At 36.3% G+C, this 72,089-nt stretch overlaps 1 protein-coding gene across 3 annotated transcripts; it reads left to right on the forward strand.

Annotated features, from left to right (window-relative positions):
* The first annotated feature begins 1,535 nt into the window (after nt 1-1,535).
* On the forward strand, nt 1,536-41,314 carry LOC149804651 (dynein axonemal heavy chain 12-like). Of its 3 annotated transcripts, none has more exons than XM_089942852.1 (9): nt 1,536-1,678; nt 5,289-5,527; nt 13,026-13,147; nt 15,667-15,765; nt 22,893-23,051; nt 28,136-28,393; nt 31,396-31,576; nt 36,400-37,121; nt 39,523-41,314. In XM_089942852.1, the coding sequence occupies exons 2-9, from the start codon at nt 5,511-5,513 to the stop codon at nt 39,708-39,710; spliced, it is 1,746 nt and encodes a 581-aa protein (XP_089798978.1). In that variant the 5' UTR covers nt 1,536-1,678; nt 5,289-5,510; the 3' UTR covers nt 39,711-41,314. The 3 variants fall into 3 exon arrangements, with proteins under 3 accessions (XP_089798978.1, XP_089798986.1, XP_089798995.1); XM_089942860.1 differs by having other exon boundaries at nt 5,301-5,527; XM_089942869.1 differs by lacking the exon at nt 5,289-5,527.
* Nucleotides 41,315-72,089: the final 30,775 nt, after the last annotated feature.

Genomic DNA, 72,089 nt, shown 5'->3' on the forward strand with positions numbered 1-72,089 from the left:
CCTCCGCAGATGTTGCAAACTCAACTCGCGCTTCTTGTCTTGCTCGTAATTTTTCTTTGACGGAATCACGAACCGGAAGAAATTTTTTAATCGCGGCTAGTCGTTGTCGTGCCAATCTAGTTGTGAATGCTTCTCCAATATTTGCCATTATTTATTTGTCCACGATTTAATTTCCCCGCGAAAACTCTTCGAGGGATCGGGGACATTTTTTTTTGTCTCGTTTTCTGAATAAAAGTGTTATTTCGTCGAAATAAGCCCTCTATCGGGAATAGTTTCAGTGGAAGGGGTATTTCGGAAAAGTATTTTGTAGGATTCGCCCTCCCTGCTGCTAAGTGTTCCACATTTTAAGAATTCTGAATATTCTTGAGATTATGTACTTCTTCGTGTTGTTTCCTTTTTTATACTGGAGATTGGTACTGCAAATTGTATTTATTGCATCAAATACAACACTGAATATTTAACAGATTATTTCTTCGTACGTTTTAATAGTCATCTTGGCTTACGCTTTTACATAACGGAAGAGCAGATGAGACATAATACAAAAGAGAAACATTTTATTTTCAATCTTACAGTAGATAAAACAGTATTATACCTGAATTATAATTTACCAGGGTAAAACAACAAATGTCGGTTACAGTGACTGTTTTGTCAATTAAGAAAATGGCCTTTTATATTTATCTGCTCTTTATTCTATTTAAAAGGCATATACAGACATATAGACAGACAGACGGATGGATGGATGGATAGATATATAGATAAATAGATAGATGACAATATCAGTTTTCAGCTACACTGGATCAGAAAAATAATAAGATAAACTTTTAAGACATCTTAAAGTTAAACTGACTGACGTTGACACGAATGACTTAGTCATAGAAAAGCGACGACCAGACAGCAATGGCGAAGGCCACAAAAATACCTACGCCACTCAAGTTTTTTGCACTCGTCATTTACGATAAAAACGCAAAGCAGAATTAATACATGATGCAGTCAGCAAGACAGACGTGATTCTGAATAAGCTCTTTGAAGATCGTGGACTTGTAAATGCCGATGACAGCATCTGTTTTGACGCTATGACAAAAGAAATAGTAACAAAAATTACACAAGTTTCTGATAAAATTCGACTGCTTGCCGAAAATTGATTCACGCAGATATCCTGCTTACAAAGTCCAATGTTTAAAATAAAGCTATATTAACGTATACAGTGCAATAAAAAGCAGGTATTAATACATTTGATGCACATAAGAGTTATTACCCCCAGAATAATCGTCACACCTCTTACATTAAATTATTTAATGCAAAAAAGCCCCAAAAGGTAAAATAACCAACGTTAGTATAAAATTAATTGAAATTTATGGAAAAAAGTATAACAAGTTCAAGAAGTAAGTAGAATTTGTATTTAACCATTGTTCCAGTATTATCCATTTTTTTCCCCGGTATTTTTGTTTGTTCCGGTTTGTTACAATTTCTCACGATAAATAGTCTGACCCAATTTTAACTAATGAATATCGTTCTTACATTACGATTCCCCCTCCCCCAGTAATACAAACAACCGCGGTTGACGAGGCTTTAGATCTTGAGAATGAACTTACGATGAAATAGCTGCTACATTTTTCATATTTCACAGATTAATTTCAGTTATTTCACTTAAATGAATTTTAGAGGACGCTGAATTTTGGTAATTATTACTTGTTACTTCTGTTGTTCGTTTTATTGCGGCCTCATTAGCTTGGCTGTAAAGTTTGACGTTTCGTCCATTTGGTTTGAAAATGATAACTCTTTAAAAACAAAATTGAAACAAAAATAAATAAAATATTGTGTCTATAGTTTAAATATGCACAGGGATATACATGGAGTCTACGCCCCTACTCAGAAAATATGAAATTAATGTGAAAGAAAAAGAAAATATTGTATAATCCAACTGGTGTCCTATGGGTATGGTATCGCGGGTTTTAAAGTTTACGATCGCCTTATAAGTAGGCAATAAAAGCATTGACGTTCGTGATATTATATGCGTCTGTTTGTTGTTCTTTGTTCTAAGTTAAAATGCATATAATTTCCAGTTTAAGTTAGATGATTGCGGTAAGCGATGAATAAACAGACGCCATGTAGATTCCTACAAAGAACAACAATACTGAACTTATTTCTCTAGATTATACATTGGGGCGTGCTGACACCATACATCATGGATAAGAGTGCCCCCACCACCACCCCTGTGTATGTTTGGATTTACGCTAGATGATTTGCAGTTTGACCTTACAATGTAGTGCTGTTCCCAGTCAGGCTGTTTACTTTCCATGCATTTCATTTAATACCATGTCATTTGGAAACTGAATGCATTATTTCATTTGTTGGATTAAATCATTTTATTTTAAGCTACATCATTTTTCTAGTACCACATCATTTGGAAACAGATTTTATCATTCCATTTTCTTCTTTAAATCATTTTATTTAGTATCACATCATTTGGAATCTGAATTCATCATTTTATTTATTGGTTTAAATCATTAGATTGTATGCAATGTAGATTCAATTAATAAAGCTTCATTTGGAATCAGAATTCATCATTCCATTTTGTTGTTTAAATCATTTTTTTTAATATCAGATCATTTGGAATGTAAATTCAAGATTTCATTTGTTGACTTAAATCATTTCATTTTAGATTACATTGTTTTATTGAATACCACATCATTTGAAAGCAGATTTCATCGCTTTATTTTGCTGTTGAAATCAGTGAATTTCATACTAAGTCATTTTATTTAATACCACATCATTTAGAATCTGAATCAATTATTTCATTTTTTGGGTTCAATCATTGCATTTCATGCTAAATCGTTTCTTATCATACAACATCATCTGGAATCTGAATTCATCATTCCATTTGTTGGGTTAAATCATTTAATTTCACACTACATCATTTCATTTAATACCAGGTCCCTTATTCCATCATTCAGTTTTGTTCGTTAAATCATTTCGTGTGATGCCACATCATTTTGATTCTGGATTTATCATTTCATTGCTGGGTTAAATAATTTGATTTCATACTTCATCATTTAAGTGATGTCATTTTGGTGGTGACAGCTGCCCATACATAGGTTCTTTTCTTTGTTCTTGACAGATATGTTCTTGACAAATACTGTAATCATGTGATCTGACTCGAACATAGCATCATCGAACATTATCTGATACCAAACTGGTTAACTAATTATGTGATATTGATTTTAAGAAGATATAGATTTTATTTATGACCACTTTTGCAAACAGTGATATTTATGGGTGTATTTTTAAAATAATGTACTTGCCAGCAATCCCAAGATTTTCCTGAATTAAATTGGTGATGCAGAACTAGTATCTTATGTTCATGTAGCAAATATAGAATAAGTACACAATAGTTGGTGCGATGCAGAAAAATTCAGGTAAATTCTAAGTACCACAATACCACAGAACCAGCAATATCATTGGAAGATACTGTACCTGTATTTGCCATTGACAACTTTGTATAAAAGACACAGAATTTGATTTAAAGAAATTTCTGAAAAATCTCAAACTTTAATTTAAGAAACATTGAAAGTTCTCTTAAGTTGCTCATGTACTTAATTCTGAAGTATCAGATTCTGTATATTTTTTTGGGATTCATTGGGATAAATAGATAGCCTCTTAATATTAATAACATGATGTTGGATGGAAATTTAATGTGTAATTTTCCTGAAATGTTTCTTTAATATATGGTTTCATTCATTTAGGATATGTTCATGCTGAAATTTAAAATGTACCCATCCCCTTCTTTTTCAGTGGCGTGTGTTTACTTAGGCTTTATATATGTTGGACTACTGTTACTGGTTGGCACACATGTCCACTCTGTGCATGACTGATAGTCTTCTCGTGGCATGTGTATACACTTAATTTATATATACTTTTTGACTGGTTAAGTGTCGGTTGAGAGGAATCACTATTTGCTGTCGTTGATCCTAAAAAGTACTGTTACCATTATGTGGCATTATATTAGACTTGTTTGTATGAAAGTTACTTAAAACAAGAAGATACAGTTATCTTTTTGATGTCCAAGATGGTAAGAAATTCAGTGTGGAACCATTTATTACATCATTTATCAAATTATTTTATAGCTTCTTAATTTCCCTATAAAGTTCACTGTCACTGCTTATTTAACTAATTATTTACTTTGAATAAACCTCATTATTTTCATTGGAATATAATTTTTGCCTCTTATTTTTTGACCACTGCGGTGGCCTAGTGGTTAGAGCATCTGCCTCAGATGCGGGAGGTTGTGGGCTTGATCCCTGGTCAAGTCATACCAAAGATTTGTAAAAATGGTACTAACAGCTGCCTCACTTGGCGCTCAGCATTAAGAGGTTAGTGTTCGGACTGGTCGGCCTGGTGTTTGAATAATGTGTCTGCGGCATGATGTCCCAGTGCTTGGCATCACTATAAACTGCCATACTGCAGCATCGTAGTAATATGCCTGAAAAATTGTTAAAGCTACGTTAAAAATCCAAATCACACACACATCACATCGTATTTTTCAGGAAGTTGTAACTTCACATGATCTTTTTCTTCTCTCTGTCGCTCTACTTTTAGACCTTACTGTCTTCCCTTCTGTTTCTGCAATATCTAAATTATACAATTGAATACCCTTTATTAGAAATTAACCTCAGTTAGAAAAACTTAGATATGTGGGGACTATCAAAGGCTTCACTCAGTCTGTTTGTCCACTAACTTCACTGATGTCATTAGCACCCCCAGTCAATCATACCAAATTCTTATTGAGGTCTAAAAACCACATAAAGCCTTAATTAGTTTTTTTAAGATTTGCCTCTGTTGTATGAATGACCTATTTTGTAAGTACAAGAGGGAGAAACAAGATTACAAATAGTAAAGTTTGCTTAAATACGTTAAGTATAAAAACACAAAGTCTGTTGGAAATGCTTTAACAGAATAAATTGGAGTGCATGTATTTCAATATTATGAAAACTGCCTTTTGAAATAGTAGTTATATATTTTTGTTTTAAACACTTATAGATTTGTTTCTGATCTAATTGTTTTGGGGACTTCATTTGATAGAATAGCACTAGAGTAAACAAATGATTTTTTAAAAAAAATATTTGTTTTTTGGAAATAGTGCTTTGCAATGATCATTTGTAAATGATCTCAATATAGGTCCTTGATAATGTTTTTCTGACTTGAAACATACCATTAAGATATTGTGGGCAAAGTCCATTCTTTACTTTGAATATGTTCTTTTGGTAGGCTAATCTGTATTAAAATTTCAGTTCTGATAATAGATTTCATGGCCCCAGGTGGACAAATGGTCTAAGGTGGACAAGTGGTCTAAGGCGTTCATCTTTACAGATCACTGACATCTCATCTGTGTCTGGACCTCTCCGGTGGCCTAATGGTTAGAGCTTCTACCTCAGATGCAGGAGGTCAAGGGTTCAAACCCTGACTGAGTCATACCAAAGACTTAAAAAAGTTACTAACAGCTGCAATGCTAGATGCTCAGCATTAAGAGGTTAGTGTTACGAATGGTTGGCCTGGTGTCAGAATAATGTGACTGGGTGGGACATGATGCTACGTGTCTGCAGCATGAGGCCTCAGAGCTAGACATCACTATAAACTGCCACACTGCAGACATTGTAGTGATATGGCTGAATTTTTTTTAAAGCTATGTTAAAAATCCAAATTGCAAACACACCTCAGTCTGCGTGAGTTACAGTATCAGGCTCAGCCAATTTGGGTATATGAGAAAGCATGCCAGTAGCTTCCCATGGGTTGGTGGTTCTTCGCACCCCCAAATATACTGGCTGCCATGTATAGACTATTATGGCTGAAAATGGTGCTAAGGCCATTATAACATCAACATCATCATGGTGACAGACAGGGTTCTTTATAATTATCACAAATATTAATTTATGTCCATGATTCCACGTCAGCTTCTCAACAGAATATTTGTCAGGAATGATTCTGCTATATTAATTAGGACACCCTGGAGACCCCTAATTTTTTTTTTTAAAATGCTAATCAGAAGTTAGTAAATCTTGCTTGACATAATTTTTCCTTCACTCCATTCATATCCATTACATCTGTTACTAGATAAGAACCATCTTCATCAGTCAAAAACTTGTCGTTGCAATGAAGTACATTTAGTAATTGCAAGTCGGGATTAAATGTGGATTGTAATTTCTGGATGAAATTGTCACAAAACCAGAAAAGGCAAAGTTGGTGAAAATAGGGTGAAGTCACTTAATGCCACTGGTTTTTTCATATTTTCACATTAATACGATCATGAAATATTATTGAAAGTTTATTTTAAAAAATATTAATGTTTCTTATTTTGTTTCACCACAGTTGTATAACATTCAAAGGCTACTTCAAAAATAAGTTATAGTTGAAGATTGGCAGCATCTTTCATAGCAGAAAGTTGCTTTTTATGTTATATTATGAAATATTGATTAAAATGGTTCAGTTTGTTAGTAATGCACCTGGATGTGCCTACTGGGCTATAACTTACTTCAGATCGGGCAAGAAAAATTTAATATTTCACTTGTTTTTCAAGGTTCCTATGTCATGTTTGGTGGGAATTACATAGAAAATATAATTTCAGATATTGATGATCATCAAATTAGTTAATGAGCGGGACCCCGAGTGGCCAAGTGGTCTAAAGCGCTCTCCGTTACGGATCACTGCCATCTCACCGCTGTCTGCATGGGTTCGAGTCTCGGATTCGGCTAATGTGGATATGTGAGAAAGCTTGCCAGTAGCTTCTCGAGGGTCGGTGGTTCTTTCCGGGGATTTCCCGGGTTCTTCCTCCACCATTAATACTGGCCGCCATGTATAGCCTATCATGTGCAGAAAAATGGCGTTAAACCCTACAACGGCAACGGCAGCAGTTAATGAGCACTTTGTAACTCCAATGAATGATTTTAATAAATAATTCCTCTCAAATTATAACTGAACACAACTGAAAATTGATTCTGCCACAGACTGATCTTAAGATAGGAATAAATTATTCTGTTGATCACAACCTTTATATAAGACACAGTAAGAGGACCAGGCTGGGAGTCATTTTTCCATCAAATTTGTATACAAGGTCACATCTGTTTACTTAAATTTTAACAATCATCCAGACAATGTAGACTGTGTGTTTTCCAAGGGAAAAACTAATTTCTTGAACTCATATCAAAGTAAACAAAAATGGTCATTTTCTTAAAGTATAATCTACAGTCATGGACAAAAGTTAAACACAATATTTAGCAGTGGATGCATTTGATCTAGTTCTGGTTCCAACAATCCATTGTTGGAACACGTCTTCCACGTACCTAATTTCATGAGCAGCTTTATCTTTGGTACCACAGCCTCATTTTTGAAGGTTGGATCATGAATGACAAGGCAATGGATGTTGATCCTGATTCATATTCAGGCTATAATTTAGACAGGTCATCAATGTTTAGATTATGATGCCTAGTACCTCTAGATGAATTATCTATGGATCTGGATCAGTTGGATAATAAGCATCATTGTCTTGGTCCATAAATAGTGGCCATTTTATGGGGAATTTAATAAAAATTTAAATACACAGTGCTCAAAAAATCCAATAGCCCAATGCCCGGGGTCCCTTTAATTTCAGATCAGGCCTGTCCTGTATTCTAAAAGAGGTGCCCGTTGGGCTTGTTGGAAAGTAGTAAAATGGGTCAGAGAAAACTTTGATCGTGCTGATAAAATGCAGAAATGTATTTTCAAAATGTTCATATACCTGCCATAACATTGCACAATCTGATTAAAATCAGATCGCCACTGTCCTATGTAAAGTGTAACACATGCTAAAACACTATTTGCTCTCCCAAACCCCTTGCTGGTCGTGTTTTGAGAAAACAATTTGCAGTAAAATAAAAATAAACTCACCACTTTCAGTATATGGACGTTGACATGTATCATAGACAAAAGGTTAATTCCTGACGGGGAGCTGATGTAAAACTTTCCTTTGGTGCAGTTTAAATAGTGAAAATTAAAAGGCTTTGAGGTCAGGTGTAAACCACCATTTCACATATTACTTAATTGGCTGACAATAGCTAGTGAGATGTGTTTGAAGATTGCCGTGGGTTAGCCCATTGTGCTAATTTGCATAGGTATGATCAGGACATGGAACAACCCAATAGAGTTAAATCAGAAAGATGCTAGAAGTGTGTAGAAGAACAAAAGGTATTATGTACAGTATCATTGCTTTGAATGAAATTGTTTCAGCCAAATGTATTTTAGGTTTTTGACAAGTTTGTGAACAGCAGCAACGTTTCTTTGAAGTCTATTTTACTGCATTTATAAATGCAAAGCATGGTCATTTCAGTTGTCAGAATAGCGTTCAAGTATGATTAGTGTTTGAAGCCGATTTAAGAAGCAATTGGCTATCAATAGTATCAGGAAAGCCCAACAAAAATCAGTTTTAGAACTGGTCGACAAAGTTTTATGTTGTGAAGCACCCCATCAGAATAAAAATGAGGTGGGGAGAGGCAATGAATTCTTTGCACATTCTTCAAACAACATATTGACATACGTCAGCTTGGTTTTGACCAGGATTTGCTTAGAGAATCCAGCAGAGAAGTTAGAACATCAGTACCATCCAATCTCTAGTAAGTGTAGTGATGAACACTAATGACACTTGCATTACCTTCAAAACCCCTATTGAATTTTTATTTAAAGTGCAGCAATTGCAACATTGTGTGACAAATTATGAAAAAATATTTAAAAAAGGAAAATTTTGGTCTTATTGAAATTAGAGTTTGGGCTTGTGTAATTTCAGTCAGGGCTTGTGATTTTTTAAGTCACCAGCCTTGGGCCTGTGTCTAAAAAAAAATTCTTTGAGCACTGATACATTTGACTTACTTATGATATAAATGTCTTATTTTGTGTTTTTCTTTACTTTTCATGTTTCATTATACAAATAAACTTAATAAGAACATGTCTACCTGAATATTTATCAATAACCTTACTAAGGGAATGCCTACCTGAATTGCATAAATAACCTTACTAAGGGAATGCCTACCTGAATTGTATAAAAAACCTTACTAAGGGAATGCCTACATGAATTGTGTCAATAACCTTACTAAGGGAATGCCTACCTTAATAGTATAAATAACCTTACTAAGGGAATGCCTACCTGAATTGTATCAATAACCTTACTAAGGGAATGCCTACCTGAATTGTATAAATAACCTTACTAAGGGAATGCCTACCTGAATTGTATAAATAACCTTACTTTGGGCATGTCTACCTGAATTAACCTTTAAGCCACTGACTACCTTTTATTGTCTTGTATGATATAACATAAGACTAGTTGGCTATAGTCAGGACCATTAGTATTTTCAGGTTAGTGGTCATGTGGCCTTGCAGGAAATTTGGGTGAGTTTTGCACACTGGTCCTAAATGAAAATGATTTTGCTTGGATGGCCAGTATATGACTGCCACAGTGGTCACCTTGAAAATCACTACTCCTCCTGAATGGATAATTATATCAACATGGGGTTTTCACCTTAAGACATTATGTAGAGTTGATTCTAACTGAAACTGGTATTATTCTGACATCCAGTATGTCCACCAATGCCGCCATTTTGAAATCTTCTTATCACTATTCCTCCTGAATGGTTGTTGTTGTTCTAGGGTTTGACGCCATTTTTCAGCACAAGATAGGCTATACATGGCGGTCAGTATAACTGGTGGAGGAAGGACCCTGGAAAACCCAGGGAAGAACCACCGACCCACGAGAAGCAACTGGCAGGCTCTCCCACGTTCCCACGCTAGCCGAGCCTTGGACTCGAACCCATGCAGACAGAGGTGAGATGGCAGTGATCCATAACGGTGAGCGCTTTAGACCACTTGGCCACTCAGGGCCCCCCCTCCTGAATGGAAAGTTATATTGGCATGGGGTTATCACTAGAAAACTTCATATTGTGTCAAGTTAGTCCTCAGTGAAATGGTGCTTCTCAAACATCCAATATAGTCACCACAGTGACCATCTTAAAAATCTTGTTATGGCTATTGTACCAGAATCAATGGTCATATCAACATGGTGTTTTAAATAAAAGCAGCCTTGTGATGTCCAGTTGTTCATAGATGAAAATTGTGCCACTTTGATATCCAGTATGGCCACCACATCAGCCAGCTTGAAAAACTTATTTTTGTTAACTGCTTCTGAACAGAAAGTCATATTAATGTTGGGTTTCCACAGAAGACTTTATGGTGTCTTATTGGTCTTAAAAAATATTCCATTATAGCTGCAAAAGTGGCCATCTTAAAAAATCTGATCACTACCTTTCATTGATGGAAAGTCATAAGGATGTTAGGTTTTCACCAAAACACTTATTATGATGTTGGTACAGTGCTGAAGGAAAATAGAAATCATCTGACATCCAGTATGGCCATAATGGCAGTCATTTTAAAAATCATATCAACATGGGGTTTCCACAGTAGACTGTTATGATATCTGGTTGCTTCTGAATGAAAAGGGTACCAATCGAACCTAAGATGTTTATCCTGTTAATTTCAAACAAGTAGGTATAGGTCTTGCAAAATTCAGCACCCACTTCCTGCTAAAATTGAGTATATAGCTCGTTGGTCAACAGCCAATGCTAGGTTGAGTTTCAGCCCACATATTTTACAACATTCAGTTTGTTTAATAGTGATTAACAATTTTGAAAGACAAGAAAAATTGTCAAACAATGTTTCCAAATTTGACTACTTTATCATGAATACCTTTTTATATATACATTCCATTAGTAGGGTGTATTATGTTACAGTATGATTGCTCCAGTGGCCTAGTGGTTAGAGTGTCCGCCTCAGATGCGGGAGGTCATGGGTTCAATACCCTGCCGAGTCATACCAAAGACTTATAAATATGGTACTAACAGCTGCCTCGCTTGGTGCTCAGATTTAAGAGGTTAGTGTTATGACTGGTCGACCTGGTGTCAGGATAATGTGACTGGGTGGGACATCATGTTACATGTCTGTGGTATGATGCCCCAGTGCTAAACATCAGTTTAAATTGTCACACTGCAGACATTGTAGCGATATGACTGAAAAATTGTTAAAACTATGTTAAACATCCAAATCACACACATGTTACAGTATGTCACTGTGACTGAAATGAAAACAAATGGTTTCCACACAATTATTGGAGTTCTTCATAATCAACAGTTACCAAACTTTGTGTTATACTTGGGGTTAATTTTAGGGTCAAAAGTCAAGATCACAGTGACTGAAAGAGGAAAAATGGTTTCTGCACAATAACTTGGGTTCTGCACCATCTGCAGTTACCAAACATTGTGTATGACTTGCATTTTTGGTAGAGAAGAATTGTTGAATTTGGTTATTTAAAGCTCAGTTGTCAAGATCAGTTTTATTGAAAAGTGAAAATAATTTTCACACATTAATTCATTTTCTTCACTATATATACATGTATTTACCAAACTTTGTGGATGACTTGCACTTTTGGTAGGGAAGAATTTATGAATTTGGTTATTTAAAGCTCAATTGTCAAGATCAGTTTTTTTGAAAAGAGAAAATAATTTTCACACATTAATTCATTTTCTTCACTATCTATATTTACCAAACTTTGTGGATGACTTGCACTTGGGGTAAGTGATCATCACTATTTCTGAGAGAATAAAATGTTTTCACACAATAACCTTAGTTTTGCATCACATACCAGTACCTACACCAAACTTTGGGGGCCCCGAGTGGCCGAGTGGTCTAAAGTGCTTTCCGTTACGGATCACTGCCATCTCACCTCTGTCTGCATAGGTTCGAGTCTTGGATTCGGCCAATGTGGGTATGTGAGAAAGCTTGCTAGTAGCTTCTCAAGGGTCGGTGGTTCTTTCCAGGGATTTCCCGGGTTCTTCCTCCACCATTAATACTGGCCGCCATGTATAGACCTATCATGTGCTGAAAAATGGCGTTAAACCCTACAACAACAACAACAACAACAACACCAAACTTTGTGGATGGATTAAATGGCAGGATCCAAAGATCAAAGCCAATGTCGATGTGACTTAAATATGAAAAGTGTATTTTGGAAAAAAATATCAGTTGTCAACATAGAGAATTATTAAACATAGGGTGGGAATGTAATGTGCCATTCAGGGCACTCTTGTTTATTAGATACCATATATATATATATATATATATATATATATATATATATATATATATATATATATATACAAAACATTTTACAACTTCTACTCAAAACTGCTAAAAAAAATCTGACCAAATTTGTCAAAGGCCTTGTAAGTTTATCTGACTGATGCCAATCTGCCATCAAATTTAACTGCATTACTAAAAATAGAAAACTTGCTTCTAGAATTGCTTCTTCTTAAAAACCTCTTGACAGATTTTGGCCAAATATGACATACAGTTTAATGACATTAAGACCTTTTAATTTTGAAAAAATGTTGCTGATCTATTACTAGTATTTAAAATGTATTTAAAATGTTCTCTGTTCCTTCAAACAGAAAACCATTTAAGGACTTATAAAACTTACCAGAATTTGATCACTTTTTGAAAGTAGCCTGACATGATGCCTTTAAATTTTTACAAAAATAATGCTAATCTTTCCTATATGTCTGCAATATCTACAATGCATAAAAAACATTTGTATGTCCGAAAGTGTCAAACTAACCCCCATTGCTTGACCATTGTTTCCATGGTTATCTGTGTGACAGTTCCCACTGAATTTCCTTTCCACTTACCTGTATTTGGAAAATGTGTGTATATTTCAAAATTTGATGCAAATGTATATTCATCTACAACTTCTATGTACACTGTATCTGGTTCTTTATATTAGTTGCACTTGTCAGGATGTTTTCAATGCAATTTTTAGCAAATTGTATTATTAAAAGAAATTTTTGATACCTAAATTACATATCCATGTTTTTAATTTTTAAATAATAATATTAGTATTGGAGATAAACAACCCAGATACTGTTTGCAATATTTGCAGTAAATGTTTTGTCATGTTCCAGGTCCATAAGAGAAAAAAAAGACAATATGGACTTCAGGGAGGCATACCTAGATACGTGTTCTACTGTAGGGATGGCTGCTAAGATGGGAGATCTCCAAACAATGATGAAATTGGTTCAGGCAGGTCAGAGGATTTGCTACATTGTTGCTGTATAGATATGGCTTGATCCACACAAGTGTCATTGACCTTAAGCATCACAATAAACTTACGGGATATATTGTGACAAAAACAAAGATAAAAGCATGTTCCTGCTGTTATATAAATTAAAGCTTTGTTCAAGTTTGGAAAACAAATTCATATGTCCACTTTAAGACCTAGAGAAAGCTGTCATAAGAGAATCTGTCATCACAGAAATATGTGTGGTAGGGTTACTTAAAACACCTAGATCCACCCAAATATACTTTTGATATGTGTATGTACAAAGTACACATCTTGTTTGATAACACTTGCACAACAGTTGGTGAGGGCATTATTTACTGAGGGACCTATGAAGATTGAAGAAGGTGATGCCATCCTGGCTGGGCACTGACAATCAGAAGGTGGGGGTGGGGCTCAGGTAAATGGTTTCTGCTTGCTTTATATTTGCATTGGGAATAATTGTCAATTTTTCTAATGAAGTTGTTCACTTTTCTTTAAATATTACCTTCTATTTTTTTTAAAGGTTACCAAACATTCACAAATTATTAGTAACATTACCCCAAGATGTTTTGAGACGCATCACATGTATCTCCAAAAGATTTTGTATTACATGGCTGCTTTCTGCATGTGAATAGGTTAGAGCATCTGCCTCAGAGCAGGAGGTCAGGGGTGTGAATCCCAGCCGAGTCATACCAAATACTTATAAAAATTGGTACTCATAGCTGCCTTGCTTGGCGCTCAGCATTACGAGGTTAGTGTTAGGACTGGTCGGCCTGGTGTCAGGATAATGTGACTGGGTGGGACATCATGCTACATGTCTATGGCATGATGCCTCAGTTCTGGACATCACTATAAACTGCCACACTGCAGACGTCATAGTGATATGACTGAAAAATTGTTAAAGTTAAGTTAAGAATCCAAATCACACACACACAAGTATTACAAGATTTCCTTTTCTCAGAAACTAGGTATGTTTAATTAATGAAACAGTGACCATCAATGTTGAAACTCATGTTTATTATTGTTTTAATAGTAAAATATTGATGCCATGATTTAATTACAAGTAATGGTGAAATTTCTGCTTATTTTTGGCAAACCTATGAGTATATTTTTTTTAGGTATGTTGTATTACACAAAAATATAATAAAAGTAGATAATTGCATTAGATGGTTAAGATGTTCCTTGCATAGCATAAGATATAGTTCGGTGTGCCTTTTTTTTGGTCATCCGCATGTGTGCTAATGATATGTATAAAATCTAAAAGTTCTGTTTGCTGGAATGAATATTGTTTCCTGCTCCAGCCATTTGTTGCTTATGAAACTAAGAATAGTTACCTTTCTGTAGCAAAACACTCTTCTCTACAGTGGTAGGAGTTCCAATCTGGAATGATCACATTTCAACACTTTCTCAAGCTCCATGATTTCAGTAGCTTCCCTTATTTTTATCCATTGAAGACAAGTACACCCTTCCATCCTATTATTTTGGGTATTGGTTCTATTACCTATCCTGTGTCAAAGTATCTAGCAGAAGTATTGGGTCCTTTGGTTGGTCATGGTATATTTCACATAAAAATGAGTGCTGATTTTGTCCAGAAAATTCAAGATTTGAAAGTCACTCCTGGAAAAAAATTAGCATCCTGTGAGATAAATGCCCTCTTGAACCAATGAATGTATTTTTATACAAATGCAACTTTCTTTATCTCTTGACATGACAGTATCTTGCATTTAAACATAGTCCTTGCCTTAAGGTCAAGGTCACAACAGAAGACATTATCTGATTAAAATCAGATCTCTGCTGTCCTTGGTGAAGATCTGACAGAGCGCTTATGGGTTATGTTCTGGTGTCATTTGAATTAGCCAGCAAAAATGCAAGTTAAAAAATCTGAAAGTTAATCAAATTGTTCAACACACATTGATGCTCTTTAGCCACACTGCTCAGTCTCCGAAATGCTAAGATATAAGACTTCATCCAATTGGCTGAAAAAATTAGAGATAATGGTAATAACATAAGTCACCAGAACATGACCCCTATGTGGTCGCTGTCAGATCTTCACTTAGGACAGTGGAAAATTTATTTTAATCGGATTGTGTGAGTGTCCAGTTCTCTTATCCAGACTGTCACTTTATATACACCTGCCACAAGGTGGAACTTATAATATATTGTGGTCCATCCATCTATTTCATTCCTAGAGTTCTCCAGTCTACTAATATGAAACTTTTTATAAGTATTTTGCATTTGGGGAAAGGAAGAAACCTATCAATTTTTGTATCAAAGGTTTATAGGTCATGTATGCATGTACGTGTTTGTTTATATAGTAAAACATCAGTCACTTGATTACTCAGCTTTTGCCCTGCAACATCAGAGAACCTTAGACTACCAACAGCTCTGACCAAAAGTTTGATACCACGGCATTTTGAGCTTTTAATAGTTTAATATTTAGATGTGCACAGTTTACACAAACATACATACAGAGTTTAACCAGTGCAATGTAAATTTTATTTCAGAGAAGCCTGTGGATGTGAAGGATAATCGTGGCTGGACACCTTTACATGAAGCTGCATTTAATGGACATGCCAATTGTATCAAATTTCTACTGCAGCAAGGTTTATTTTATATTTTTTGAATGAGTTTGTTTATGATAAAACATTTTTATTACTATGATATTGCATTCCTTGAGAGAAAAATCAATTAAACTTGATGAACATTAATATATGATGATAAGGCCTAAACAAGATATTTGCTGTTTCCTTTACTGAACTAATCGTATGTTTTATCTGCCAACCATCAAAATGTCTCTGCTTTTGGTGAGATTGTACAGCTATTCTAGGTTATGTGTTGAGGAGGAATGCTGCCCATTGGTCTGTCTGTGTGTCAGGAATCAGCTTGTGGATTATATTATACATTTAAGTCATTTTCTGAGACATTGCTCAGTACTGTTAGTATATCAATAAACTGACTCTACAGTATGTCAGGTAAATCTGGTTGTCTGGACTGCGTTTCATCGGCCAAGTACACTTCTTCAGTTATTTAATATCAAAAAATTTAAACCCCAAATGAACTGCAATGCCTCACCATCACAAATCTCAACAATTTCTACAGAAAGCTGCCAAATCCCAACCTGAGTACTCGCCTTCTTCCCCTGGACAGTGACCCAGGGGTCAAACTCCATCAGTTATATGATGTGTATTAGTGCTGTGATTGCATGTGTGAACTTTCATCCAGAAATACTTGAAAAGGTCATAATTGTAATTGCAGTTTGTGTACATCTGTGCATTGATCTCCTCAATACACCGAAGGATTATACCCCTCTCATGGTTGGTTTCCACAGGGATACAATCAATGCAAATATATAGGAAATTCCACCCAGTGGTATTTATATTAAATTGACAAAAAGATGAAAGATGGAAGATATTGCATTATGTTGTACACTTTTCAATAAAACTTGAAAGCTACTACAATATGCAACTAACTACTAGTCCTAAATTGTATTCCCCCCCCTCCCCCCCCGCCCGATGTATTTTGGATGGATACAGTTATTGCATGGTGTGTCTGTCTCTCAGTATGTAAACATAATATCGAGAGCATAACCCTCTGTCCATTCTATGGATCTCTATGAAACTTGGTACACATATTTGACTAAGGATCCAGAAGTGACTTTTGACATTCAGATTTCTTCATTTTATTTATTTTTTATGTTTTTGCCAGTTTGTCCAGCCAGCCATCCAATATCCAATATTTGTTTACACTACAAAAGCTCCATACCATTAATCTCTATGAAATTTGTCTATTTAGGCTAGCAGTCTGGATCTGTAATTTTTGCTATTCACAATTTTTCAGTTTCAATATTATTGATGTCTTTGTCATTTTGTCTGTTCATCCATTCTCATTTCTGGAGCATAACTCCAAAACTATACAAGATATCTTAAAGAAACTTGGTACTCTTATTAGACTAGTGGTCCAGATATGCCCTTATTAGACTAGTGGTCCAGATATGCCCTTATTAGACTGGTGGTCCAGATATGCCCTTATTAGACTAGTGGTCCAGATATGCCCTTATTAGACTGGTGGTCCAGATATGCCCTTATTAGACTAGTGGTCCAGATATGCCCTTATTAGACTAGTGGTCAGGATATGCCCTTATTAGACTAGTGGTCCAGATATGCCCTTATTAGACTGGTTGTCCAGATATGCCCTTATTAGACTAGTGGTCCAGATATGCCCTTATTAGACTAGTGGTCAATATATGCCCTTATTAGACTGGTGGTCCAGATATGCCCTTGTTAGACTGGTGGTTCAGATATGCCCTTGTTAGACTGGTGGTCCAGATATGCCCTTATTAGACTAGTGGTCCAGATATGCCCTTTTTTATTTACAATTCTTATGTTTCAGTATTTTTTATGTTTAAGTCATTTTTGTTTGTCTATCAATCCATTCATCTATTTAAAATATCTCTGTTAAACTTGATGCACATAAATTAGATGTGTGATGCATATGTCTTTTCCAATTTGTTGTTTTGGATATTTTTTTAATGTTTTTGTGTACTTGTCTGTCCATCTATGTATCATTCACACTTTTTTGGGACAAAACTCAAAAAGTAGTTGAGATATCTATGGATTTTGTTGTATTAATTAGATGAGCATTGTAGATATGCATTTTGCCATTCTGAATTTTTCAGTTTGACTATATCTAATGTCTTCATACACTGATTTTTCCATCCATCCATCGATCCATTCATAATTCATTTGAAGCAGAACTTTCAAAATGTTGTAGAAATCTAGATTTCAGGAAAGTTTGGCCATTATATTATTAATAATGAGATGTTGGAAAAGTTCCTTTTCAAGGGTCTCTTATCATCATTACATGAGTTATGGTTCTTTCTTTCTCAGCCTCCAAAACTTTGGTTTCTGTACCATAATTTCACACATGATTGTGGGATTTAAACCTAATTTGGTATCTGCTTTATTATCCCCCTAGTTGATTTATGTATTCATTTGTTCATAAATTTATATGTTCGTTTGAACAGTATGCCCTGTGTAAACCCTGTTTCACCTACCCTCATTAAACTTGGTATGCGAATGCATCTCAATAAAGGTAACACTGCCATACTAAAACTAGGTTACCATGACTTGATAGGCAAAACAGTGATCACTTTTCCAATGTTGTTCATGTTAGTTGCATTTATTTCATTTTCTCATATACCATTGTATGTGCATTAATGAAACTTGATGGATAAATTTATTTTAGAGAGTACTGTTGAGGCACAGGTAGATCATCGTGACCTACTTTTTCTGCTTCAGAGATTACCATGCATTGGCTCAGTTTCTCTGATACTGTTGTATATACAGTTGTGGAACTTGATGTGTATATTCATCTTACAGGGTACAACTCACCACAGGCAAATGTAGGTCATAGTGACCTACTTTTCAGGTTTCAGTGATTAAGTTTTTGCATTGGACCCTTGAACTCTGATGTGTCCATAGTGATGAAATTTGATGGGTAGATTAATATAAAGAATATATATATAATAGGAGTAATTCTTTTCTTATACAATTTTCTGAAACAAGTATATGTGCCTCCAACCTTTATGTTATTATTAAACCAAAGTTCAGTTCAGATCAGAAGTCATCATAATTTCTTTCCAGTATAGGAACTTCCTGTGAGAATTTTATTTCAGGACATCATATTTATTGTCAACAAAAGAAGAACCAAATCTGTGATGTTTTATGTCAGAGTGCATGGTGAGATGTACATAATCATTGTTATGCCACCTTCTTGATACCATTGACAAACATGACTTCTTCTGGTTTTATCAGGGAACCTATTCCAAATGTAATATAAAAGAAAAAATAATGTATTAAGATCATTTTTAATACTATCAAATGGATTTGGTAATGATGACAACTTCAGACAAGTTTGTAGAAAATGTCACTCCCAGCACAGTAAAATTCCCGTTTCCCTAATAAGATTGAATTCTTCACAAAACCTAAGATTGCTACTTCTCATGCTTCCACCACAGTGGCAATCTTGAAAATCTTGTTATTGCAACTCCATCAGAATAGACAGTCCTATCAACAAGGATTTCACTAATAGATTCCTCATGATGTCTAGCCACCTCAAAAACCGTCATGAAAATTTTTTATTGCTACTTCTCCTGAACAGAATGTCATATCAGCAAAAGTTTTTCACCAATAGACTTCCTAGGGGATCTAGTTGGACTTTAAAAAAATTGTGCCAAAAACTCTTCCTGGTTGGAAAGTCAGATCAGTATTAGGTTTTCACAAGAAGACATCTCATGATGCGTGTGGTTCATGCTAAATGAAAATAGTACTGATCTGACATACAACATGGTCACCATGGCAACCAGCTTGAATATCTTATTATTGCTACTTTTAAATGGAAAGTCATATTGATATGGTGATTTTACCAGAAGGCTAGTTATAATATCTAGCGGGTCCTAAATGAAAATGGTGTCAATCTGACCTCAAATAATTATGCCATAATGAACAAATTGAAAATCTTGTAAATAACATTGATAAATGGATGGTTAAATCAACATGGGGTTTTCATTTAATGTCTTCTAATTTGAAACTCATATGATTCAAGAATATTATTTCAAAACTCAGCAGTTAAAAAGAAGAAATGGTCTTATCTTGAATTTGTGGAAATTCTTTTCTTATAATGGAGCATCAGTCCTTTCAAAGGACCCTAGTTAAATCCTATGTGCGCTTGTAGACCCAAAAACTTTTAATGAATTCCCTAAAACTTGGCAGACCTTATTGATAAGAAATCAACATATACATGTTGTTATGACTCTATATTCTTAAACTATGTGACAAAAGACAGTGAAAACCAATAATTTTTGGTAAAATTCTGAATGTAATATATTCACCTAAAATACAAAGTGAAAAATTAAAATAAGTTACAGTATGGTGAATAAAATCCTAAATAGTCCTAAATATTCTGTTAGAGATTTGAAAGTATCAAGTAATCCAAATGAGTTCCACTGGTATTCAAAATGAAGTTCAATCTGTTGTGCTGTTGTTCCAATAGTCTTGATGAATCACAAAATGGCTTTCAATGAATTAACAGTAATTTCAAAACAACTTAAATTGATTGGCAGAGCTTGTTTTTGGGCCATATTTCGAACAAATTTGGATCATATTTCCATCACAAGTTTATATTATTAAAATTTTGAATGAGTACAGTTGTGAGCAGCATGTATACTTATTAATGAGATGATCTTTTATCTGATTGGTTGGACTTGATGATATTACATAGACCTTGTATTTGATCAGATTTTTATTCTTTTTATTTGATATCTTAGATTATTGTTTATAGCTCTTGTGGAATTGTTTATAGCACTGGTGGAATTGTTTATAACACTGGTGGAATTGTTTATAACACTGGTGGAATTTCATTAAATCCATTTCTAGTAATTTTATATTTATACTATGTATATACAAAGTACAGCACATGCAATTACTTGCTAGCACAGTGTGTACTTGCTTGTTTGTTGTTTTGCGGTTGTTGTTGTTTTTTTTAGAAAGCAAGGGAAGTAACCTTTGTTAAGGCATGTTTAGAACCACAAGATTGGGATTATGCAGAATTCTATATAAATTAAAAAACATATTAGAGATTATAATGAATAAATTGTAATTGAAATGGAAGAAAAATATATAAAATAGCAATATAACAGATAACACTCTATTTGATGATTTCATATATATTTATACGACTGGTTTTAAATTGCAAAATGCCAATAAGTTTTTGTAATCTGTAGATGAAGAGGTTTCTACTAAGAAAAACCTTTATGAGAAATTTTCTTAACTAGTAATGCAGTGTGCCTTGTATGTTAAAGAAGCAAATATGTCTCTGATGCACATCAAATAAATTAACTAAGTATGAAAATTTATTTACATATTTTATTATATGCAAGAAAAAGATTTTTATGATGAACATATTTCTCGTAATAACCATGTCCAGATTCATAAATTTATTTGCAGAGAATGATTGCCAAAAGGTTGAGCATATTTCTGAAATGTTGGTATGTTTAGATAAATAGAGTTTGACATCTGCTTGTATTGCCATATTAAAGTGCCTGAAATATTTGTCATTTTCATATTATCACATGCATTGTGCATTTACTTCCCTTCAGATATAGTCACTGACATTACAGTTATTTGAAATGTATTTTTTGTATGTTTATCTTGTAACAGAAAAAAACTTAACACATTAAGCATTCCTCCTGAAGCACTTTCAGATTTAAATACTGAGAGCCAAGAAACACATGACCTTGCAAAGGATCCTGAAAAATTCAGTAGTCAATCTAGGCTGATCAGGTGATAGAAATTGAATCTGCAACTTTCTGTTCACAAGTCTAATGCCTTAACACTGAGCCAAAATAGCTTTCTTGGGTGGAAACCCCAGTACCAAGTGGCTTCCAGGTTATGGTTCTAGATATGGGGCTATATAAAGTAGTAGTGGTAGGTGGGGTAATATAGACCCAAGATATCATACTGTCTGCACAGATCAGCTCTCCTCTTATGCCATATAAGTATATGCATTTTATGGGTGGGTTATGAACAGTTTCTAAGTTTTGAATCAGAGTCTAATCTGCAATGTAGCAACTATATGTTCCAAACTTTTTTCACCTCAGCTGTGTCTGTGCATGTGTGAATTTGCTTCTGGGGTATAGCTTTGAAGTAAACATGTGATACTATTTATGATAAAAACTCACTCACACAGCAAACCTTCTGGTACCGTGTATTGGATAAGACTTTATTGGAGCTTGTGCCCACACCAATAATACTGGAAGAATATTGAAGCAGTGGAATATATTTCATGGAGTGGGGACAATTTTTGTTTGTTATCCTTGGTTGTATCAGATAGACTGGATTACAAATGAATCAACACTACAATCTCAAACATGGATATTTAAATTTAGTAAAGATCCAATAACAATGTGTATCATTATGACTATATGATCATTTTCTGGTGACCACATTTCAAAATACTTCGGAGATTATCGATTTTGTACATTTCGAAATACATTGGAGATTATGGATTTTGTATGTTTCAAAATACATTGGAAATTACGGATTTTATACATTTTAAAATACATTGGAAATCATAAATTTTGGTAGAGTTCAAAATACATTGGAAATTATGGATTTTCTACATTTCAAAATACATTGGAGATTATGGCTTTTGTACATTTCAAAATGCATTGGAGAATATGGATTTTGTATGCTTTCTGACCAAACTTACAGTGTTTGCCAGTTTGTTTTCATGATTCACATTTATGAACAGTGTTTGAAGATTTTGCCACAGAACAAATTGGATGAAATGAAACAGGGACTTTTGAACTATAATATGCTTTTGTGATACATCAAATCCTTTAAAGCATCAATTAATTCATTAATTTATTTGCATTCAAGTTTTTGTTTAAAGGTATCAACAAAGAAGAAAAGAAAATCAACAAACTAATTTCTTTCCATAAAACATGAAACAAAATTTAATTGTAAAAATATTGAGCCAACCTCAAATTTTGACACCATTGTTTTTATTATTATTTTATTTGTATGAAAGTTGATAAGAATTTGAGCGTAAACTGTTATGATCCAAAACTTTTGATAGAATTATTACAGATGAATCTTTACCAATTGAAATAATTGACTTCATAGGTATAAATCCTGATTGACGTTAATATGTGACTATTGTCGGGTTGCAGAGAGGGTTGAGGTGGACTGCAAGACCTTTGAGGATGAGACAGCACTGGTCTTGGCTGCCAGAAAGGGACGGATTGACTGTGTAGAAATCCTCTTGCACCACCAGGCGGATCCCAACATAGGGGATCCTGATAGCTGCATGTTCACGCCACTTTGTGAAGGTACACTCTAACACATTTGCATATGTAACATTATATGTGGTTGTTCAAATGTTGAAAATTGGTGGCAGTAAAGTCTATAATAAAATGACACAGTGTTTCAGACTTTGCGATGACATAATGCCCCATATGATGTGAAGTTACAAAGACTTATATTATTGACAATTTCTGATGAAAAACTGTTTTAAATATGTCCATGGTAATGACAGTCATACTTTTCCCATCAGAGGCTTTATCATTAATTCTCTCAAATCCACAGGTGCAAGATGACTATACCTTAGTAACTATAAGGATTTTCTGTTCTTTTAATATTATATAGAGGGCAGCTTCCTTTGTTTTGCCCTTCCCAGCTTCCTTTTCCAACCCATGTTGATACATTGCACATTTTAGCCTAGATTATTGCTTTTACCTAGTAATAATGCAAGCATTATTTTCTGGACATCTGCCGCAGCATTTGACCTTTATTTCACCAGTCTTCTCAAGTTTTCTTACGTTCTTCTTGGGAGAGCACTTAAAATAGATTGCTTTCAAAATTCAATGTTTTCAAGATTTCTTGGTCAGTTGAGTCATTTACTCTGTTTATTAAAGACTGTTTCACTGGTGCAGAAATTTTCTAACATAATGTGCAAACCACTCTTGATTGTTGAGTAATGGTGTCTTGTTATGAGACATGCAAAATTAAATATCTTCACAGAAAAAAATTACTGATCTATCTATTGAAAGCTGACACAAGACAGCACCCAGAATTGAACCCATGATTGCATTGGTGAGTTGTAAGTTTATCAACCAGTTTGCTATTAATAACTTTCTTAAGTTATTGTCTTCTGTCATTTAGATACGACATAGAAAAAAAAACGTTTTTTTATCTGTATATCCATTTGTGCACCAGATTTTGAGCACACAATCCACTTTTGTTTTGGTTATTTCAGCATAATTTACCATGAAGCTTCATTTAAAAATAGGGTCAGATCGGTTTTGTGATGAGTACGTTTGGCTGACATTTCTAAGAATTATTGTTCTTGATGGACTGGTAATAGTCAGTCCTATGCCTTGTGATTATTCTAGCATTCACTTGTATGCTCACTCCGGCAAAGAAAGAAAATCTATAGTCAAACCATGACACAATATGTGTTTGATGATCTTTACCAATATGCAGTGTCAACTATCAAAACAGCTAGTCAAAACAATTTTCATAATAGAGGAAGGAACACATATCTGTTGCTGTGAATATAGAAGAATTGTCTGCTTGCTTTGAAGCTTTTTGACAATGCAGATATGTTGCAGAATATGAATACTTATAGGGTCCACGCTGGGTATGATTCGAGTGAAATATTTGCATTAGAGTTGACATCATTTCACCAAAACAGACCCCAAAAGCAACCCTTATTAAGTTGTTCCATTACTACATGGCAGGATAGGTCTTAGCCAATTGGAAGTGCTCTGAGCACTTTGGTATCTGGGCCAGAATGAAGCATGGCTGTACGCTCACATCTATGTTGTTCAACCAGGACCTATATTGGAGTCTGCTTAAGTATCGCCTAGATGGATCACAGTTTGGCATGCATCGGGACTCTGCAAGAACAAAGACACTGGATTGATTTCTTTTTTTTTTGAAGTGCTGTTTGCAGATGACTATGCACTGATGGCACACAAGAAAACCACCTACAGACCATTATGAATAAGTTCTCTGAGGCATCCAGGCTGTTTGGTCTCACAATAAACCTGCATATAACAGAGGTACTCCTTCTGCCAGCTCTTTACACAAACCCACCACAACCCACTTTCAAGATTGAGGGGAGACATTCAAAGAATGTGGAGAGTTTTACATACCTGGGAAGCACAATATCTTCAGATGGGTCTCTGGACAATGAAATTATAGCCAGGATCTGGAAAGCAATCCAAACCCAAGGTAGACTTCCTAACGAAGTCCTGCAAGAAAGAGACATTTAGATGCCCACCAAGATCAAGGTCTGTCAAGCTGTCGTCCTCACCTCCCTGCTCTCCAGCTGTGAAACCTGGACCATTTACCACAGGCATGTGAAGCAGCTCGAGCCATTCCACATGCACTCACTATGGTCAATCATGCACATCCCATGGCAAGATAGGGTGTTCAGCTTAGAAGTCCTCAACAAGCCAGTGTTGTTAACATTGAGACACTACTGCTGAAAGCCCAGCTTAGAGTGTCTGGCCACATCGTTTGGAAGGAGGAGACCAGAATGCCAAGACAGCTTTTCTATGGTGAGTTTAAGCTAGGAAAGTGGAAATGAGTGTGCCACAGGATAAGATACTAAGACAACCTAAAATAGTGTGGAATCCAACCCAGCCATTGACAGGTTTACCTGGTGTTTGTGCATCGCAATGGCTGTTGAACTAGTGGAGGATGACCGCCACCAATGCCTCACAGCCAAGAGTAAAAAGCAGCACATTGCAGCATCCCAGACCATTGTGTCTGCAGACTTCCGATGCCTGTAACATCATGTGTACATCCAGCTTTGGACTCAGGAATACATGTGTAATCACTGTGGGTTGCACAATTAGCATCGTCATTGGACTCGATGGACAAATGAAGGCTTGTTTTTATTGATACATTCTGTGTTTTGTTACTTGGTCACATGTCTAATTTAGATGTTATAGGAGAGTCTCAAAATAGAACAGCTTTTGATTTTAAACATGCATGTTTTCAAAAGCAAAATGTTTTTTATTCAGTTTAGTAAGGGTCATGAGTGATTGTTGAAAAAGTCAATTTCACCCAGGAAAAACCTGGAACAAACAAGGATTTTTTTTTAAAAAAGCATATGAACAGGTATAGAAGATGGGTTGGGTGAGGGTTGGGAACAAAAGTTATAAATTTCATTGATGCTGTTAACTAGCTTGATGAAATACTTAAGACAGTTATTACATATTTAATCTCTATTTTTTGGCCAGAAAATCGTTACATACATAAATATGTATAACAAAACCGGCAACTGAAGTGTAAATAGTTAGTAAGTGTACTCACCAGTTGATCTCATTGTATTCATAATAGTAATTCCATCCAAAATGAGCACGAAGAAGCATAATTTTTTAATTGTTCTGTTCAGTTCAACTCAAATCTAAATTTTTTGCTAATACACTTACACGTCTGCACTTTCCAAATATTTATATTTGCTGGACATGATCAAAGGATCTGACTTTTAATGGGCCTATCAGACTTTAGGAATTTCTAAAATGAAACTTGTATGTAGGCTTGAAAAATACTTGAAATAATATTCATACAGGAGGTCATGGGTTTGTTAAATGTCCTTAAACAAGTTTGGGAGTAAGCATGTATATTTCATGGGTAAAGAATTATCTCCTTATAAATATTGGAATCATTCTCTAAAAGACAGAAAAAAATTTTAAAAAATAAAGCAATCAAAAATGCCAATATTAATTTAAACATTTGTTGAAACTATGACTTTGCACAACTGCAGAGCAAAATCAGGGAGGGGTACACTTAATTGTAATAGAATATCTCTCCACCCCATATGACTTGAATGGTTCTGTTCCAGTCAGTGTTAGCATTACAATGACAGGGGCCTCTGTAAAAGTGAATGACTGCTCTACGCATTTCTGGCTAGAAAAAAAATTGATTAATATGAATATAGTGGTATGGGCTTGCATGACAGTCACCAAAACTGGCCACAGTTTGGGGGATAAGCTTGGAGGTAGGTAAATTAATTATTTTGCAGATGAATAAGAAACATTTTATTAGACCACCATTTTGTTTGGTGTTTGGTTTATGAGTAAGTAAACATATATTAATCCTTGTTCAACCAGGATTGAATGACAGTTCTACACAGGATGCATTGATGACAAACACAAAGAAACCTAATGGTTTTTGCACTAAATTTATTTGCTTATATTTCCTAAATTCCTTGGTGGATTTTTTTTCTCATGCCTGTGATGACTTATAGGGGGCCCCGAGTGGTCTAAAGCACTCACTGTTCCAGATCGCTGCCATCTCACCTCTGTCTGCGTGGGTTCGAGTCCAAGGCTCGGCTAGTGTGGGTATGTGGTAAAGCCTGCCAGTAGCTTCTCGTGGGTCGGTGGTTCTTCCCTGGGTTTTCCAGGGTTCTTTCCCCACCTGTTATACTGGCTGCCATGTATAGCCTATCTTGTGCTGAAAAATGGCGTTAAACCCTAGAACAACAACAACAACAACTTATTATAACATTAAGATGATTCATTCTGCAACATCTGCCCCTTTTGACAATGGGGTCAGGGACACAGCTATAGAAAATTTGCTTTAATCAGGGTTTCTCCGTGACGATGGAAATCTGAAAAAGATTATAAATTTTTTTTATTGCCTTTCCAATTAACCAAAATGTCTGAAAATTGTTTAAATAACTAAAATGTCTTGAGCAGTCTTAAATTTGCATTATTATAGAAACCAATAATGTAACTGTTCATTTGCATTTGGGGGAAGTTTATTATACAAATAAAATCTTTAGTTCAAATTTACAAAGCTTCATCTCTTCACATTTTACCTGCATTTTTTAAGCATTTTGACATTAGGTCAATAAACTTTCACAATGTTAGGTCTGGAGATTATTATTTTTGGTCTGGAAAAGGTCTGAAATCTTTTTTTTTTTTTAAATCTATGGCAGGAAACCTGTTTAAAGTTTTGGTTAAATTTGTCATTTGCTTACATATCCTAAACCCCTAAATGAATTGTTTTCATACATGGATAATTCAATATAAAGGTCAGTCAATTCATTCTGCATTATGTTTGCTCAGCTATTTGACTTGAGGGTCAAGGTAACATTTTTTTTACATCAACGTTTTGATGGTATACTGAACATACATTCATTCTACCACTTGTTCAGATTTTTCAAGATATAAATGTTTTAATATTTTTATTAGGCATGGTGTTTATTTTGTGTATTTTAATGCTATTTTATTTTGCAGGGCTGATTGAAGCAAAATTGTTTGACCTCCAACTTGCAGCTCTCTCTTTTCCCAATTCTTCACCATATTTAGTCAAAAGGGAGAAGCCATTTTCCAAAAGTATTGAGTCTGACATGAGTCCAAGTTATAAAATACTAAACAGATTACATATTTTCCAGCAACTAAAGCCAATAGCCTAGGTTGTGTTCATCTACTGGTTGAAGCAGGAGCAGATGTACATGTGAAAGATTTTTCTGGATACATGCCACTGCATTTAGCTGCAGAAGAAGGTTGCAAAGAGATTCTAGAATATCTTCTCCATCATGGTGCCGAACTGAAGAGATATGCTGAGAACAACCTGTCACCTTTATTTCTGGCAGCACAGTATGGCCACTTGGACTGTTTAGAGTTACTGTTATTGGAAGCTAAGAAATTAGGTGTGTTTTTAAGGATATTTTCTGCCTACTGAAGGTTGAAATCAAACAGATATTTTATTAGAAATGCAGATATTTGTATGATATATGCATTTAGTGGTTACATAGTTTGTGTTTTTTCAGGCATGCCTTTCATATGAATAGGTGAAATTAGGTGCACAAAGCTGTCATGGTGACTTAATAAAAGCTTATATAATGGCCTGTTGTCCATTGTCTGATATCTGTCATCCATTAATACAAGCTTGTTATTGCTACTCCTACTGCTCCCTTCTGGAGGATTGCCATGAAATTTTACACACAGATTCATACAGTGGTATAGTCAGTCCCTTCTGGAGGATTGCCATGAAACTTTACACACAGATTCATACAGTGGTATAGTCAGTCCCATCTGGAGGATTGCCATGAAACTTTACACACAGATTCATACAATGGTATAGTCGGCCCCTTCTGGAGGATTGCCATTAAACATTACACACAGATTCATGCAGTGGTGTAGTCAGTCCCTTCTGGAGGATTGCCATGAAACTTTACACACAGATTCATACAGTGGTATAGTCAGTCCCTTCTGGAGGATTGCCATGAAACATTACACACAGATTCATGCAATGATATAGTTGGTCCCTTCAGGAGGATTGCCATGAAACTTTACACACAGATTCATGCAGTGGTATAGTTGGTCCCTTCAGGAGGATTGCCATGAAACTTTACACACAGATTCATGCAATGGTATAGTCAGTCCCTTCAGGAGGATTGCCATGAAACTTTACATACAGATTCATGCAATGGTATAGTTGGTCCCAAAAGATAAATTTGGATATCCAATCTGTCCACCACAGTCAGCATCCTGAAAATCTTGTTATCACTATTCCTCCTGAATGAATGGTCATATTAACATGGTGTTTTCACTAAAATACCTTTATAATATATGGCTAGTCCTTAATAAAATGCTGCTGATCTGATGTCTGATATGGTCACTACACTAATTTATTCATCTTGAAAGTCTTGTGTTATTGCTACTCCTCCTGAGTGGATGGTCATATCAACATAGGGCTTTCACAAAAAGACTTATGGTGTCTAGTGTGTCCTAAATGGAAATGGTGCCAGTCTGATGTCCAATATGTCTATCATGGCAGCAGTCTTGACAACCTTGTTAAAGTTAGTCCTGAATGGAAAGATGAATCAACATGCTGTTTTCATCAAAAGACATCTTATGACATCTGTTTGGTCCTAAATAAATGTGGTGCCAATCTGGTGTCCAATATGGCCACAATAGCAGCCAGCTTGAAAATCTTGTCATCACTGCTTCTCCTCAACGGAAAGTCATATCTACATGAAGCTTTCACAAGAAGACTTCTTATCATGTCTAGTTGATTCCAAATGAAAATGGTACCTCTCAGGCATCCAGTACCGTGAACACAATGACCATCTTGAAAATATTTGTATTACGACACACACACCCCATGAATGGATGTTCATGTTAGCATGTAGTTTCCACTAAAAGACTTCTAATGATGTCTAGTTTGTCCTAATAGAAAATGGCATCAATCTGATGTCCAATATCTGCCTTCTGGCAGTTATCTTGAAAATATTGTTAAAGGTACTCAGAGTGAAAAGATGTATCAAAATGCTGTTTTCACCAGAAGACTTCTTATTAAGTCAAGTTGGTCCACAAAAAAGTGGTGGTGATCTGACATCCAATATGGCCACCATGGCAGTCATCTTGACAATCTTTTCATCACTACTTCCTCTGAATGGAAATTATATTTTTCACAAGATTTTATATTGTATATTATTTGTCCTGAATGAATATGGACTTACTAAGACATCCAAAATGACACAGCAGCCACCTTGAAACTACTTGTACTACTGCTCCCCTGAAATGGATGATCATAATAACATTTAGTTTCATCTAAAAGGTTTCTTATGATATCTAGTTTGTGCTAAATGGTGTACTGATCTGATGTCCAATATTGCTGCCATGGCAGCTCTCTTGAAAATCTTATTAAAGCCTGAATGAAAATGTCATATCAACATGGGATTTCACCAGAGATTGCTTATGGTGTCTGGTTGGTACTGATTAAAAATGGCACCAGTCTGACATATGATATGGCCACCATGACAACCTTGAAAATCCTTTTATTGCCACTCCTTACAAATGGAAATTCATATTGACATGAGGTTTTCACCTGAAAATTTCTAATGATGTCTATTTGGTTCTTAATGTAAATGGTGCCATTTTTACATCCAATATGACTGTCACAGTGGCTACTTTTAAAACCTTGTTATTGCTGAAATAATACAGAGGTGTTTTATCAAGCAGGAAAATTCCTAAAATTCTTTTCATCGAGTAGAGTATCAGTCCCTTCAAGGGATTCTTGTTTTAATATATTACAAATAATGCTTATCTGAAAGTAAACATGGATGAAGATACTGAAAATATAAAATCTTTTAAAATGCATATTTCATAATTAACAGAATTTGAGGAAATTTAGACAGAAACTATATTAATGAGATTTCTTACACAGACATCAGACAGGTGAGAGATCTCAATCGACGCATGTTCACTTATATTACTTAAATCCATAGCTGCTTAAGATAGAAGGATGAAAAACTATAGATGTTTGTGACTCTGTTAGAAGATGTGTCAGGTATTACATTAGGTGGTATCTTCATTGTCATTTTACTAATCAAACCTATCAACACTATGATCACTCAGTACAGTGGACAAGGGATATAAATTCACCAATTCCTTCTTTCAAGTCCTAAAGTGTTAAATCTCACAATATTTATCAATACTTTTAGTGGATGGGGCATAACGAGGTCTTGACAGTGGAAGAAACTGGTGTGTCTTCAGATAAACCTAGCATTGATGAATGACCAATAATTCTTGCATGTACTTGCACTGGGTATTGGATTTTTTCATTATCCATGGTAAAGTAAGATGTTTAACCTCACTAGTCTAGCAGGGTTACATATGTACAATAAAATGTTATTTTCTATTGCAGGTAAACTCGATGTTGTTAATGTTACTGCGGTAGACAATGCATCTCCTTTGTTGATTGCTGCACAAGGTGGCCATTACAAATGTGTGAAGATGCTTCTTCAGTATGGAGCTGATGCAAATATTGTTGTGGATGATAAAAAAGCAGCCCCACTACATTATGCTGTTATCAAAAACTTTCCTAGGTAGGGAAAATGATTTAATTTGTCTCCTGAACTGGTTTTTTTTTTAAATATCCATCCAAATGAACTTATTTGTATCAGAAAAATGTAGCTGTTATACAGCAACCAATATAAATGTGTTGGTGTATAAAATTCCTTTTGTTTATCCATCAATGCATCCATATGTCTGTCCTTTCATCCATCCATCCATCCATTTTTCTGTCTGTCAGCCAGTCCTGTGAACACAACTATAGTACAACTGACATATGTATGGGCTCTTAGTCACTTATTGCAGCTATCAGTGTCATTTTGGAGAATCTGATTAAACATACCTCTAAATGGCATTTATTCACTTTATTTAGCTCTTCGTTCGTCATATTCCACTGAAGATTATTGTATAAATTCCTTGAGAAATGCTTAACAGCAAACTCAGTGATAACGTACAATGACATTTTTAGACACAATCAGCGAGCAGGGTGAAACTTTCATCCGGTTTCTGTTGTTCACTATGATATAACAGGGAAAGCACCTGTTCTTGAGAATATTTACTACAAATATAAACAGAGATGCGACAGTGTCATCATTTATAAACAAAGCTCACAAAAACACTGGCAGGATAAAATAAGCACACAAGTCCAATAAATTAAGTAACTATATATATATATATATATATATATATATATATATATATATATATATATATATATATATATATATATATATCTTACGTAATGTATGTCTCGTTTCAATTCATGTGTCATTCATATTTTTCCCAGACAAATATCTTCCTTCATACATGTAAAAGACAGTAGAAACGCAGTTGTCAAGTCAGATTTATTTTAGGCAAATTTTGCATTATGCTAAACAATAATTTTGAAGAAATATCATATGTACAAGTTAAAATAAATTTACTTGCAATTTTTTTTATATTAGTCCTCTATCCCATTCATTGTTGAACATCAATAAAGAAGATGAATGAAAATGCATGCAACTTCTTGTTCATGTGATTACCTTGATTCCCACTGCACTGTTAATAGTTCAGTCCAACATCAGCTTTCTTGACCTTGTCTGATGCTGAACTGCCAATGTAAAAGTCCATGGTGATTGATAATTTTTGCCTAGAAATTTTGTTCTGATAATTATTTTGCAGATCATGCAAAAATCACGATTGAATCAACTTTGTTAGAATTATATTGCGATTAAATTTTAAAATTAAAATTAAGTTTTAAGTTTTGACCAGTAAATGCACTTACATGACCCATGTGACTTTTACTATGGTCATAGTTTTGATGGATCACCATGGTACATATTATATTCATCATCAGAAAGGGGCCCTGAGTGGCCGAGTGGTCTAAAGCACTCTTCATTACGGATCACTGCCATCTCACCTCTGTCTGCGGCGGTTCGAGTCTAAGATTCAGCCAATGTGGGTATATGAGAAAGCTTGCCAGTAGCTTCTCGTGGGTCGGTGGTTCTTTCCGGGGTTTTCTCTGGTTCTTCCTCCACCATTAATACTGGCCGCCATGTATAGCCTATCATGTGCTGCAAAATGGCGTTAAACCCCACAACAACAACAACAACATCATCAGAAAATGCATATCTCAAAGAATCACAATGTTCCTTTGGATTTTTTTTAGTAAATACCAGTTTACTTGCAGCCAGATAGTACATGACTTAATCTTATAACTCCAACTAGTCCTTATAATGCATTCCGGTTTCATCACCAAGAATCATTGACTGTCAGTGGACAATTAGAAAGTCATCATACACTCTCCTGTATTAACTCATCCTCCAGACAGGTATCCCCCACAGCTTTCATGCAGAAATTCTATTTGGTTAAAAGATTTCATTAATTTCTTCTCATATGTAAACCATGTTGTTTCTATTTGTGCTGCTCACAATTTAGGAGAGTGGGTTATCCTAGGTATAGATCGAACGCTCAACATTACCTCTTACTACCAGTTACCTTATCGTTAATGTGATTGGGAAATATTTAAAAGAGAAAGCAAACTTTTTCAGTAAATTATGTTTCTCCTAGATTACTTATCTAATTACATTAATTTAATACCCTTCCATCCTCCCTGCAATGTGAGCATTTTGTTCACACTGTTTTATGTGACTTAAAACTCACACCACCTGATGAAGGCAAGGGGAGATAAGGAGCACATGTTACTTCCCTTGTTCTACATAATGTTGACAGGAAAGAAGAATTTTTTGTCTTTTAGGAGGACTGTATATGGAAAGTAGTAGTGCTTTTATTCCTAATGTTAATGTGATTTGTCGAACATATTCTAGGAGAAGCATAATTTCCTGAAAAATTTGCTTTATCTCTTCTCCTGCATGAATGGTGGTACAGTAAACTCCTGATTTTCATGTATTTGACTTACTTCAGTCTCATGTTTATGGGTATTAATTTTAACACTTAAGCAGAAAAATACACCCCGAGATGCGCTTCATTTGCATTTATATGTGAACAGGCAGTGCAGGTTCCCAAGCAGGATTCTGGGAGCTTCATTCAGCCAAGCGTTGCTGTTGTGTTTGCAGCATCGCTGCATAATGCTGTCAGTTAAGACCTCTCTTAACCCCTTGAAATTTTGGAGAGATACAAATGAGGTGAGAAAACAAAGAAAGTTAGGTGTGCTACAGAGCCCAGTGAGTCATACTTGCTTTAAAATTGAGGTCATTGCAGAGAAAATGAGTCTTGTAAGGGGTGCTAAACATGGATCTGTTGCCTGTGTTTCATTAACAAGGTTGACTATGGAGTAAATGTAATGTATTTTGACAAGATGGATTGAGTACCAGAATCAAGAACATGACCAAGGTGATTCAAACAAGGCATGCAGCATTTAAGAAGTGTTACAATGTGATGATCCTGAAGCCAAGCCATTTAATGCAAGTGCTAGATGGTTTGATAGATTTAAGGCATATATTGGTTGAAAAAGATTTTATTTTGGTACCTTTGGTGTCATAAATGTGAGGTCGAAGGAATGGAACCCCTCACTCATCCAAATAATGCTGCAAAACTAAAGGCTTCTTAACAGTCATCTAAATGGGGTCGATACAGCTGGGTGTGGAGGGTTGGGGTGGGCAGATCCTGCAAACTCCCCACCCTCCACCACCAACAATGAGTGAGACACAAACATCATTATATAATTTTTTTTGTATAGTAGGTTTTTTTTACAGTTATATGATTAAAATTATGCTCTGGAAAAGCTTAAAATGCTGGACCTTGGGAACTTCCAGGGTCTTGCTTCACCAAGGGGAGAGAGGGGTGCTGTCTACTAGTTACACAAACCATAATTGATATTTTGGGTTCCACCACTGACAATCCATGGGGGGGGGCCTGCTTGCAATCAATGACAAGTAAACAGCAATATTGTGTGTCAAAATGTTGTTTGCAATTGAAATATTTTTGTTTGACCTCACACCAGCAATTCGTTTATGAAATTTGGGTACCAGTCCTAGGCCTTTATTCAGGGTCACCATGCAGAGCTACTTTTCTGATGTGATACAAATTATTGAAGAAATATTTGCACAGAAAAATGAGTTTGTCAGTGCTCTAGCTAGACCAAGTTGACTTTTGCTTAGCCAAACCATTTCAGATATTTGCCCACTGGCCAAAAATTATTTTATGAGCTACAGAACCAGTCTATGTGTGGTTGTATATTAAATACAATATTTAAATGATTGAAGGAAATTGATTGCCTGAAAGAAATTACCAGAAGAAATATATATGCAATTTTTCAGAAAAATCCTACACGAAGTATGGGTAAATTTTACACATATTGAAAACTTGAAACTGAAACCATTTTCATTTTATTGCTGTTGCTGAACAGGTACTACTTGATGTAAATGTGGAGATCTCGCTAGGTTAGATTTGTATAGTAGGTACCTACAAGGGAATTATTCTAAAAAACATGAGCAGCACATTTTCATTATTTAAAAACTGCCCTTTTAGATTGTTCATAGGATGCTAATGTGATTTTACTAGTCTTACCACAAAAATATAGTAATATGACCAAATATTGACATTTTTGTCTCTGGGAAATAGTTGTCTGTGCTGTGCTGGACAATTATACTGGAAACATATGTCCAAATATCTGACACGGGATGGGAAAGGTCAGAGGAAACTTTGACTATGTTCCAACAGACAGTAACAAGCATTCTGTAATGTCAGAATATGACTCAGAATTTTATATGTTTTGTGATGATTATGAAGATAATGATAATAATAATAACAATAATAGCCTTTTTGAGACTGCAGAACCAGTGGAATAAAGTTTTGACTGTATTTTTCATATTTTGTCATTTTTATGGTGGAGCGTACATTTCTGATAAATGGACTTTATTTAATATTCACATAAGCTGTCAGCATTTTTAAGTGAGTTTCAAACATTTTTAGTAGCAGTGTCAAAATGATTATTTGCATTGGACTGACTCTGCACTATGATAATGTTAAATATGAATACTTGAGTCAAAAACGAGCAAGCACACAATTGTCAAAAATTTAGCAAGGGAACTAAATTTATGAAAACTGCTTGCTACAAAAATTTAAACTGTAGTATTGATGTTTTCAGAAACATTTTTAAATTGTAAAAATGTTGAATTGACTACATTTGGAAAAATTTTATCATGCTAAAAATTTGCAGTTTACAGTAAAGAAAGATCGCTATTTGGAAGATATTTTAAAACAGCACTATCTGGTTTTGGTTTCCAAAAAGTATTAAAAGTATGGAAGCACAAATAAGAACAGTGTTTTGGTTAAGACACAGTTGATGCCTTTCCCTGTTGAATTTCAAAATGGACTCTAGAATATACGTTTTAACAACTTTATGTTCCATTTTTAGATGTTTGAAATTGTTACTGCCAGTGACAGATTTGGAAACAGCACTATCAACTGAGATCCAGTACCACCCATTGATCGCAGCAGTGGAACATGAAGATACAACCTGCCTAAAATTGCTAATAGATGCTGGTTATGATTTCCATTTTCGTTTTGACTACAGAGTGTTAGGTCACAGGTTTCTTCCTCTTAGTGCCCCCAACAGCTTTGGCTTTGAACCAGTTATCTCACTTCTTTGCCACACTATTTCTGCTGAAGCAACTGAGTTATTGCTGGAGTCTGGACTCTCTCCAAATCCCATACAGCAATATCCATTAGAGTACCCTCCCTTAATTAAGGCAATCTTCGGTAATGAAGAGAGAATTGTTAAACTCTTACTTAAACATGGTGCCAATGTAAACATTTACAGCAGACTTGTATGTGGAAATTTACCACTTTACTGTGCAGTCACATATTTTCCTGCCCGCAAATTCATTCCATATTTATTGCTAGCTGGGGCTGAGCCAGAATCACTGTTCAGATGTCAGTTTCTTGGAGAACATTTTCAACATGAGCATCAGGGAAAGAAATGTCTGCAAATTGAGTTAAAAAATAGTGGTCTTTATGTAACTCTTGGCTTATTACTGTGTTTCTGTTCTAACCTAAGTATAACTGATACTGGTGCTAAGTGCTTGAGAGATAAGGAATCAGAAGGGGAACCAGACATCACTTTGTTGACATTACAAGGTATTGGTATTTCTCTCTTTCTTTCTCTCTCTCTCTCTCTTGTTCTCTCTCTCTCTCTTTTGTGTAAAGTAAAGTGAAATGATAAAAAAATTTTAAGATAAATGACTCCAATAATTTTGTTAAGACATTGACTCCAGGAGATTGTACGTGATATTAAATATGAAATACAAAAGAAATTGAAAGACCAGTTGTTTGGCTACTAAACTCATTGCACTTTGAAAGTGAGGGCTTTTATGCTGTTATGCAGTTGTGGAATTAAGTAACAAAGACATTAAAAAAATGTAAACTTTTTCTTTTTCTATAATGAAGGCAATAATGACTACACCCTATTATTTTTTAGATGTACATTGAATGAAAGTACATTATTGGCTTTTGAGATGCCCTTCAACCCAGCCAAGTAGTTAGTGTTGTATTCCCAGGCTAAATGTATTTCAGCCTTCACAGGTGTTGATATAAAGTGCACTGGAAAAAAAAAACTCTTGCTCATTTACAGGCATATGTTTTAAACAGCTGATTGACCATTAAGGCACCACTTATTGCTGGAATTTACAAGTATCATCAACTTCAAATACTGGGACACACTTCCTTCCAAGTCCTGGATCAGTGATCTCTTTGAGCTAGCGATAGATCTTACCCTGAAGATCCCAACTAGGCAGAATCTTCTCAAACAGCCTCAGACTCAAGTGTTATATTCTTGTGCGACAGACTTTTCCTTCGTGCCTGGCATTTGTCAGGAGATTATTGCAGCATAATTAATTCAGCCCTTCGATTGTGGAAAGAATTTCATGAGCAAGGAGGCTTTCCACTCAGAAGGCTTGTGAGGAAAAATTGCATCTCTTTTAGGGACTGGTCAGTAACAGCATTCCTTTGAGTGCCTCAGTCCTACAAATAGCTGACTTTCTTCTGGGCTGTTCAAGGAGAAATTGTTGGCCCCAATTACTATTAATGGCTGCTGCTGTATGATATCAGACACTTTTCAGTCATAATGCAGAGAATCTTCATCCTGACAAATAACTCTCAGACATGTTTTCCAACTTATATTTGCATAGGCCAGAATCACTCACACTATTTAGGAAGTGGACTCTTTCCTGGGTTCTGACATGGCAGAAAGTTCAAACAAATTCTGGCTCTTAGCCAGAACCTGGCTAAAGCTTCTTGATACAAAACCTGTTTCCTGATAGCATTAGCTTCAGCATGAAGAGTCTGTGAGTTACATGTCCTCTCAGTTGGTCCATCTAGTCTAAAGTTTAGGTCAGATGACTTGGCAATCCTTATGATGCAACCCAGTTTAGTCTACAAGAATGGGTTACTATCAGTAGCAATCAGAAATCAGAAAGTCATCAACAACACCTTTATAGATATCCTGAGAGGTTTTCATACAAGATCTGGTTATGTTCTCAAGCGTTTTCTAAAATGAACCAAGTCAATTCATTGAGCTGGAAAGTATTTATTTCTTCCAGATATATCCCCTCAAGTATTCTTGTTTGTGGTTAAAGTGGGTAATAAGCACACCGTGTTCTGACACTAGAAATTTTATCCGGTAAGAAGATTTATTTCATCTTCCCTGACTTAAGCCTCCATTTGTGCTCACAAGTTAGGAAATTGGGTTATTCATTATATGGGGAATCCAACCTTTTGCTTAAAAGGTTACCCAAGGTATAGGTAGGATGCTCGACATTCCCTCCTATTACCTATTCCTTTAACATTAATGTGATCAGGGACTGTATTTGACAGAGAAAGCAAATTTTTCAGTAAATTATGTTTCTCTAGGAATACTTACCTGAACACATTACGTTAATATGCTCCCATCATGCCTGCAATATGAGCGTCTCATTCATGATGTTCCACTAAACTTAAAACTAGTGCTACCTTAATTGTAGCAAGGGAGGTAATGGGCAAGAGCTATTACCGTTTGTTTACATAATATAATCAGGTAAGATGAATTTTCATCACTTGGGATTACTGGATCAGAAAGGTAGTATGGTTTTTATTCCCTAATAGTAAAGTGATTGGTTGAGTATTCTAGGAGAAACATAATTTACATCACAAATTTGCTTTCTAAAGGAATGAATTTGGCAACAACAGTGATCAATGCAAATAAGTGTTGTTTCAAGAATGCCTGCAAATATGACAAGCTGTATGATCTTGTATGGCAATAGTTGAGCTGAGTTAGGACCAAAAATATTCCAGTATCAGGCCCTTTAATATATTTATATATCATCTCATAAACACTTTTTAAAAAAAGTTTTTTTTACTTCTACACAAATTTCTGTACACCGAAAACCTCTTAAAACCAGACAGTTGTTTGAAATTAACTAGGATTGTACATTATCAAATCTAATATAGATGATGAAAATGAATTTCAGTTCCTATACTTAGATCTGTTTTGTCTTTTTTACAGAGTCAACAAACACTTTGTCTCATGCTTGTCGTCGTCAAATCGTTCTACGGATGGCAGCTAACACAAAATACACACCAGCTTCCATAGCCACACTCCAGATTCCATCCATTCTCAAAGACTACCTTCTTTTTAGAGACTATGGAGAGATTTCGCAGAATGTCATAGATGCATTTTCCAATTTATGCTGATTAATTGTAGTTGTACATTGCCAATTGGTTATGAAAGTGTTTATTGGGGCCATAAAAGTGTACTGCATTATAAATGAGGCCACGTTATACTTTGCTATGCTAGAAGTAATCCCCTATATAACAGAAAATAGTTTCATAAACTTCAAAGAATAAAGTATTTAATCAGATACATCCACAAAATGTTGTGCATCCCATGCATTATTGTTTGTGTAACCATATACTGAGCATTGGTAACTGAAAAGAGTATAATATTTGGCAAACTGAAACCTATGTCTGATCAAAATCTGTCTCTCGCTCTCTCTCAGCAATGATAGTGAACATTTCTAATGCTATTACATCAAGTAACATTTAACAGTTCTAGCTCCTTAATCAAACATGTTGACTCCAAAACAACTTTTCATTACGTTCGCGATAAATGTATTATTTTGGGCTGGATTGTAAATCAATTCCAGATTCTGGATTGATGCTGTCTATTTCTCTGTCCATTCATCCAATTGAATGGCATCAACAGAAAGGCTATGGTTTGCGCTGAGATCATTTTCTAAGAGACTATTAGTGTTAGAGTAAAATAAATTCATATTTAGATGTCATTTGGAGTACATCACCTTCATAATCCAGTGACTTTTGATAAACCTTGCATTTAGATTATTTTTCAGACAGTATTGCCTATGGAGTCACCTAACATGGTATGCAGTTTTGCCAGGAGGATTACTATGTTCATTGATTCAAGTTTAGTTACCCTTTGTTTAGGGTTTGCAATTTCTCAGGCACTATTATTTGTGCAGAAGTTGGCATTGGGATGTTTCATATAAAGTTATTCATGAGTTTTGTGCAAAGTAGGTTACTGACCTAAATTTCACAATCCAGTTTTTTTCTCAGGTTCTATTGCTTATTGAGTCACATAACTTAGTATGTGATCATCATGAAAAATACAGCCATCAACAAAAAAACAGGTCATGGTGACTTATAATCTTGGTTCAGTGATTTGTGCTTTTTTATGTGTTAAGTTTATATTCTCATGGTTAGTGTTTGTGTTTAGGTTATTTTCTAGGACACTGTTGATTATAGTATCATGTGAGTTGGTTTTAAGCTGTTTAGATCTGTGTTCAGAAGAAGCCAACATTGTATAAATTTATAATCCCATGAATGAAAAGAAATTGCAGTATTCATGGTTTTCAGTCTTGGCATACTGTGATTGATGGTTTTCATAGTACCATGTTAAGGATTCTGCCAGATATATTCCGAATTCGACAATCAATTCAAATAACAGTGCTAGGACTGAATCAGGAACCATACTAATACTGGGATCAAAATGTACATCAGTCCCAGATACAGCTTCATAGGGGTACAAAGGATTGGAATCAAGGGAAGATTTTACATACAAATAACAAAATGAGAACTTACATATAATTTTACAGAGTTATGTCAAACAAAACTTGCAGTTATTACAGAACATACCATTTTGTTCAGTTCAATTATTAACATCTAGAACACATAATTATGTGTTATTGCAACTTTGAGTCAATAATATCAAACCACACTATGTTTGGTTACAGCTGTCAAGAATTAAAGTGAATAAAATAAATAGCATTGTTAGAACTAAATCAATTTAGTGGAATCCATACCCCTACCTGCATCATGATGATTGAGGATGGAGAACACGTTACACAGAGGGATGTTATTGGGAGGTAGCAGATAAATCATGCATACCAAACAGACTGTCCAAGGTCACCAACTCATTTCATTCCGCATTGAAACTTGGTTCATGTAGTTAACTGAAATAGTATCTACCGCTCTGTTTTCTGTTTGGTTACAGGTGGAAGAAACTGATTGAATCTGACTGTTCATTATGTGTGCTTAGGAAGACAGTTGGAATAACAATTGTAGTCTCTTCAGACAAGGAGGCAAATCTTATATCAGTTACTTTAATTCAAATCGAAAGTACAAGTTTTTTTTCTTCTGAGCCAAGTCATATGGATATCATGGAAGTCATCATATTGAATTCCAAAATGTGTAACAAGCTTTATCACTGATCAGTAAATTTAGATTGCTACAAGCAGTAATTCTGTCATCCAAGAGAGAGTACTTGTTCATAACACTATTTCAGCTATCTGCATATGCTAAGGTTTCATGTGGAACAAAAGAGATCAGTCACATTTGGCGAGTGAAGATGACCTGTGTAAATTGTAGACTTCTTATAGACAGACTTTTTTAAATGGAACATGTAAGATTTAACAGACTGCCCGAAAATACTTTTTGGAAAATTGTGATGGTATACCAAATTGTTTTAATAAAATTACTTTTATGTATACTTTAACATCCCATAGCAGATTTCTTCAACAACTTCACTCGTTTCCAGCCAATGTGTGACATTTCCTACATTCATTTGTGCATTTTTGTTACTAACATTCTACACTAGGTACATTATATTTTTTGGACCCAATGTGATGTTTTTCACAAATTACCATTCTTATGAATGACATGGTCTTGACAAAAAAGGTGGCAGATACTTTTTTCCAAGGAAAATAAACCTGACCAGATACTAGCTGCCCAATATTCTCAGTGCGAAGCTCAAAATCCTAAATTATTGTATTATAGTATTAAAAAATGTCAATCAGCATCCTTAATTAGAAATCCAATAAATAATTTTGGCATGCATTGATGAAATCTCTCAAGAATTATAGTACTCCATATAAAGAATTTGATCCTTTCCCTCTCAAAATATATATACCTCAATTCTACATATTGCCCAGAAGTCATACAAGTCCTGATCATAGTCTACCTTAAAACCTTTCATTTTATCCAGGATGACCTATTATAAACCCAACTAAATTCTTTGGGTAAGATTTTTAGATTACATGTTTATGATCTAAAACCATTCAGAACTTTCACCCAAAAAATTTAATTTACCTCTACTTCATCCAGTGTGCATTATCATTTTTAGATGTAGATGTCATGAAAATTTCTGACAGTACTATCTCAACAATTGTTTATATTAAAGAAACTGATATCCACCAGTATGTACAAAACTTTGTGTTGCCATTGCAGGTTATGTAAGGTATATCTGATAGCCAGGCAAAAAGATACAGGCATACCATTTCAGATTATTTTCAATTACTGGATTCTTTGGATGAATTAAAAACATTTCCAAAGCAGGAACTATCCTGATTGATTCTGCTTTTAAAGAAGCCCATATTCTTGCTAAAAATGATTCTTTAAATACAGTAGATTAAATACAGTAAAATGTACACAAGCATACAAATATAATTATTTTCATAATGCAATATAGGCCTTACAATTATTAAAATTAATATTGGAGTCATCTCAACTTACAAACTAAAGCACTTTACAAAAGCTAGCTGATTCTTGCTTATAGAAGACCTAGGAATTTGCTTCTTTTTTATCAGACCTAAACTGACAGAAAATAACAAAAGATATTTTTCATCACCTAGATATAACAGATGTCAGTTCTGTCAGTGTACAGATATTAAAAAAGTGCCTATTTTAGTAGCTCCAGTACTAAAGAATTGTTTTCTCTACATCATAAAACTGCATATCAACATGTAATTATTTAATAAACTGTAGAAAATGTAACGTTGAGTATGCTGGACAACCACTTCATCAAGTGTCTACAAGAAGGATTTATTGCTGCTTTCAAATAAAAAAAATTGTATGGATCCTCAGTTTTCCTCTAATGTTTTAATACAGATAATCACTCTTTATTTGATTTGTCTTTCATGCTACTGGTAATTGATATTGTACATGGTATTATGACTCTGAAAAAAAAGCCAAACCAACAAGTTTAGTGAAATCCAGCAAATAATTTATAACCCTAAAATACAAATTAAACATTTTAAAAGGAACTTACAGTATTGTGAATTAAATCCCAGATAATCTTATGAAGTTAGAAATCCAGATTTATAGTGTTCTGAATGAAGTCCAGTTTTGTTCCAAATGAATTAAAATCTTGAATGTGCTGATGTACAAATAGCCTTAAATGTGCTTATGTACCAACAGTCTTGATGTATCGCAATGATATAATCCAGAATGTCTTTGAATGAGTCACGAATAATCCCAAAGCAGTGTTTCGGTCCAAAGTTAATGACCACTTTGTAATTCCAGTGAATGATTTAAATAAAATATCTGAACTCAACAGTAAATACTTCTACAGACTGAAATTAAAGGAGGACTGAATAATCTTGTTGATCTCAACCAGATATAAATCCCCACTTGACCCATGCTGCAATAGCATTTTATGAAGAAAAAAATCATCTTGATGGAAAATAACCCCAAGCTATATAACATTTTGAGGCCATAATCAAGCTGTGGTCTTGACCTTAAACCTGAGTAAACATCTGTGTAAAACTTACAAACAAGGCAAAAATCAGGTAAGCCCTAAAACTCTATCCTCAGTCATGGACAAAGGTCAGGCACACAATACATACTAAAAAGACATGACAATGGTGAGATGAACAAACTCGCTAGAAAAAGTTTCTCGCCGATTTGAATATTAATGTTCCAGGTTTTATCAATCTTCACACATCTCTAGCAAGATGCTATTCCACTATTATATGTGTTGTGTCTATATTGTTGTGTATGTCTTTGTTTGTGGCATTCACATTACCCTCGCAATCGACCTTATGAACACGTTTGACCTTATAAACACTTTGAACCCTTTTGACCCCATAAAACACTTTTGACAACTGTGGCGTTTGGTAGGATTGGTGAGGGGTGCTCCCAATATATTATTTAAATTACCATTGAAGTCCCACCCAGGGCTTGATTTTGTAAGGAGTGAAATTAGTAATAGAGAGAGGTAAGGCTTCGAGCCCCCATTCAGCAATGCCGACAGTTAAATTATTGGGGCCCCGAGTGGTCTAAAGCGCTCACCGTTACGGATCACTGCCATCTCACCTGTCTGCATGAGTTCGAGTCTCAGCCTCGGCTAACGTTGGTACGTGAGAAAGTCTGCCCCTGCCAGTAGCTTCTTGTGGGTCAGTGGTTCTTCTCGGGGTTTTCCATGGTTCTTCCTCCACCATTTATACTGGCCGCCATGTATAGCCTATCTTGTGTTGAAAAATGGCGTTAAAACTACAACAACAACAACAACAGTTAAATTATTGAGAACACAAAAGGTGAAATTCAAAAGAATAACAATACAATTCAATATTCAAATGATAATAATTTCCCAATCAGTCTTCTTCCTCTCGACCAAGTGATAGCCTATTGCATCTTTTGATTTATAGTGTGAGATCGCTTTTCCACCTGTCCTTGTTTTCTACTCATCTGTATCTCCTATCTCGCCGATTTCTTCTCTCCTTTCAACTTCCCTCCTAACATATTTTCCTAGACTACTTCTCCAATTCATCCTCCTTGACTCCTTTCCTCCTCCTCGTTGACTCTGTTCTCCGACTAGCCTTAGATTCACAATCAACTTCTCCACCAGTCTCTATTCCGTCTCTCTCCTAGAGACTTGGGACTAAACCACACCGGAAGTCTGTCCCCTAAAAGCTTCTTGTGAAAACAAGGGTGTTAGCATATTTCCTTAGCCATCTCATCTCACACTAAACCAACAATCAGTCATCAGATAAAGGCTATTACATTTTTCGGTCACGCATTAGTGCACATTGAAATACCAGTACGCTCTTGTATGGTAAGCAACGTCGTAATAAAATCACTGGACCAACTACTTATCATACAGACATCAATAAATTGCGTCACATCAGTATATATATTCTTAATCTCATTATACTGAATAATAGCACAGCAATCAGACGCATTTCTGTACATTACACTCCCACAAGTGTATACAAATAATGATATATCCATATTAACTAATTTTACATACTGCAACCATTTTCCAAAGTTACAATTCAATTCAATAGTTGCAAAATCGAGAATATCACATGAATAAATGCACTAGTTTACTACGAAGTAACCAAATAGCGTATTACAATATTAATTCTAACCACGAGCTAGCAATCTACATAATTCTTTAAATAATCATAGCTCATTTTTCAAATACGCACGTAAACTAAACACTACAAAGGTAATTATACGTACGAACGAGTCTAGTACATACTGCACATAATTACAATTACAATGCCGTAATATTCTGCAACAATCGAGCAAATAACTCACTGACCTTTGCGAAGTTTTGTCTTTCCTTAGAATTTCCTAAGTTTTCCCGCCAATTTACGAGTGGCTTTCGCGGAGTTCTTGTTTTAACTTTCCAGCACGATGTTTCACAATTACCTTTTTAACGTAGGGTTTCTCCTATGACCCGCATGTGGCTATTTGACTTTATGGAGGCTCAAATAACTGTTTGCGATGATGGTTTCAGACAGTTTAAGACTTGGTTATCCTTTAGTCCAGCATGAAAATGTAACAACAAAATTGGAGCCCATCCGCGATTGTTTCTGGATGCTAAAATGGTTTGTGCTAGGTTAAAATGATGCCCAAACCACACACGGATAACCGGTTATACATTTTTGGCAAACCGAAAACTGTTGATCGGATAGAAGTCCGTTGATGGCTACACGTGTAAGTTCATGTGTGGAATGTCCGAATCGTTCCAAGGAAGGTTAGCATTCACCCATCCCAAGAAAACTGGCAGGATAACACCCGATCACACCGACGAGTAATGACATCAGTGAGCCAGTAGCAGTTATTCCAAAAAACTACTAATCCCATATTTGACCCATGACCGTTGAACATCGTCCAGAAATCCCTTCATATTTGGTTTCCAATCATTGGGGGGGGGGGGGTCATCAATATCACTATAATATCTCAGTGGTGTTTTTGTAACACTCTCAGCAATGCCGTGGGTCAACCGACATAGATTTTAAAAAAACAACGCAAAAAAAATCCAAAGTCTAGGGGGTGAACAGAGAAAATGGCATCCAGACATCAGTGAAAATGATGCCCCAAAAAATACAAGCCCTGTTACAGTAACTAATCGTTGTAAGAATTTTTTTGTCCCCGTTGCATAATTTCGTGGCTTCGTTGTTATTTTCTCATGAATTTATTTTGACCAAATGTTGGCTAAATTTTTAAAAAAATAATAATTATTATATCGTTTTAAGCAGCAAAAATAGAAAGTAAAGGCTGAGCTTTTTGTATATGCCAGTTTAGTTGCCAATTTATTGCCAGTTATACCAAGGGATACTACTTGATCAACCGAGTCTTCACTTCCCTGGTCAACTGACTTGTCACTTACTTGATCTTTTTTTTTTATATGTATCTCTTAATGTAATCCTCGGCATTGTTTTTTTTACGTCATAAGACGCATTTGTCATCTCGAAGTATCTTTTCAACGTACGATACTTTCTTTCCCCACAAGCTACACACAATTGTGTTTTTCCTTAACACCAATTCCACAAACCAGACAAGGTTTTGGGCCGTTACTCCCACGTCGAACACTCTGTAAATGAAGCGCACAATAATCACTGCGACAATTTTTTTCCACAAGGTGTAGACGACCCCATCATTAGCTATTTACAACTGTCATACGTTTGGTTGATCATCATAAAATTAGTAAAAGTCTAATTTGATGAAAGTCTAATTGGAGAAACACTATTATGTATATTAAAGAAAAGTAATTATAAAGCATGGGACGATAGGACAAAGCCAGATTACTACAACAAAAGTATTGAGATCTCACCGGGAAACAAATCACATTACCAAAATCAAAAACAGATTTAAATCTCATCAAATATTACATCAGATCACTAGAAGCAACACAAGATGAGTTTACACGGTTATCTATGACTGAGTCAGAGCACATCACCAAATCAGATTTTGACGGATTACCAGGTGACAGAAAACAAATACCATTTGAGTTACAGTTGCATGATTTTATCAAGCAAGCAAAAAATGGGTTTATCAACGATGGTGCGTCTTGTGTTTGGTCGACGTTTAAAATCGATGGTAATCGTATTTTCGTTAATTCCACAATGGATGACAAACAAGCATCTACTATCATGATTAATCTTTAGATGACAGCAAATACATATTTAGAATAAAATTCATTGTCGACCCTGTTAAGGAATAATGGTAACATAATGTCATCATAGTAGATAAAAATTCTGAAGCAGGTATTTTCACCGGAATTGACAAACCATACTACAATAACACATATCCAGTCTCCGCATTTGTTTATGCGCTTTATCGTTTGAATGAACCAGACATTGTTGCTTTTTGCTCCGATGCAAAAGAACTCACTAAATTGCATGGCTCAACGTGTCGGAGAACATTTTGCAAACTCAAAATGAGGAAACGGACATACTGAATCAAGAATAATATAAAAAAATAACTGGGGGAAACTCTCTAATTAATGGAGCTAAAATAAATGACATTGCTACACTTGAAAAAACATTGAAGATTCCAATAATTGTATTTTTAAAAAAACAGTAACCAAGGAGAATTTATACGACGCTTGTAATTATCATAGCAAAGGTGCTCCAGTAACATTAATTGGTTACAATTGTCATGCGTGGACACAGTCTGTGACACAATTTTCACAAGAAAGAACAATAAGATTTGACAACTGAGATATGTTTGAGTAAATTCACAACATGAGTAAAAACGACCCTCTATCAGTCTGGTTATTTTACAGTGGCGGCGTCAAAGACACTTGCATAAATAGCTTCGACGACGAATCATTTGATCAGTTTCTTTTACCGTCTGGTGTTCTCCAACGTGAATAAAACATGAGCAAATACGTAAATATTCAGAGTTGACTGACGTTAAAACATCGGATATTTTATTACTTTGATGTCCATTTATCAGAACCATTATCATCACCATCAGTAAACGATCCAATCACGAGACATAGCACATCGATTTGAATGGTCCAGGTGGTTTTGGTAAAACAACACATGCGATAGAATTATTTAAAAACTCTGACATGATTGTGCTGACGCCAGGTCACCGGCTTACCAGAGAGACGAGACAACGTGGTGTCAGCGCATGCACGTATAATATTTTCTTCAGATGGTGAGGTGATGCATGGTCCCCCGAACGAATGGGTGAGAAATATATCCTGAGAATAATTTTCTGGGCTGTGATTTGTACAGTATCTCAACAAAATCTACTCCAATTATTATGTGTGGCGATCATGGACAGCCTCCGCCGTTTACAGGCGAATCACCACACGAATGGTTGATCAACTATGTTAGCCCCTATGAAAACGTTTTGTATGACCATCGATCGCAGGATGAACAACTTTGACAACTGAAATCGTTAATCAGATTACAACCTGACAAAGTTCATTGTGAAATACTGCGTACCATAATTTCAGAAACTCAAATGTCAGATTTCTAGAACTTATGACGCCCTAATGATCTATTAGTTGTATGCAGGGAAAATGCCCGTGATTCACTTCAGCGTAAAATATTTGAGCTTCACAAGGAAAAAAATTCTGATCAATAGTTCCATTATGTTATTGACCAACAGATACATGTCGACAAAATATACTTGTTGATATTCCGGCAGCAAACAGAGTTTGCCGAAAACAAAAATTCGTTCTTAATGATATCGTCGAGGTTCCAGTAGAGGCCGTACAACAGGCGTTGTCGGAGTCAGATCGTGCTGAACTCATGGATATGCAAGAACAATTCATTCCTCTCAGGGATTAACAATATCAGATACCAATATCTGGATTGTCGATACTCGCATAAAATGGTCAAATTTAGTTACTGTGTCCAGAGTAACAAAAATATATCAGTTACACAGAGTTGTCTACGAGTTGGAGCTGCCAAACAGTGTCATAAACAACAACAGTGTCACCAGGAATTATCAACGTAGTGAAGAAAAAATTAATTGGTTATGCGCGAGATGACAAAAAAAAAACAAAAAAACAAAAAACAAAACAACGCCAGTTTGATCTGGACGTGGAAATGGTCATGATGCTGAAACAACGACAAAATAATCACTACGCCTGCTTAACACAATAATGTCGTGGCAATATTTTCCTATTGACGTAAGACAATTTACCGTGGAGAGAATCGATAGTAGTCTCGACCACACACGCGAAAATGTTTCTCGTCTTGAATAACAGATGCAGAGGAGCTTCGTTCCTCAGAATACGTAACTCTTGTTAGCGTATGTAACTGTTGGCGTTTAATTGTCCGCTGCCAACACTATTTTACCTTTCATCGCCGATCGTATCAATCAAGTTGCGAGTCATTCTCGTATGTTTTTATTTTTTATCTAATTCAGCGTGTGAATTAACTTGACATCCGCGATGTGTCATACTTGTAGATCTGGATTTTTATACGCGACATCATGGACATGGCACGCTTGATCAATTGCATTTACCGGAAATTCGCCTGGTTTTGATTGACTTTTATCGTCAAGTCTAGTGTCAAGGCGAATTCCAGGACATCAATAATTATATCCTGGAAGATGTTTTCCCCAGGATACTTAGCCCATGGCGTTCCATGTCTTTTCCCCGAGTGCCTTAGCAATATTGCGGTCCACTGTTGCGACAGGAATACTCACAAACTTACATTTTTGTGTGCCGCATTTTACACACTTTCACCTGTAAGTGTTATTTTTTAACGCAGTTGCTCTCAGAAAGCTTGTCCCAGTGACTGTTTTGCATCAAACACAATATAAACTCATGATTATAAAGAATATTATATTTGTACAATATGAACGTGATTGACTTTTCAGCAACACGCTAGGAAGCCTCGGTCAAGCATCATTCAGTTTTACCAAATTCCATTCGAATTATTTTAATTGGTCCATCTGGGTCGGGTAAAACTCAGTTGCTGATCAACCAGATAATGAGGTGGCTCAAATAGGACAGACTTTATTTAGTAGCGCCATCTGTGGATGACCAACGATGATATAATGTTCTTAAGGAATTTAATGAATCTGCAGAGGCTGAAACGGTTTTATTGAATTTATAACAGACATCGAGAAGCGCCGTCCGTCGAGGATCTCAACGGGGTTATCAATACTCTTGTGATTTAAGATGATGTCATGCTTGACAAACAAGCAAATCCAGCCAGGTCTCTCGGTTCAACTCGATGTTAAAAAAATATCAACGACGATTTTGAGATGATACAGCAGCGAAGTGAAGAGGGCAGACATACACACGCGGTTGAGTACAAATTTATCAAATTACTCCTACGTAAAATGGAACTGTCGTTGGTGGATTTATATGAACAACATGATACAGCTAAATTTGTTCCATTGGCAAGTGCCATTGAGAAAATACGATCAGATATGTCTCGACAATATGAAACTCGTGCGGCTGTAGTTGCACGTGCGAGACAGCTAAGAAAGCACGTGTATTAGAATCTATTAAGATTCCTGCAGAATCCGTCAAGGAATCCACAGAATAGCGACGTCACCAGTACCCAAAAAATTGAGATAGTAAAAATTTAACGACAAAAAAGGTTACTTTTTTGTTATTTTGATTTTTCTTGTTGTTTTTTCTTTCTCTCCATAATAATGTACCGTCATGGTCTATCACGCACATACAAACTAACGTGTGTCCAATAAATTACCGTCTTGGTTGGTTAGGAGAAAACCTATTCGTGACAGCGATGGATTATGACATCGTAAATAATCAGGATTAAAGGGCACCGACACAATCAAATGACTTAATATCATACCTTTAAGGAATGCCAAATCATTTTCCCCACCGTACCACTTAACATGACCCGTATCGTGCCCACTTAATATGAAAAAACAACGCCCTGAATGGAATACTACCTTCTCAATGGCCAATTGAAAATAAGTTCTAAATTAATACAGGACGTCGTTTTCAGCGCGTTGTTTTGGCATGTTAAGTGTGTACGATAAGGGCCATGTCGAGCGGTACTGTGGGAAAATGAATTGGCATTCCTTAGGGATATACAGTCGAATGCTGAGCTAAATATCGGTACCAAATTTATTAAGCTGTGCAAAGTGTAGCTTGAAATATCAGCGTTTATTCTTAAGTAAGCCGCGCGAGAAAGGACAGAAGTGTCCTCCTTGGTAGGTATTATATAGTACATGTATGACAGGTCAATTGTAAGCAACGATACGAGCAGCTGTATGTCCAACAAAGTTAACACTATATTGTCGTATTGATTTTTTTCTTTCTGTATATCTTTCTACCAAACCCCTCTATTGATAGTGTCGTCTAAGCTCTGAAATTTTTACTTGTGTCTGTTTGCCAAAAAATAATCAGATCGTTGTGGTAGTTGTAGTCTAGTATAAATCGGCGATTTCAAAGGCCATCCCAGCCCGGTTCTGATCGACGATTTATATTTGTCAACGGCGTAATCCTGCATCGACATTTCAATGGCGGCACTCAGCGTTGGCTCGTGTATCTTGATAGCGATCTTTGATTCTTTTCCTGTAATTTATTTAACTTTACGTTGAAGTTCATCATTGATTTGTTCTTTTTTATATGATCCTGTTGGGACGGTAACGACTTCCAAGATAGGGGATTGACCACCAGTTGCATCATCGGAGGTTTTATGCGAGAATACTAGTGAAATGTTGGCGGATAATTCATCAAATGATTTTTCTCTGATATTTGGCAAAGTATAATAAAGTTGTAATTGTGCCAGTGCGACCATCAGTAGCTTTCATCGGAGCTGGAAAACCAATATCGAATTATAGCTGTGTTCACGTTTCTGATAGCATTGTTGTCGTCGGCGGGGTTGTGTTAGCGATGATCTGTTCCAGTCTTGTGGTTATGTCTGCGGTCATTACTATATCTACGGGAATTCTAAATATGGCGCTGGCAAAGTTGGCAATGGTGTGTTGGTGTTCCTGTGATACCGATAATAAATATCCCTAACTGCATTACATTCATTGTCTGATATTGCACCGTCGTTTAACCCCGCTGACGGTATCGATGATATATTTATCCACGCACATGTGGCAATGTAAGTTATTTCTGTGTGCTCGTGCAATCTTTTACTGGTACATTTAGATTTTTTTCCCGCTGTAATATTGGTTATAGCAGCGACGCCGACCACAACAGAGGCACCAATTCCAACCACGGGCGGTATCAAATTTATCGCTGATAAGTACCGATTAACGTCGTTGTTTTAGCGATCAGCGAGGACCCGCGTATACAATATTGTCGATACGATGATTCGGCTAAGATATTTTGAGGGGTTTTATCACGTGCTCGTCCATGATTTATTTCAGCGATGCCTTCCACGCACACGCTTGATTTATTATACCGAAAGGATCGTGTGGGAATCATAATGGTATGATCTAAGTAATCAATTCAGGTGTTTCGCGACGAATTCCAGACACCACCAATATGTCACTGTTATTTTTAATCGTCTTCTGGATCCAGTATGAATATTTCAAAGTCATTTTATTTAATACGATCTATATAGTTCCGGAAATTAAGTCGGTGATATGAGTCCATGGATATCTTGTAAATATCTTAAATCTAGTGGTGCTAAACACAGACAGCCTATACTCCGGTAACCTCGGCGATATAACTGATAGATCTGTTTTGCGGTGACCATGCTGCTTCTCCAGCCTCCTCTGTGTATACCATGTTGATGAGCGGATTCGTGTGAATTGCACTATCGGCAATGTTTTTGATTTTATCGAGTTCAGTGTTTATCGAATTGATTCTTGAGTTGATGCTGGTGAGCTCATTATTAATAATTTCGAATGTTGTTTTAACGTTGACTAGATTAACAAGTTGTGTGTGAATTTAAGAGACATCGGTGTTGATGATTGTTGGATTTCCAAACAAAGTATCTATGGTCCTATTTATGTTTCTACGAAAATTTACAAATGTGGCATCATGATTAGCATATTCAGATCTGAACGTGGTCATTACATCATCGAATGTCATAAATGAGGTCATCATTGGTATGTTGCTGTTGTCCACGTATTTCTTCGTTGAAGTGTCATCGCTTGATTCAGGTTCTCTCAATTTAGCAATGCTATTTCCGCTCATGCTGAGATAGCCAGTCATTGCATCGCAGGCTTTAGTAGCCCATTTACTAATCTCAGTTCTGATCATGGCGTTGTTGTTGTCCAGGTATTATTTTGTTGCCAAGTCATCGTCTGGTTTAAATTCTATTTCTGCTCTTATTGAGATCGTCACACATTATATCTCCAATTCTTCTAATACGTCCACTAATCTCTCCAAATATTGTTAGAATTGAATCCCTCGATTCTTTAATTTTACAAGTTTTAGTAAACGCCATTAAGGTATCTTCGGTCGCACCTGGAACTCGCAGAATAATATCTGTCAACGGGATATTGCTTTTCTTTACCCGTCCTTGCTGATCATGAAAAACAACAACTTCATTTGAGTCAATATTGGCGATACCCAAATGATCGCAAGTTCATTTCGAGTTGCATATTTGGATGAATCAGTGTCACTCTGGGCTTTACCGCTAGCAGATCTTCCGTACATATCTACCATTATAAACTATTAACCTGTTTAAAACGACGTTGGACGGCTATGTCGTCTGTTGGTATACTCATGCAAAACTTGATGAGGCGGCGCTGATGACCTTGACAAAGTATTAATTATAGCAAGTACTTCTGGACCGCATATTGGTGGATTCGTTATGTCTGTGTTGCTAATGTTGAATACCAGATTGGTATGTCACCTGCTAAGCCACTATACCGTAAACATTCTTTTGGTGGTGCCAATCCATACGAATCGAAATAAACAACTCCGCGTGGATCAACCGCGTATGCAACCCAAAGAGTACCTGGACCAGAACGTCTATCGAGATTAATGATACCGGTTAAAACATGGTTTGGTGTTTCAGGTAATTGATCGCGCATGAAAACACCTCTGAATTTTTTTTATTAAGTAAATCAAAATTGGACATGGGAAGCTTTAATGAAGCATTCTCCCCATTCTTTTCTCTTTTTTTTGGTGGTGTTTATTCCAGGTCCTGCTGCTTTCTTCAGTGCCATACCGACAGCTGTTTCAACAGCACCAATTGCAGCTGCTTTTTCAACAGCTGAAGCCGCTGATAAAATCAGTGCTGGTAACACAGCTAGAAGCGGAAATATATCGCAAAAAGATCAAGTTGAACGCCAGTTTTAAATTTCTTGACCGTCGTTGTTTAAGCTGACGTTCAGTCAACGATAATTTATTGGGCCATTGAATGCCTCAGATTTCAGAGTTATTTTTGCCCCAAAATTCTTCTTTGTTGCGGATTGGAGTTTTCTAATCTGACCAGGTGTTAGAGTAACATTGACATTATAACATCATGAATGATCTAATTATAGAACGCTTGCGATTGAATTACATGTTTGGAAAACACTTACATGTTGTGAAAACATTTGAATGTTTTCTACGGGCGCATCAATGACTCTCATTCGTACACCAACACCTTCAAAACATTGTTTTTTTCTGACAGAATAACAACGATTGCTCTGTTACTACCAACTGGTGCAGGACCAACGATAGCTCGCACATGTACGTCGACATTGTGGTCACACCCCATAAATCTCATCAAAGTATGATACGCCCGTGCAACGTTGTTTTGGTCAAAATTCAGTATTTTGTCTTCTGATGGTTCCTGATGTCCATTTATCCTCAGCGAAATCGTAGACACCGCTAATTTGTTAAATGCCATTGGGTTTTCTGTCTGATCATTTTACCTGGTGGCACGCTGAAATGTCATGAATATGTTTCGTGATGCTGAAATTCCCTGCTGTGATGTGATCGGCCATGAAAATGTTCCTGCTGTGCCTGGAGCTGTGTCTGTGGTCATTGCCACGACAGTATTGACTTGCTGCCGGTACTCATGAACGATAATAACCGTATTTCTTCTCTCAACGACGGAGTCATCGAAGGCATCCGTGATGCTAGTTTTGTTATGTGTTTCTTTACCAGCACCTCTACCACCAATCTCAACATGCAAGATGGCATCGTTGTATGTGGACCTTCGAACCAGCGCAACCCTACGTTTGGCTCCGAAGATAAATTTTTTAACATATCTACAGAATCCAAAGATATGTGACAGTGGTATCACACATGAAAATACATCATCTGCGTCAGCCTGAGATCGCTGTGCTGCGAACCCTAAGTAGAATTCTGGATTAACACCTGTAGTGTCGCAAAATCAGATGATGGCCGAGGTATCATTCCAGCTGGTTGTGGATTAATGGTGCTCACCAGCTCTAATTGTAACATGAGATGCTCTCTATCGTCAGGATGGTCAGTAATATCCTTCGCGAAGATCATAAATGGACTGGTGGACCGTGAATAGTCATTGGAATATCTTGCAAGACTGACAGTTGTCGTAGCAACATCAACGTTATCGAGGCATGCTTCTATTTCTCTACAACCGATAATATATCTCTGGCATGTCAAATGCTGGATCAGATACAAGTTTGAACATTTGTATTATATTCGCTGCTGTCTAAAACGACGTTCCAACATTGATCAATATCGCCGACAATGACGGGCCAGACCACTACCCACTATTAGGTTTGCGATTATGTTTTTTTTTTCTATCTCAACTGCGGCTTGTTTTGTTGGTGATGGCACTGCGGCTACTTCTTTCAACTGCTCATTTTCAGCTTAATTTATTACATTGCTGATATGTGGTGGCATCACTACGGTGCTGGGCAGTTTTACTGGAATGCTTCACATTCTGCTGTGGTTTTCGTCGTACTAATCATGCGAGTCTGACTTTGATCGCCGAGAATGCTTTACCTCCAGTATTACCGACAGTACCAATAGCCTTATCACGAACAACTTCGATTACTTTCATCCCTAATTGTTTTGCAATTGGAATAGCTTTTGGGGATATCCTTCTAAACAAACCGTGAATACTATCGCGGAGTCAATCTCCGTAGATCATTTTATGAACCGGTAATCGTGAATTTATCAAGTTGACGTTTTCAGGTCCACAAGCAGCAGGGAGGGCGAACAAGCTCTAATTGGTTCACCTGTATTTTAGCAAATTAAGACCTCCTGAAGGATCGCAAAAAATTGTAAAAAAAAAAAAAAAAAATACGCGATCGTCGGTGACGCGTTGAGAGCGTCGCCCTCCCTGCTGCTCAATTAAAACATTTTATCTAACCCGATTAGATACCGTGTTTGAGGATCATGTAAATTTATTGTTACAAATCGTGCAGAGTTATTTTAGCACGACTAAAGAAATTTTTAAATTTATTTATGTCCATATCACCGCTACACCAAGTTTGATGAATATTTCTCAGTGTATGTGTACCAACTCCGTTAAAGACAGCAAGAATATTACAGTTATCCCTGATCACTTTAGGAATTTGTGTATATCGCTGGGTTACATAAATGACATCTGTGTTTTTGTGTCTGCCTCTGGAAAATATCCGAGCAGGATTTGATTGTTTATCCAACATTACGTCATCATATACGACCAAATTGTTAATTGACCCATCAATGGAATCAATACTTGGTGCTTCATTAATGTCAGTTATAAATTCGACAACATCATCTCCACTTAACAATTTTGCGCTTTCATTATAATCTTTTAACACCTCATAATAACGCTGATCGTCTACAGATGGTGCTACCAAATATAATTTATCCCATTTCATCCATTTCATTACTAAATTAAGTAACAACTGCGTTTTGCCACTTCCAGATGGCCCCATAATAATCATAGGAACAGACTTTGGTAGCGCTGCGTGATGCTTAACTGGCTCACGTTTCCTTGTAGCAGAAAAGTCAGTGATTTCCACTAGAAAATATATAAAAAGAATACGGATTTATATTGTGTGAAATGTAGGGCGCGCACACCGACAAGTGATCTAACAACCATTACAACAAAAAATAATAGATCTGCAGTTACGGGTAAGTGTGAGCGATGCGGTACAAAGAAATTTAAATTTATCTCCACTGGCAAGTCAGGTGAAAAACCAAAACCAAAGTCAAAACCAAGGTCAAAACCAAAGGCAAGTAAAAAAAAAAAAAAGCAACACGGAGGTGATATTGCAGCAAAATTAACAAAACTACCCGGTACTCCGTGGGCTAAATACCCTGGAGAAAAACATCTTCCAGGATATAGATACTGCAGCCCAAGAACCCGACTTGATATCAGACTTGATGATCAAGATCAACCAAAACCAGGTGAGTATCCGATAAACGCTATTGATAAAGCGTGTCATGCGCATGATGTAGCTTATAAAAGTAAAAATCTACAAGATAGGCATCTAGCAGATGTGAAATTAATTCACGCGTTAAATTCCATCACTGATAAATCTTTCAAGGAAAAATTAGCTAGTTGGTTAATAAATCCCGCGATGAAAGGTAAATTAGCGCTAGGTGCTGATAATTAATTATAATGGAATCGATTTATTATTCCCCAAAAGGATATTGGAGGGGTAGCGCAGCAATTAGTAAACTCTCTGAAGCAGCAAAAGTTACAAGCGATACTGCTAAAAATTGGTTATCCAAACCGGCAATATGGCAAATTTATCTACCGCGTCCTAAACAAATTCACTTTGCGCATTTTAATGTTAGTGTGCCAAATGAAGTTCATCAGGCTGATATATTATTTCTGCCACACGATACCATTAAAATTCGAAGACGTCAAAACACATACAAGTACGCGTTAACTATAGTTGATGTTGCAAGTAGATATAAAGATGCGGAGCCTTTAACGACTAAAACAGCATCTGAAGTAGCCAGTGCTTTTGAACGAATTTATCAACGAGGACTTCTACGATGGCCACAGTTGCTACAGGTTGATCCTGGCAAAGAATTTCAGGGTGCAGTATCATCGTTGATGAAACAACATAACGTCACCATCAGACGAGGGCATACTGAAATTCACCGTGATCAGGCAATTGTTGAGCGATTTAATCGAACACTTGCTGAGCGGTTATTTGGATATCAATACGCGAAGGAATTCGTTCAAGATAAAAGATCTCACGAATGGGTCGCAAGATTACCAAGCGTGATAGCTGCATTAAATAACGAGATTACTCGAACAACCAACATGAAACCTATTAACGCAATTACTAAAAAAAACATATACCCGTACGACGTGATTCTTCAGCACAGCCAATACTGGCTGATGTGACCGTAAGATATTTATATGAACCAGGTGAACTTGAAGGTGGTAAAAAAAGAGCGACTGACCCTATTTGGAGTGTTACCACACACAAGGTATCTAACATAACAAGATCTACTGGTAGACCAGCAATCTACAGACTCGATTCAACTGCTCCTCAACGTGGATTTACACGTGAACAATTACAAGTAATTCCCGAGGATACACAATTACCGCCCAAATCACTTAACTAGCACCAAGGGTGCCAGCGCCTCTACGCCGATTACACTCAAGACAGGTCAATATGGTATTTTCTCGTGTATGACCAAGACGATTATCTTTTCTATCTACGGTGAATTGTCTTGAATTTTTATCCGATTACTGCCATAACATTATACTATTACAGCTCGCACAGTGATTATTCTGCTGTTGCTTCAGTGTCATGATAAATTCAACATCAAGGTCAAATTCTCGATTATTTTTTTTTTATCACTTTGTTTGTAACCGGCTAATTTTTTTCTGATTATATCGCTGTTGTTCTCATTATTAATTTCATCAGCCATTAACTCATCCAAGACAATCCTTCGCAGTTGAGATATTCTTCTGACTCTGGACACAGCCAAATAAACTAAGTTTGACCACTCGATTCGATCATCAATGATCCAAACAACTGTATCAGAAATAGTCAGTCCTTGAGATTAATGAATCGTCATTGCGTATCCTAGCGTCCACGAGGATTTGTTCATTTTTAGTGCATCTTCAACAACATTGACATCAACTGCAACAATATCATTTAATACTAAATTCTGTTTCCCTGACTGTCCTGGTATATCAATGTCAATATTCTGTAACCGTGTATCAACTGGTCTATAACACAGCGGCGTTGGTAGTGTTGGAAATTTCTCTTTGTGTAATTGAAATAACTGCCGTTGAAGTGTGTCTCTGACTATCTTTCTACTTGCCACTATCAAATCGTTTGGTTTCCACGTTTTCCAAAAGTCGCTCAAAGAAGTTTCTGAAATCACCTCGCGCATAATTTCGCACTGCATTTTATTTGGTTGTAGTCTGATTAATGTTTTAAATTCCTTTGACGTTGCATCGAGAGATCTATGATCATCAGTCACTACTTCGTAATAATCATCAAAATTCTTCAACCAATCGCGTGGAGATGGTCCAACAAACGGAGGTGGCTGACCGTGATCGCCGCACATAACCACAGCTGTATTTTTCAATAACAACCAATCGAGAAATGTTTTTAATGTTTCTAACGACACTGTGCACACTTCATCCCAGATAATAACCTTTGGAATATATTTCTCTCCCATTCGATCTGGAGTCCACACACCGCCGCTGTATTTGAAAAAACTATGATAAGTACTAGATTTGACTCCCCGTTGTTTCATCTCCCTAGCAAGTCTGTGTGTTGGTGTTAGTACGATTATATCCGATTTTCCACGAAATAATTCAATTACTCGAGTCGTCTTACCAGAACCTCCCGCCCCGTTCAAGTAAACGGTTTTGTGTCTGGATACTGGATCATACACAGATGGTGCACTCGACATTTCTCATAATTCTGATTTACAATAACTATCTTTAATCTCAACATCTGCGGATTCACAATAGCAGTGTAACATTTCTTTTTTATTCTCCACGAACTCCATGTTTCATCATTGCTTGTGAAACGAGTCAGTAATTCTGAATATTTTTTACCGATATAAAATGAATCCGTAGCAACTCTAACTGCAGTGTCAGAAATTCTATTTATCATCGATAGTAAATTTATAGAAACATAAGCTAGCATTGAAGATCTTAAATGAGTGTACTGAGGCGATTCTCCCTCGATGTAACTAACAAGTGTGCCCAATTTTGTTCCGTCAGATAAGTAAACGTCTTCCCGATTACAGAGTATATCTCTCGCAGTGGCATCATTAATTATAAAATCCAACTCAGCATCATCCATAATCAATCGTGAGTGATGTCGTTTGTGATCATATGCACCACCTTGAGTAAATTTACCGATTATTCTTCTACCAAGATCTTTTGCTGTTTTTTCACTGTTGCTAAGTTTAATCTTAAGAATATTAACAATGACATCCGTGGACAAATCTGGATATTCTCGTGCACATTCTTCGAGACTGATACACTCCGGTGTTGGTAACCAAACCGAAGTTTGTTTTCGGTACGATATAATTGCTTCACTGACCATCAACGATATTAATATTTTACTGTCAAGCATATATCGCAATAACACTATTGGTGCCCAACGTTTCTCCGAAAAATGTCTGCCAAACCAAACATAACAGCACGGATGAAGATTCATAGTTAATTCAAGCGACGTTACACGAGCAAATCCTGTCAGGGAAAAATCGGGTAATGGACCATTAATTGATACTCTTACCATCTCATGACAAGGATGACCAAACCTTGTAAAATATCCAGCACACTCGCCCATCCCAAGAAAACTTCCAGGATAACAGGCGATCATGTCTACGGAAATCATCTCGCTGATATTATACTTGGTGTTCCACAAACCGCCGTGTCCGTACTCGATACAACTATTCTGGACATCTTCCAGGAACTCAGCGTGTGTTGGTCTCCATGAATTTTTCTCTCTCGCGGCATGAGCAGCAATTGACGGAACTGTAAAACAATTAGTTAATAACTGCTCAGTGTCTTCTGAATATTTCTGTGTGAGTTTTCTCATTTCTTCGTGAAGACATTCTTTACGATATAATTCACCGTTAGGTCTTACAAATTGATCATACTCGCCTTCTTCGGAACTTTTAAACAACCACACTGACACAGGATCGTTTCTGCTTATTTGGCTGATAGCATCAAATATTCCATTCCAAAAGCTCTCTGATGAGTAATATCTCACAACACGATTTTGTGGAAATATTGTGACTGCGGTGGTCCAAGCATGAGAGTTATGGTCAATAATTTCAATTGGCGCTCCATTTTTCTTATTTACTGATTCATATAAAACCTCCCCCGTTAATGTTTTTACTATCATTGGAAATTTTAATTTACTCGATAACTCGGCAACATCGTTTATTGACGCTCCTGTATCCTTAACCGATTCAGCCCATTTGTTTATTTTTTCACGTCGCAGATCAGTTAAACCATTTCCACGCTTCGCATTTGTAAAATGTTCTATTACTCGCTCGGCCACACAATTTAGCTTTGACAAAGTCAAGGATGAAAATCTCATCGGGGTAAGTTTATTAATGTTGGATTTTTTATCGGATAAATTCCATAAATGACCGCTGTTACAGGATACGCTCGAACGTAATATGATCTGTCAATCCCGGTCAGCATTCCTGGTTTGGAATCTTTACTTAACAGAGTGGTTTTTCCACCAGCAAGGACAGGGTCACGTTTGTCACGGATAATCCAAGTATCATCATCTGAGCGCACAATAAACTTTACTCTGAAAAAATATTTCTGATTGCCTTGATCAATATCAAGGTAATCGATGATTGTTTTCGCTCGTGCATCGTTCATTGTAGCGTCCTTGACATCGTCGACATTGACAAAGTCAACGTTGGGTATAATTTTGAATGTGGACCACACGCGAGATGCTCCATCATTACGAAATTCGTTTTTGGCATCTCTGATAATATCAAACAGATCAGTTAAGGCTCGCCTTCGCGAATCAGGGGTTAGTCTGTCAAGATCAAATTTAGAAGTTTTTCTGGGTTTGATGGCAGATAATCTCTCAAACTCCTCCATATTATATTTAAGGCAAACATTTAAGTAAGAAATATTACATATAATGAACTACTGCAAGTGGCTCAAGGTAGGATCTGTGACTGTTTGTAACAAATTATGCAAAAAAGAATTCTGCGGAGAACATCCCCAAAGTATCCGGAGAGGGTGTTCAGGACCAATACCGTATCTGAAATGTGGTGTTGGGGTCAGAGATAAAACACAATTATACGCGTGTTGTGGGGGTAAGTGATACCGCGAGCTTAAGAGATATTATTACAAAAAAAATAAAAATGATATATTAAGATGCGAGCGCGATTATATAACTAAGTTCTCAGACAAATATAAATTAGAAAAATGACGTTATTATAATGAACCAAGAATTTGTCCGACACCCTATCATCAAAACTTACGAAGCATCACGCGATGGCACAATTAGAAATTACAGATTCAAAAAACCAGTTGGTGTTGCTAATAATGCTGGTTATCTAAAGTTCAAAGCTGGGGAAAAAAGTTATTACAATCATCGTTTTGTATTTGAGGTTTATCATGGAGTGATCGAAGATGGACTTGTGATCGATCATATAGATAATAATAAACTTAATAACTCTCTTCAAAATTTACAAGCCATCTCACAAAGCGAAAATTCTGCACGAGGAGGTACTGGTAAATTTGTAAAAATTCCCAGGGTTGTCAGATCTCTCAACATAAGCACAGGTGAAGAAAAATTATTTTGTTCGATGTATGCGGCTAGCAAGTATTTCGGTATTCATTCGATGTCAGTCCAACATGTTGCAGAAAATATAATCAAATCAACGTTTTCATACAAATTTAATAGCTGGATTTCATTTCGTTATGTAGATGCAGGTAACTATGTAGCGACTGTGTAAAAGTCAATGACGCAGTTATCCCGAGTCAAGGTCATTACCTGTAAATCAGCGAGCAGAACTATAGATAGTTTTTTTTTACACAGCCAATTCTAACAGCTGTCTATTTTCACCTTGCGTTTCAATCAGGTAAATGTTTCAGATGATTGCACAACACCTGTAAAGGTGTATTATCCAGCGGCGGGCAGAACTGCATGCGGCCATTTGTAATTGCACACACACTCTATTATCACTTCCGCGTTTGATTATCAGTACAAATAAATGTTATTTTCACAAAATCAGAACTTAAAATCTAGTTCAGAACTTAAAATCTAGTTCAGAACTTAAAATCTAGTTCAGAACTTAAAATTTAGTTTAGAATTTAAAATTGTTAGAACAGTTGCCAAGCTCTGTCAAGTTACCTATATGATGTGTATTAAATCTTATATCTTCAGATTGCGACCGTGGCGCAGTGGTTAGCTCACTTGACTTTCATCCCTGTGACTTATCACTGTCTTCGGATCGAATCTCGTCACGGACAATGGGTTCGACAGTACCGATTATTATGGTTTTTCTTTATAAATTGGGGGGACCCAAAAAGGCCCCTTCATGTGCATATCCTCCTCCACGTTAAATCTGGGGGGTGACGTTTTATCACCCCCGGGATTTAATCCAGGGAGGGTATGTACATGAAAACACAGACAGCCTTCTGAAAACTCTAACATTTCGCCTCGCTTTCGCTAGAGAATTCGCTGGAGGTATGTCTGTGAATAACACCCCCCAAAAATAAACAGTTGCCTTGGATGCAGAAAGCTTTACGTCACATGGGTCTCACTAAAACAAAACATTCAGAAAGAATGCGGCCAAAAAGAAACGAGTCATGAAGGATGCCGAGAATCGACAAGAAACGATCTGTAAGACAAAAATCTTCAAGATAAAATCTTGGGATAAAAAGTCTGAAAGGACCTTCTTGGAGACACACAGGCCAGTTTGATAACCGCTCATCAAGAAACTGTTTATTTTTTGTTTTAAAGATATAATTATATAAATATGAACTACGAAAATATTAACCAAGTAATTGATGCTATTAAAAAATTACAAGAAAATAAAATTAATGTATCTGATGACTTAAATGTTGAAAAAATCATGTCTGATTTTGAAGCGTTACACGAGGCCACATTAGAAGGTCGGTATATTTTACCTGCTCAGTATAAATTTATAAAAAAGAATCCAGACAGCGTTGTATAAATCACTAGCCACAATACAAGAACAGCAACTAGATGAATTTGTCTCTCTGTCTCGTGCAATAGAAAAAATCAGGTGAGTGTTATCCCAAGAGTACGAGCACAGAAAAGTAATTGGTACGCGTGTGAGACAACTTAAAAAAATTATGTCAGACCATGAGTTAAATCCCCTTGATGAAATCAAGGATGAAATTACTGGGAAATGAGGCCTGGTACGTGGAAATGAAATCGAAATTAGAAGTGTTGTACTGACAGAAAAAAAAATTTTATCCGCATTTTTTTTTACCCATATTAATCTGACCTGCATCAATCCGATAGGTTATCTTCACTTGTATCCTCTGCATCTGGATTTGGATTAATTTGATCCACATGGTTAAATAGAATTTCCTTAAGCTGAGTAAGTGTAATGCATGAATGCGCGTAATTTAGAATCTGATCTCTGTCACATGTGATCATACAAATACGTTTTTGCTGCAGTTCATCGAATTGTTCCTGCGTTAATAAAAAATCTTCATTATCAAACATATCAATAACCAAATCAACCGTGCTGACCGGGAGTTGTACAAACATCTCCTTGATGTATTTTGGAAGTGCTTGCTTGACGTGAATAAAAACCTTCACATGCTGGTACATATATGATACACGTTTGATTAATTAGAAAGTCTGTCAGGAATAAGATTCTTCACAGGTATATTTTTTTTTTTTACTGAATTTGTGCAGCGGTTGCTTTTCATGATTCTGAAAGTATATTGACCCTGCGGAATTAACAAATCGGACGATTTTCATGATTTTGTCAGGTATATTACCCTGCAGAATTAACAAATCGGACGATTTTCGTGATTCTGTCAGGGTAATTACCCTGCGGAATTGAGAAATTGGACGATTTTCATGATTTTGAAAGCATACTAACCCTGCGGAATTAACAAATCGGTTGATTTTTCAGTAAAAAATTCCTGTCAGATAATCAATATCATCAAAGTTTTTTTATTATAAGAAATTTTATTCTTTGTAGAAAATACTGATTTTTCGTGATTCTGTCAGGGTAATTACCCGTCAGTGTAGCAAAATCGGACAATTTTCATGATTTTGAAAGCATATTAACCCTGTGGAATTGAGAAATTTGACAATTTTTCAGTAAAAAATAAATTTCTTATAGTTCTGAACACTGACTGTCAAAGATTTTCAATCTTTAGGATGAAAGTCTTTACGATTTCACAAGTAGATTAATATGCAGAGTTTCATTTCTTAAATCCAGAAGGTGGTTAGATTGGTCTGTTAGTTTGAAATTTATTCTTGATAACAGTGGATTATAACACCGCAGATAAACCTGATTGATCGGCTCTTGCACAATCAGATATCCAGGTCGGTCTTTCGGGGTGAATGAATAAAGAATAAATCCTTGCTGGGATTGATTTGATACTGTCGTGTCTGTGCTGTAGCTGCCATCGATGACATCACACACAAGACTGACCGCGACCACTTCGGTTATATTTACGATGCCCGGAGACACATACCGGCCTGTCCCTTCCGAGTCATTATTGTGCCGGAGAATATTTGCTGGTGGTAGTGTTTTTCTCCATGCAGCTAGTATGTCAGGAAAATATTCATCAATGACATCATTGACTGATTTTTTTAATTCATCTGCATTATACCCGGGAAATTTAAAATTCGGCAGCGTAGCTTCTGTCAGCGTGTATGCAGTTAAAAATTGTTGTTTAGAGATACTCTTCTCGGCAATTATTGCTCCAAGTAATCGCCGGTGAATGTATTCCATATCGGATGCAAGTTGATTTAATATTTTCATGCGTTTAATAATTTCACTGCGTGTGTTATGGAAAAGATGTTCTTCGAAACTTTGCTGTAATCGTTGCAGTTGTGTTTTATGTAATTGATTAATAATTTTAAAATGCTCAGTGATTCGACTTAAAGTAATACTAATACTTGATCCTCCAGCTTGACGTTTTTCATAAATAAACTCCCATTCCATATCATCCTTGTCGCGAAATACAAATTCGTCATCCAATTTCGCTTGCTTCATACGATCCATCGCCGTCTTGTACAATGGGTCCAGATCGTGATACGAAGTCTTATCCGTGATATAATCAGACTTTTTCGGTTCTGGTGGTGCCGGTGGTGCTGGTGGTGGGTTTTCAGGCCATCCTAACACTGTTCTGATCGAACTCTGATATATATCCACAGCGTAGTCTGGAGTGCTTATTTCGATCGCAGAAGACAGCGTTGGTTCATGAAAAGTTATTTTTATTTTGGATTCTTTTCCTGTGATATTTTTTATTCGACGTTGTAATTCCTCATCGATTTCTTCGATTTGATAAGACCCCGTTTGTAACCCAATAATATTCCAGTCGGGTGTGCCATCGGGTTTATTTTTATGTGCAAACACGAACGAATTATTCGCTAGTAATCCACCAAACGATTTTGATTTGATATTGGGCCAACTGTGGTATACTCGTAATTGTGCTAGTGCGATTTCTTTCACGGGAATTGCAGTTGGAAAATTAATACTAAATTCAGGGTTAGTCGAACTTACCGTTATCAACGAAATTCTTCTCGGGTTTGTATTTTCGACTATGTCGAGCAGAGCTCGATGAAGTAATTCCGTCATTATTGTTCTTGGTTGTTTTTAAATAGCGAGTGCAGTCTTCGTATATCTTAACCATTAATGCGAATTCGGAATCTGATATTGCTGTATCATCGATGCTTGATGATATCAACGACGATAATTTTGAATATGCGGCTGTGGCTGTGTTTAGTTGTATGACATAATCGTGGTATTTTCTGCTCGTGCACGAGGATATTTTTTTCGCGATTATATTAAAAAAAACCGCGATGGCAGTTGATGAAGAGACGATTGTTACTACGATTGTTACTGGTGTTAGCGCTGATAATACTACTCCGGTAGATGCAACTAACGCGGATACTGAGTACACTAACGCAACCAGGATGACTGCTCGTCGTTTATATTTTTTTACTTTTAAGTTGTATTTGTCGATGAGGTTTTTTGACTCTGCTTGCCATTCGCGTACTTGATTGTATCTATATTGTTGCGCATCCAATGTTGTTGTTGATGCTGTTGTTGACTTCGTCATTGACTTCGTCAAGAGGGTCATTTATTATCTTACTCAGTAACCAATTCAGGTGTTTCAGCTACGAATTCCAAACACCACCAGTAAGATGTTGCGGTTAATTTCTTATCAGCTGCTTCCAGTATAAACTCTTCTTCGGTTCCCTTGTTTAATATTACAGTCACAACCCCGGAAATCTTATCAGTGGAATGTCGCCAGGGACTTTGTAAATACCTCAAATTTTGCAGCACTGAACACAGAAAACCTGTGCACACCAGTAACTGTTGCGATGTATTTGATAGTATCATTTTGTTTAGACCATGTTGCAAATCCAGATGATACCGTGTACACTATGTTGTTAAAATGCCCAGGAGTAACTCCTGATGGGAATTTAATCAAACTGGTTTTGTTAACGATATCAGGAATTCCACTTACGATATCTTCTTGTGTTTTTTCGATCGTGTCAATGTTGGTTTTGATATCTTGCTGTGTTTGTTTGATCGTGTCAGTGTTGGTTTTGATATCAGAAAGTTTTATGTCAACGGTGACCGGACTGTCAAAGAATTCTTCTGCGGTTCTTTGATGGTTTCTACGAAATCTTGCAAACGCGCCCACGTGAACGTCATACTCAGCCCGCAGCGTGGATACTTCACGGTCAATGGTGCCGTAGTTAATGTCTACGTATCTTTTTGTCACTGCATCTTCGTCGAATGTTGGATCCACTAACGCTGTTATCTTATTTTTGTTCATGTTGAGTTCACCTGTCATTGTGTCGCCGGTATTTTTTAAGCGGTTAGTCACACTTTTTGCAATTTCATCTCTGATGGTTGTAAACGAAACACTTGAGTCTCTGATTTTTCCGCTGTCAGTAAACACAGGGATATTATCCGGGACTGCTCCAAGAACCCTACGAATTATGTCATTCCATTTGATATTGCTGGTTTTTAGTTTTCCGTATCGGTCCTGAAAAATAACAACCTCATCTGGGTCTATCCCGGATAACGTTAAAAGATTATCAATCAAATTTGGTCGCGTATTTTGATAAATCTACATCACCGCGTTTTTTTATCTTTGCTTCGATGAGAGATCTTCCGTAAATATCTACTATTATTCTCTTAAGGATTGTTTAAATCGACCCGAGGTATACTCGTGCACAACCTTGTGAGGTGGTTTGGTTGATTTTGATATCGCATCGAGGACATTTAATACTTCACGGCCACATATCGGTGGATCGGTTAGTGTTTGTGTTGGTAGTGTTGAATACCAGATTGGAGTACTTTGCACTCTGTGCACATACTTAAGGAATTCAGCTGGCGGTGCTAACCCATACGAATCGAAATAAATAATTCCACGTGGATCGATCGCGTAAGTAACCCAGTGAGTTCCTGGACCATCACTATTATCGAGATTAATAATTATGGTTTCTGGATTATTCGGTTGTTGCGGTAGTTGGTCTCGCATAAAGACGCCTTTGAAATTTTTATGTTTAATTGTTTAGCAGCATCGAGCAAATCAAAATTTGACATCGGTGAAATACTTCGTAGTTTTAGAACCATTTTGGGTACCATGAGGGCGGAGTTCCTGGAAGTCTGAGACCTCGTCCTCTTTTTGTATCCTTTTCCTGTGGCTTTCTTTAATGCCATTCCGGCAGCTGTTCCAACAGCTCCCAACGCGGCTGCTTTAGCGACAGCTGGGGCAGCAGCAGCTATCAGCGCTGGTATTGCTGCGAGAAGAGGAAATATACCACCTGATTTAATCATATCCTTTATAGCTTTTGGAGCGAAATCAAGCTGAACTCCGGTTTTTGCTTGCTTTGCTTTACTGAAATGTTTTAGTTGGGTTTTAGTCAGCGATAACCTGTTTGGACCACCACCAGAGATTTGATCGTTTTTTAGTGTTATCGCCGCCCCACATACTTTTGCGTTTATCGAATGTAATTTCTTTACCTGACCAGAAGTCAAAGTAACATTAACGTGACTATATGACATTTTATAATAAACGCGATTGATCTAATTGTCTTTGAAAACTACATGTTTTCCACTGGTGCATCAACGACTGTCATTCTGCCACCAACACCTTCAAGTAACATCGCCTTATCACTGAGTATAACAGCAATTGCCCTAGCACCTCAAGGGACTGCTGGTGGACCAACTACTGCTGCTGGTACTCGAGCCAGGCGAGCCCGAATAACTATATCAACGACAGATTTTCTGAATAAATCCAAATGTTCCAACGAAAAGTAATAGATCGGATACATTGTTGTAAAATCACGTTGAGATATTTGCAACCCAGTGTCAACGTTTTGATCACGCCCTTCATAAGACATCAATCGATAATATGCACGTACAACATCATTTTGTCCAAAATCCAGATTAATGTCTTCATCAGATTCTTGATGTCCGTTTATTCTTAGTGAAACTTCAGAAACTCCAAATGTGTCAAATACCATTGGATTTGCTTCTTGGTTATTTATTCTATAATTTCCATGAACGCGATAAATGTATGTCGTGGCGCTGACACCCCCTGTTGTGATCCTAATTGCCACGTGAACAATCCAGCAGCGTTAATAGAAGTGCTATCTGTTGTCATTGATAACCATGATAACAATGACTTTCCACCTTGATCCATAAAAGAAAGTAGTCGTTGTTCTTCAGTGATTGATGGAGTCATTGTTGGCATCCACAGAGATAGTTTTGTTAACACTACTTTACCAGGATCAACTCCATCAGCTCGCCATATTGCATCATTATCAGAGTTTTTTCTGACGAGCACTACTGTATGTTTGGCACCAAATATAACCTTTCGGACATTTCTGCAAAATCCAAAAATATGAGATAATGGAATCGCGCATGAAAATTCTTCTTCGTCGTTCAGCATTGCTCGACGTGCGGCAAAACCCAAGTTAAAATTTTCGTTCATGGATGCAACTGCAGCTGTTTCTCCGGTTCCAGCCGCGTTTCTCACATTAATGATGTTTACATTTCTGTTTTCCGGATGATCAGATGTGTCCTTTACAAACATCATCGTTGGACCAGCCGATTTTGTGTAATCATCAGAATATCTTGCAAGACCAAGTATCGTCGTGGCAACATCGACATTGTCCAAACATGACTCAATATCTTTGCCATCAATCGAGTATGTGACTTTATTAAATAGCGCCATTATGCCGTTATTAACAAAACCAATACGATCACCTACTCCATATCCAGTATCATCCGCTTTTACGATTTTACCTACGACTTCAATATAAGCTTCACAAGGTAAAAAATATCTACTTGTATCATGAACTTGAAATTCAATTCTCCCCTGCGCGTTAGGTGTTTTTGCATCATAAGAATAATATTGATAATCGCGCAAGGATTCATCTTTTCTAACTGGTTTATCCATATCGAATGCTACGTTGGATACACGCTGAAACATCTTATTGTAATTGTGTTGATTTAAATCATCGTCTAACACGAAGACCACTTCCTGCTATTAAACTCGAAGTTACATTTTTTTCTGTTTCTTTGGAGAAAGGCACACCAACCTGTTGATTTACTAGTGGTGCTAGTTTTTGATTTGCAGCCTTATTTATTACTTTACTTACATCCGCAGGCATAACCTCTGTGCTTTGCAATTTTACTGGTTGCTGCTGAACCATTTTTCGCCGTCGTAACAATTGCATTATCCTGTCTTTCACTGATGAAAACGCCTTACCAGCAACATCACTGATCGCGCCAGGAGCTTTTTCGCGAATAATATCAATGGCTTTTGCCGATAACTGTTTTGCAATTGGCCCCGCCTTTGGAGCTATTCTTGTAAATAATCCTTGAATAACATTTCCAAGTCCATCTCCGTAATACGCACTGTAGACAGGATATCGCGAATTTACCACCCTAACTCGTTGGGGCATGTGGTGAGAGTCATGTATAATCATCTTATCTAATTATTATTTATCGAATCGTTGTAATCGTCAACGAGCTCATCAATAAATTCTCGGTAAATATCAGCCTCAATGATACCACCTTGAAATAATCGTTGACAAATATCAGCTGCTTCATTAATTATTTCTGGTGAGTTATTCCCAGCTCGTTTTCCTCCTTTGAGAACTTCTAGCCGTTGCACATCATTGATGATATTGTTGGGACAGTCAATAAAACCACTTCCTAAATCAGAATAGTCAATAAAACCATTTCCTAGACCTTTCCCCGTGTGATATTTTCTATATCTCCTGACATCTTGCTTAAATTTTACGTAATTGGGGTCCTCCATGTTAACATTCGAATTTCTGGAGGCAAAATATAATGCAGCAGGACAACTTTCCTCTGTTACTCTTTCAACGTCTTCAGGATTCATAAAATTGCGTTTGTGAGGATAATGTAGTGCAGCAGCAGCAACTAACTTATTCCGATCCCTAAAAAGATTAAGAGCTGATTCAGTAAACAACACTTCAGGTCGTTGTGGTAACGTTATAACGCGAGGTTGGGGTTGAGGTTGAGGGTGG

The sequence above is a fragment of the Sinohyriopsis cumingii genome, chromosome 2 (genome assembly GCF_028554795.1).
Source record: "Sinohyriopsis cumingii isolate HCF-2022 chromosome 2, ASM2855479v2, whole genome shotgun sequence".
In the NCBI taxonomy this organism is placed as follows: Eukaryota; Metazoa; Mollusca; class Bivalvia; order Unionida; family Unionidae; genus Sinohyriopsis; species Sinohyriopsis cumingii.

Bases quoted from the DNA above. Each gene is read 5' to 3' on its own strand.
- LOC149804651 (XM_089942852.1), top strand. The intron at 28,394-31,395 runs GTGTGTTTTTAA...TTTCTATTGCAG, and splicing joins ATTGGAAGCTAAGAAATTAG to GTAAACTCGATGTTGTTAAT. The intron at 31,577-36,399 runs GTAGGGAAAATG...TTCCATTTTTAG, and splicing joins GTTATCAAAAACTTTCCTAG to ATGTTTGAAATTGTTACTGC.